Source organism: Saccopteryx bilineata, chromosome 7 (genome assembly GCF_036850765.1).
Source record: "Saccopteryx bilineata isolate mSacBil1 chromosome 7, mSacBil1_pri_phased_curated, whole genome shotgun sequence".
NCBI classification, from domain to species: Eukaryota; Metazoa; Chordata; class Mammalia; order Chiroptera; family Emballonuridae; genus Saccopteryx; species Saccopteryx bilineata.
In genome coordinates this window covers 27473225-27543650 of record NC_089496.1, presented here as the reverse complement: position 1 = coordinate 27543650, position 70426 = coordinate 27473225, and the positions used below count along the sequence as shown (strand labels likewise).

Genomic DNA, 70426 nt, shown 5'->3' with positions numbered 1-70426 from the left:
ATTGAATATTTCAGGGCTGTTACCTTAAGTTATTACATGGTGTGGTGCCCTTGTTCAAAGAAAAACGAAGCTCTATTGTAAATAAAATGATTACTCAGATCTATGTCCACGAAATGTACGATGAAGCCAGTTTTGTTTGTGTTTAAGATCTAGGATGAAAAGTGCTCTTAGATGGATCTTGATCAACAAGGACATAATAACAGTGAACTACTCTGACAGCATTTCCCCCCACTGGACAGATTTTTTTTAAAAAATGGATAAAGCATTGCAAATAAAAAGTAAAGTAAACCTCAGCCTAAGAATGGGACTTTAAAAAGAAAGGTAGTCCACTGATAAAAATTCTAAAGCCAAGATGCATTATTTATTTCAAGTTTGCATACATAATGCTAGTACCATGTGCCGGAGTCCTTAATGCACCTGACTTATGTGTACATGATTGATGTGTACAATGTTTTAAATAAACATAACACTAGTGTCCATATCAAAAAAGATCTTAGGTTCATAAATTAAACATTTTCAGGTGCACTGATTTGTCTGAGCTTCAAGACCAGAGGAAAGGATGTCCCACTTTTGACACAGCTATAAGAACACGTTTCCCGATTGGGCCAGAGGGAGAAAATTGAGTGAGTGCAGTTATTCAAATTACCTCCCTTCACCCCTTCCCAAGGCACGCTCCCTGCAAAATCAGGCGGTCCGACCTTCCCTGTTATAGGAGTAGTGACTGGCCTCACCCACAGTGGCTCCTGCGCCCCATCTTTCTAGAATGGGGTTCAGCTTCCTCAGAACGTTCTAGGAAACAAGGGTCACCCTCGGCTGTTTCAGTCAGAACAAGAGATTGAACAGAGCGAGTTACTCCCCCAAATCGCCGGAGTTCTGCCGCGACCCAGAAAATGGGGGTTTTGGGAAGGGGGGAGGAAGAGTATAAATATGTAAGGAGCGAACGAAAGGAAGACACGGGAATGGGAATGGAGCAAAAGATCTGCTGGAAGCAGAGGGAAAGCCACGCAGAAGTGGACTCAACCCCCAGGACCAGCCGTCGTGGTCCAACCCTGCGGCTGGAGCTCGGGAAACGGCGGCCACGTGCGCGCTGCTCCTCTCGGACACTGGGTGGCGCTCGTGGTAAAGACTTGCACTTCTCCCGGGTCCGTTTCTCTACCACCCCCACCCCCGCCGCTGGCAAACTTGGGCTACGAGGAGATGAAATGACTCCCATTCTTCCTGCGTCGCAGTGGGGAGCGCACTTCTGGGGAAGTTGAACGGCGTGGGGCCGTCTCTCCGTGGCTGAGTCCTCCGGTGGGCTTTGGAAGAGGCAGCAGTGTCCGGCCCACCGGCCTGAAGACAGTTCCAGACGCCGGGGTCAGAACCACCCGCAGTCCCAGCTCAGGTTGCTACTCTGAGAGCCGGGACACCCAGAGGCGCGCGCCCCGAGCGTGAGTCCGCGGCCCTGGTGCGGCCGTGGGTAGAGCCGCGGCGACTCTATTGTAAAATGAAATGAAACTGGATTGTGATCAGACTCCAGCTCCTTCTAGCTGAGCGCTCTCCTCTAAGGACAGGGTAGGGGAAAGCGGGGTCGCCTTAGCGGAGAATGAGAATAAAGTCACGGAAGTCGAGGCCCTGGGCCTTCAGGAACACACTGGCTCTGGACCCCACCCGGCAGCGGCCTGCGCCCAGGGGCTCGTGTCTGGCGTGAGGGCCGCGCTGAGGCGCACGAACAAAGACGCTGACCAAACCCTTCCCTTCGGCTCCACTCTTTTATATCCTGGGCAGAATATGGGAGAGAATCTCTCTATTTTTTTTAAGGAGGGAAAAGTGAAAATTAGCAAAGTAGAGACTAACTAAACATTGTAACATTGTGTTCTCCACCAGACACCAAACTTCTCAGTTTTGCCCTAAATCTGCCGCTTCCAATCCCACCCTGGTGGGAATCTGCCTTCTCAGCAAGGTCTAACTCAGCACACTGCCCAACGCCCTGGTTAGCATGACCGTGTCGACCTCGCTTCCCTTCACGTAGCAACTTTTAAATCCGTCAGAAACAAAAAGCGCCGGGGGTGCAGGACCAGCGGGGGGCGGCCGGCCCCCCGAGCCACTTGCCTTCGCCGGGAAGCTCTTTGGACCGGCCCCGGCCTTGCTTTGGGGCTGCGGTTCGTGTAATGAAACCGCAGAATGTCCATTAGGTGACTCGATGGGCACTGGGAGCTGTGCTCGAGCGGAGACCAGGACCGCCAGCCCGACGGGGTGGGCAGCGCCTCCTGACGCCCCACAGCTCTAAACCTGGGCGGTGAGAAGCAGTGTCCAAACCGACAGCGTGGGGTCAGGACGGGCGGGCAGCCCCGGCGGTCTCCCCGGCGTCGGTCTCAGAGGACTCAGGGGTCACTCAGGCCTCAAGCGGAAGACTCGAGCCGGCTGGGGTAGGCACTGAGGGACCCGGGGACACATCCCTCCGCTGCCCTGAGCGCACTCGTGCTGAAGTTGCCCCCAAAGGCAACGCGACCATTGCTGCGGTTTTATGGCGCCCGGGCGGCAGAGGCGGGGAGCTGGCGCACGTGTTCCGCAGCGAGGCGGGCGCCCTGCTCTAGTTCCAGACCCCCGGCTCTCCCTGCCGGCCTCTTCTGGGCCCAAGTAGGTCCTCGGCAGAGACAAGCTAAGCTAACGTTAGATACAACTAACACAGACTCCTCCCTTTTCGAGTAGGGTGGAGGGAGGGAGTGATGAGAGGCCGGACCGTCCGAGGCTGGAAGTCTGGAGGAGCTCCCAGGTTCTTGGTCTCAGACCCTCTGGAGAAAGATGCTGAAAAGGCCCAAATCAAGACCCAGCTCCTGGAGTTGCCTAGTTTAGGACCGTGGCAATGAGGAGCAGTGGGTTGACTTATGTTAGATTTCTATGCTCGCAGCTGGATCACTACTGGAGCGAGGGTGACGTATCTTGAAAGCAAACTCTGGACGGTGAATACCCAGTGTTTGGCTCAGAGCCCTTTGTCCCCTGGCGTACGAGCTAAAATGTTTCCAAGGCAGAAAATAAAGGACATGAGGTACAGGAACCCAGACCTGGGGAATGGAAAGGCAGGCTCTTGGGTGCCACGTCCATAAAGAAGAGAGAAGGAAACTGTGGGCTTCACCCCAAAGGGCTTTTGTCCCTGTCTGTTTTCCAGTTTTCTTGGGGTTCCCATTCGGTCCGCTGGGATGACAGTCATAAGTGAACCACTCACTGTTGCAGGAGTCTTGGGCTGCTGAACAAAGTTGCAGACCCTCCATTCCAACGGCGTCCAGATAGATGAGAATATTGAGTAAAATGTGGGGCTGCCCGCTCTTCTTTGGGATCGCCAACTTGGGTGTCATTAAATTATTTGTGCTTAAGACAGTAATATTTCAAATTCACTTTAGGGATTCAGGGTTGCAAAAATTCTCTCTGTCATTAACCGCTGAATAGACAGCATGCATTCATGAGCAACCTCATCCAGCCCTTTTCAAAGAAATATTCATCTCACGCAAAGCAAGTGCTTGCTACAAATTTCTCTTTCCCCAAATTGCAAATTTTCAACACATGTAAATTACCACTTAACTCCCAGCACCCCAATAAAAATAGTATTCCCAGTTCCTTCTGGCCACCGTCCCATATTCCGGATTACCCATTTCAATATCACTGTTCAGTTCCACGTTGGCCCCCTAGTGAAGCCCACGGGGTCGGTGTGGTGGCCAGCGAGGAGAGACCGTCGCCGACCTCCTCCGCCAAACATGTGCGCTTCCCGAGGCTGCTGATTGGAACACATTGTCTCCAGACATTACAGAGCTTGTACTGGGGCTTCTGCATTTTCTTTGGTATTCACTGAAAACAGATTAACTGAGATTCCCCTCCCCCAACAAGGAACAACACATATACACACGCGCGTGTACACACACACATTCCCCCCCCCCCCCGCCTCTATTTTTTTTCTCCCTCTTTTTTTAAGCAATGCTTTGTTGTGTTAAAACTAGTTGGACGAGTTAGGGTGTTGCTGCTGCTCCGGAGGCCCTGGCCAATGGAACCCGATCCACCCCGCTGTGCGTAAGCGCGCAATTAAGGATTTAACCAAGGCTGTGCTGCGCCTCAGTCAGCAGTCAGCCTGCTGGAGACAGAGCCTCCTCGACTCCCAGCCTCCTCCTCGCTGCCGCCGCCTCCTCCTCTCTCTCTCCTCCTCCTCTTCCTCCTCCTCCCTCGCTCCCACAGCCATGTCTGCTTAGACCCGAGCAGCTCCACAACCAGCTCGGGCAGCAGACGCCGCCTCAGCAGCGAGGACAGCCGCCGCCGCCGGGGAGCGATGACAGGAGTGTTTGACAGAAGGGTCCCCAGCATCCGATCCGGCGACTTCCAAGCTCCGTTCCAGACGTCCGCAGCCATGCACCATCCGTCTCAGGAATCGCCAACTTTGCCCGAGTCGTCGGCCACCGATTCCGACTACTACAGCCCCACTGGGGCCGCGCCGCACGGCTACTGCTCTCCTACCTCGGCTTCCTACGGCAAAGCGCTCAACCCCTACCAGTACCAGTACCACGGCGTGAACGGCTCGGCCGGCAGCTACCCCGCCAAAGCTTACGCAGACTACGGCTACGCCAGCCCCTACCACCAGTACGGCGGCGCCTACAACCGCGTCCCGAGCGCAACCAGCCAGCCAGGTACGGCGCGAGGGCCAAATCCAGAGGGAGCCAGGGCTCCGGAGGGGCGGGAAATTGGGGTCCCGACGTCCACTTCTGAAGTGGGGGCGCATCTGATAGAAGGGAGTCGGGGCCTGAACTCTACCACCGGGAGAAGTTCCTAGGCCGCCGGCACTTGAGGGATTCTTAGCAGGAGAAGCCTGCGGAAGTTCGGACCGGCGCCTGTCCCCTCCGGCACCTTGGGGGTGGGGGAGGAGGTCCGTCGCTGGATTCCCAGCTTGCTCGCTTAGGAAGCCTTCTCGGCTGGAAAGGGGGTAGGGGTGGAGAGAAGGAAGAATCTAGCAGACCCAGTGGCGTTTGCGTAATAAAGGGGAGGTTAGCTGCTGGAGTTTTTGGTAAGCGTGCTCGGCTGGTGCGCGTGGGAGTGGAAGGCTGCCTCCGAGGCTCCGTCGGGATGAGCCTGAGAGCAGCCACGAGCCGGTATCGTGTTGGAGCCCGGAGCGCTCCGGGTGGGGCGGCGGCCCGGGGGTGTTTAGACCTCCCGGAAGAGCGCGCCGAGAGCCTTGCGGTTTATTCAAAGCATTGCCAAAAAAACCAAAAAGCCGTTTAAAGGCGGAACAGGGTTGTTGAGGGGTCACGTTATTAGGAGCGAGGTTGTTTTTTTTTTTTTTTTTCCATTGGGTGCCTAAAATGTGTCTTCCTCCCCCCAACCCCCTCCTCATTTTTCTACCGTCTTGAAACTTAGGTGGAGAGTTTAAGAGGGTTAGTGAGCTTGAGCGGTCAGAGAGAGGCAGGAGGTCTCCTTGGGGAGGTTTCGCTGGTTAGTTTTGATCTTTTCCCACCAGCACATTAATAATCCTGCTAATATTAGCATTCCCTACTCTGGCAGAATCCAGACCACAGCCCTCCTCCTCCACCCTTCCTCTCCCAGGAGCTCGCCACACACACACACACACACACACCAACCAGTGTTCTCCACCCCTGCCAGAGATGGGCACTTTTGATAAGGTGAGAAAGGGGACTTGTGGCTCCGGGGCACCTTTGTAAAACACACATTCAGAAAGTCTTTTTCTTGTCTATACTCAGGATTTTGAGAAATTCGCCCTGACCTGCTGCCCCTTTCCTACGAAAACACCCCACCACCGATTCCTCTTCAATGTGTGACTCTTGTTAAACTTTAAAATAGAGCCCAAGGGGGTGGGATGTCTTCGTTCCTTTCAGTGTCTCTGCATTTCCTGCATAAGTGAAAGATTTTTCTTCTTTTGGCCAAGAACTTATTAAGTCTATTTGTAAAAGAAACCAGACACATCTGTGCCCTCACAGATCTGCAGAGAGATTATGGGGGCTGCATAATCGGCCCTCTGTCTGCAGCAGCCCAGACCGCTTGCTGCTGAATTGAAGGAGCACAGTTTGCTTGTGGGTCTTTGAACTTTGGAGACCTCGGTCAGCGTCTCCCTTGCCCATGCGCCTGGCCTCTGTGGGCTCCGGAACAGACGCTGACAGAAGGAGGATCATGGCCCTTGAAGGCCAAGGAGCGGCTGGTCGTGAGCACCCCCAGAAACGCGTGTGAGCACAGGGTGGGTGTAAAAACAAGTGAAGCAGAAACCTCTACCTGGGCGGGATCCAGGCTGCCGGAAAGGGGGCCGTGCTGTCCAGCGCGCTCTGCACAGCCCTCGGGACACTGAACGGACAGCGTAGGGAATCAGTCTCAGCCTGGCTGCTTGGCCTTTCCGTGATTTGGGGGGGAACGACAGAAGTCTCTGTCTTGTGAAGCAAAGGTGGTGATATGGGCAAACAGAGTGAAGACCGCCTGGTAAGAAACTCCAGGACCGTATTCGAGGGTTCTGCAAAAGCGCCATTGTCTGCCGACAAGCTCTAACCGGTTCTGTTTTGATTATTTAGAGAAAGAAGTGGCTGAGCCCGAGGTGAGGATGGTGAATGGCAAACCAAAGAAAGTTCGTAAACCCAGGACTATTTATTCCAGCTTTCAGCTGGCCGCGTTACAGAGAAGGTTTCAGAAGACGCAGTACCTCGCCCTGCCGGAACGCGCCGAGCTGGCCGCCTCGCTGGGACTGACACAGACACAGGTAAATCCGGCCGCTGCCGGGCCGGAGCCCCGCCTCGCCCGCAGGCCTGGCTGGGCCCCGCGGTTCCGGCCCCGCGGGCTGGAGCTGGCCGGATAGCACCTGCGGGGAAACTCGGCCACCTTGCGCCCTTCCCTCCATAAGTCAGACCGGGTGTCGCCGCTGCGCGACGGTGGGGACGGGATGAAAACGTCGCTCATCTCGAGACGCCCCCTCTCCGGGCCTCCGGGGGCGAAGGTCCAACTTCTAAGAATGGTGACAAGGGGAGGGGTACTTCTAGGACGCTCTGGGCGCCTGGGGAAATGGCGTGGTGCTCTGCACAACGCGGCGCCTCTCGAGCCAGTAGGGCCTGTCGGCCTCGCCGTAGTCTCAGGTCAAGCGAAGGCCGAGGACGTCGCCTTGGGCCAGAAAGGCTGCGGGAGTCGCTCCTTGCTGCTGCAGAGCTTCAGGCAGCCGCACCTGAGGGTCCCGAGGCGGGGGACGCTGTTGTATAAGGAAGTCTTGCCTGGAGGATCCCGTTCCCTTCACTCCCACCCCAACCCCTATAGAAGAATAAAGAATGTTTGAGTTACCGCCCAGAGCTGCGAGCGAGTCCTGACCCTTCTCTGAGCCGGGGAGGGTGAAGGGAGTGCGGCTGGGGGTTGGGGGGGGTCAGTACTCCACCTGTGCGAACTCGTGCTCGCGCAGTCTGCTCCACTACCCGGTGCGCCCGGCTCCGGCCGTTGTTTTGGAAACTTTGGCGGCGCCACTTTCCTTGCGCTTTGCGTGGGCCTACACGTGTGCGCACGCCGCCGCGGACACTCGAGCCTCCCCCTCCCCCTCTTGCCTCCAGCCCAAACAAAAGACAACAGCGTGGGGTCGTGAGCCCGCGGTGACCCGGGCGCGGGGATCCCGCCAGGGCGCCCACTGGGGTTCGAGATCCAGCCTGCGCCTCGGGCTCAGTTCCTGGACCCTAGGCCGCGAGCTGCGGGAAATCGCCAGGGCCTGGCCGCGGGGGACCGAAGATGCCTCTGAGTGTCCCGGTAACGTGTGCCTTTGTTCCCCCACTCAGGTGAAAATCTGGTTTCAGAACAAAAGATCCAAGATCAAGAAGATCATGAAAAACGGGGAGATGCCCCCGGAGCACAGCCCCAGCTCCAGCGACCCCATGGCGTGTAACTCGCCTCAGTCTCCAGCGGTGTGGGAGCCGCAGGGCTCGTCCCGCTCACTCAGCCACCACCCTCATGCCCACCCTCCGACATCCAACCAGTCCCCCGCATCCAGCTACCTGGAGAACTCGGCTTCCTGGTACCCGAACGCAGCCAGCTCAATCAATTCCCACCTGCCGCCGCCGGGCTCCTTACAGCACCCGCTGGCGCTGGCCTCGGGGACACTCTATTAGACCGGCCGCTTTCTCTCGCTCTCGCTCTCTCTTTTTTTTTTTTTTCCTTTGGGACTACTGTGTTTTGCTGTTTTAGAATCATAAAGAAAAATTCATATGGGAAAGTTTGGAAAACGGAGACAAAAGAGATTCATGTGTAAAGCTTTCTCTCTTTTTTTGCATGTAAGTTATTGCATTTCAAAGAACCCCCGCCCCTTTTTTTACAGACACTTTTTTGCGCAACTGTGGACACTATCAATGGTGCCTTGAAATCTATGACCTCAACTTTTTCAAAAGACTTTTTTCAATGTTGTTTTAACCATGTAAATAAGTGTAGATAGAGGAGTTAAACTGTATATTCTGGATAAATAAAATTATTTCGACCATGAAAGCAAAAGTTTCTAAAAAATACTCCTTTGCCGCCCACCCCCCTTTATAATGGGCTTGTGACGTTTTATGCAAGCAAGGAAGACAAGGTCTGCAGAGATCCAGGAAGGCAGAAAGGAAAACAGATTGGGAGCTGCACGGACACAGAACTTGACATCATACATGTTGGATGCTGTTTTACATGTCTACATGTATATGTGGCCTGTTTGTGGTGCTGTAGTATAATACATATTTAGGTGATTGGGTTTTTTTCTTTCTTTTCTTCCCCCCGCCCCCAACCACAAAAACGTTTAGATAACTTTAAGTTTAATCCCAACTTGTTTCAGGTAGAAAGTAATGCTGGACCTAACTTGGGCCCTCCTACCCTCTGTGTAAGTAAGAAAGGAGCAGAAATCCCTCAATAGCCACTGTGCATTCTAAGCTCAAAACAGTTCTGATGGAGAGCTGCCTACCCCATCAGCCTCTGGGTATTGCCAGAGCAATTAGACAAAGTACACTCCCTTCAAAGGGTAATCCCAGAGATGAGAAAATGAAAAATAAAAAGTGAGAGAAAGAAATTTCCCTTTTTGTTACATTTTTTTAAAAAAAATCTGAAATGTTTGCAGCATGGCAAATGGCAGTGCCTTGGACTCCTTAGTGTATGATTATAAATATATCTGAGCTCGTTCAGATAGGGGGAAGGACCACAGGACTAAATCAGCAGGCCAGGCAGCGCAGGTGGGGGGCGTTCTTCTGCCAAGGGAGGGAATTATGCGGGGAGCAAAGGAGTGAAAGCTTTGTGGCCCCATGTTGATTTCATTTCGCCATCAGATAATATTCTAAATATAAATCTTTTATTTCCATTCTCTTTTCCACTCTGGATTTTTCAGGAAGGAGCTCCTTCTGCTTTGCCTTTACATAAAACCGTGGCAAAGCAGGTTCCAAACGCTGGGAAATTGAATCTGTTTGCAGGGATTTCTCCTTTGTGAAGGCTTCTTTGGGGCGGAGAGGAGGAACTTGCTGCAGCCTTGGCCTATGTCCCATCCTTCTCCCTGTACCCTTGTCTATGGACCTCAACAGTGTGATCAGAGCTACAGCCCCCTTGCCTATGGACCTCGACAGTATGATCAGAGCTACAGCCCCCTTGTCTATGGCCTCGACAGTATGATCAGAGCTACAGCCCCCTTGTCTATGGCCTCGACAGTATGATCAGAGCTACAGCCCGCATCTACAGCTGTGCTCCCGGGGACTGAGTTGTAGGCGTCTTTTTGACTGCCATTCAGTCCCCCTGCCTCTGTTTCCTTGGGATACCAAGGGAAATGCGTGTTGGAAATTACAAGATGCAGAGGATGTATTTTACAGCTAGGAAGTCGGCAGCAATAAATGTGACAAAAGTCTTCTGGGGGGGGAGGGGGCGGTTGGAGATTAGAACATAAAAAATTACATCCTGTCATCTGAGGGTGTCTGAGAAGGTTCTTCCAGGGTTGGAAGAGACCTGAAAAGCACGCTGTGTGCCCCGCGGGGAGTTCACCAGTGTGTTTTCTCTCTCTCTTCCTTATCTCTTTCTCTCTCCTTCCTCCTTTCTCCATCTCCTCGATTCCTTCCTTTTCTTCCCCTTTCCTTTCCAGCCTGCCAGTTTGGAACGACTTGGGCTTTAGGGGGATTCAGAATTTGGGCGGCTTTTTAGATAACACCTAGCTTGGCCCCGGGGCAGCTCGCCGACCGCAGCCAGGGCGGTGACCCCCTCCTTATCTCCCGCCCTTAAAGCCTGAGCGACCGCTTCTTCTTTTCCAAGCTGTCCTCCTCCTCATTTCCCTCCAGCTCTTCTTTCTCGGATGAAGTCCTGGGTGGCGACGCGCTGTGGGTAAAACCCTGCGAAGCCCCACTTGGTTTTCTGTGCTGGCAGAGAAGAGGAGGATGAAGGGGAAAAGTGGAGGGATCTACTTCCTGCTTTTCTTTCTCTGCCTGTGAGGATTTCGGTAGTTTCCATTACACGAAAAGCCCTTCTATCCAGGGCAATGGGCTGGGAGAAGCCCTGCGCCCCGGGTTGGCGAGCGTTGGCTTGCTCCCGTGCGTGCGCCTCTCTCGCGTGTTGGGAAGGTTGAAGGGGGCGCACCTACTGCGCATCTCTAGCATTTCCTACCCACCCGCTGCCCGAGAGTGGCAAGAACGTGCTTGGCGCATGCTCTCTCCCCTCTGCACAGAGAAGGCAGATACTTTTCCAGCCGCCCCGTCAGCTCCCCACCTCCATTCCTGGCTTTGGAGAGGGGATCCCTTCCCTACCACTTTGAATCGCCCGGCATTGTCACGCCGAGAGAAGGGCGAGTTTGGACTCTTCCCAGGAAAGAAGAGCGAAACCCTTCTTTAATGACCACCCTTCCGCCACCCGCCTTCACGCTGCCGGTTGTTAAGGACACTGAACCCTCACTGCGACGCGGACAGGCAGAGCGGCGCGCGGGCTGGGTTTCAGGATTCCTTCCCTTGTGCTAACCTCACTTCTTCCACTCGCAGTGGCCTCTGCTCTCGCGCGGTTTTTTGTTTTTTTTTTTTTTAACTTGGTCTGGGAGCCGTGGACAAAAATACTCTGCCAAACCAGTCTGCAGCGGGTTTTCCCTGGCACCACGGGGATCCTCCCGGGGGATTTAACTCCCTGCAGCCCTGCGCCCAGGGATGTAAAAATAACAGGTCCTTAGCAAAGTTTAAAAATATCTGTGTGATGTTCCTCTCCCCTCCGCTCCCTCTTTCTCTCCATTGTTTATTCCTATAACACAAACGTATACTTCTCCCCAGCAAATTCCTTGTCTGACCGACCCCACTTTCCAGGACCTTTGCCTGCCTTTTCCGGTGCCCACTTGCCTGGCTCTTAGTGCAGTGCTCCCAAGATATCTACCCCCCTCCAAGAGTTCATTTTCTTTTCCGTGGGCTTCTTCACGCAGCCTCACCCTTCCACACCCCACACCCCATCTACAGACCCCCTCCCGAAGCCCGAGAAGCCCAGACTATGCCGGCCCTGCTGGGCCCTCCTGGAAAAGATCAGATAAATTAGCCTTTGTTAGAGGCTCGCGTTGGGTTGGACAGATTTCTGCCCCTTCCCACCCCCCCTTTTTCCTGGCGGCCACCTCCCTGTGGAACAGGGGGCGGCCTGGGCAGCCGAGAGAAGCCGCATTCCTGTGGGTGCCAGGCGGCTCCAGCGCTGAGCCGCAGGGCCTGAGACACACACAGAGGAACCCACAGACCTCGGTGCCCTTGATCTCGCTCTCTCTCCCCCTCTCGTTGGGTCACCCACCCAGGAGCCTTTCCACCCACACTCGGACCCACCCAGGTCCCGGCCTCGGAGAGGAGCGTGCTGACCCCCACACCAACACACGCACACGCCCTCTCCGGGTAACACGGGCCAGGCCAGGACCTCCCCTCCTGTGTCAATCTTCTCTTTCCCGCCCCTTATCCCACAATCCCAGACGCGCCGGCTGGCCTCCTTTGATCCCACCGGACGCCCCACGGCTCGCGGCGTCCTGGCCGCGCCGTCCTGGGAGTCGCCCACAGCGCGCCAAGGGCAGGCTGGGCTTGCCTTCCCCCGGCGCGCCCGACTCCGGCCTTGACACCAACCGGTCTCCCGAGCTCCCATCCTGAAGCGCGAGAGACACCCCCTGTACCACTGCCCCCCGTCCTCCCCCAACCCCCAGCGCTTCCTTGTATTCGAGGAGAGGGACTCTCGGGGCTCCCCACCCTCCACCACCCTCTCGGTCCCATCTCCGCAACCTCTCGGATCGCGCGCCTCCCGCTGGCCGCTGGGACGTCGCCAACCCCGAACCCTGCAGCCCTCCCCGGAGGCACGCCCTGAGGGGCAGACGCCCTCCCGCACCTCTGGGAAGCGCGCCACGCCGGCGGATCCGCCTGCGGTCGCCCCTCTCCTCCGCCCTGAGCACCCCCCCCCCCCCGAGGCTGGGTGGAGGCTCCCGCCCCCCGGGGGCTTGGGGAGGGGGCCCTGCGGCTGGCTCCCGCCCTCCGCTCTCGTTCCTAGGTTGCCCGCGGTCTCTGCACACTGTACTCGGTTTTCTCAAGTCACAGAGAACGCTGGGCCTCCAAAGCAGCCCGAAAAGCGGTAGCACTTCTGGGATTGGCTAAACATTTTTCTATGCGGCCCTGACCACCCCTCCTCCGCCACCCCCAGCCCCGTCCACGTTTTCTTTTGCATCTGACAAAGTTGAGGTTCCCTGGTGGGCCAGGGCAGAAAGTATAGGTCGTTTCTCCTGCGGGAGGGGCGGGAGCAGGGGGCGGAGGAGAGCCTTCCCTTTCAAGCACCCTGGGTAGCCCGCTGTAATGTAAGAACCTGTTTTATAGGTCGAGCTCTAACCGTGAAGATAGGAACCGGGGGAATTTACATGAATCTCTTTAAAGGAGACGGGAGTCCTGTTTTGCAGCAATTAAATGTTTCTACTCTTTTGTTCGCTGGGACTTCGCATTACTTCTGATTTATGGGGATCCGAAGAGGTCTCTTTGCCAAAAGCGCATGTATTATTGAGTCTGTTCCACATCCTAAACCAAGATTTATATAAAACCGTGAAATACCACACATTACGACCTTTCGCCACAGGAAGGAAAAAATGGATTCATAACATCATTCTACACACACACACACGCACACACACACACACACACACACACACTCCAAGTTCAGTAATGATTCTCTGTCAAATCTCCACTATACACAGTGTAGTTATTTTTTTTTTAAGTCGGTGGGGGTGAAGGGCAGTGAGCCGTTCACAAACTATGCTTTATTTTGAAACATTGTTTTTCCTTGCAAAGGTGAGAAGAAAGAAATCTGTCAGAGGAAGCCTATTGTCTTCCAAAGACTATTTCTGCCACTTGCCATTTGCAAAGTGGAAGAAGAGGGGTGGGAGAAGGGGCAGGATATGGACTCAACCCTTATCTATAAACAGGGGTCACGCCACAGGGAACATTTCGTTATTGCCCTTAAATTCACAGGCGCTGGGAAGCCCGTTGCCACACCGCGGGAGGGCCCTGGCTGGGCATTCCCCGGTCAGCGAGGTGGTGGGGAGAGGATGTATCATCGTACAATACAGCGCCTGCGAGACTGGAAATGATGCTCAGGGAACTCTGTGTTCTCACAGTGGGAGAACAGAGCTCTTGGGGATGTCAGGGGTTTAGGTATCCCTGACCAGGATGTCTCCAGAATGAACCAGAACTAGACCCCAGAAGCCTCAGCCAGGGCAGGGGTCATCCTCCAGCAGGCAACAGCTGGAGCTCGGCGTTCCCTGTCACCCCGAGCCCAGCACCGTGCCCGCGCCTCCCGCCACTCTCTGGTCCTCACTCTCCGATGCCCTTTCTCTGTGGCTCTTCCACATTGTAAGGAGATTTACCTTGGTGTTTTATAACCGTGTCTGGGGGCGGGGACAGTCCTTTTCCAAAAACACTGGATTTTCTGGAATCCAGAAAGAAGCACATTAGTGACTTTGTAGCAAAAGAAGCAGCTGGGCTGGTTTATATGGGGGGGGGTGTTAATTAATAAAACTTAATGATAGGATTAAAGCCAGTAGCCAGCCAAGCAGAGTGGAGGCGACAGCTTCCCAGACAGGCTTTCTTTAATTACCAGCAATTAATATATTTTCTGTTAATATCCTTTAGGACTCTCCATGACCTGTTCCCTGTGAAAGACAGTGGAGACGGAGCTCAGGAACACTTACATGCATTTTTGCGCTAATGACAAGAGAGATTGCAAATTCATTTAAAGAAATGTCCATAAACAAGTGACAGGCACTCTGAGGCCGCTTCGGTGGAAACAATGGTGAAACTGACAAGTGTTCTTTTCTTGGGGGAGGGGCACTTTTCTTTTAAACAAGGAGATGCTTTGGGGGGGAAGGGGAGATAAGGGTTTAAAAAAATAAAAAGAAAAGTATTTCAGACTCTAGGCAACAGCAGATGCAGCAGCCCTTGCAAACACATCAGCCCTACACATATTGAAGATTTGGACACGTAATGCTTCAGACCACTGATTTGCTATTTTCTTAATTCTGCACTTCTTTTTCCATATGAATCAAACAGTCTTTTGTCCTTCAGGGTTTGATTTGATCGCTACTGTTCACATTTCACTTTTGTATTTTCCTCTTCCTATACCATTACTCATTGAGTGCCCTGTGAAATTACAATCGTACATTTTCAACTCAGCAACCCATTTGCAGTGCAAAAATAGGGTCTAAATAATGGCTGAATTAGCCCTACTGGACAGTTTCAGATGTAACACTCTGTAATAATTATATTGCAGGCTGGATTAGGATGCTATTATCATAATCTGGACGTTTACAATTATCTGTAATTTGCAAAGATGCGCCAGGTCTTGATTACAGCAGTTTTTTTTTTTTTTTTTTTGTATCACGCTAACCATCACTAAACAGTGACAGTAATAACAGCTAATTTTGCTGGCAATATAAGAGGTGCTGGGGTGTGCAAACAATTTCACACCTGGATGTGCTCACTCAACCAAGAATATAGAGAAAGAGCTTCTGCCCTGAGACTCAGAAAAATATTCTCCTCTGCTTCTGTTCAGTATAGATTTGTAGACCCTGATCATTGCTTAAGAGATATTCACTGGGGGTAAGTTTTTATTTCTTTCATACTTCAAGGTACAGTTCATATTTCTTTTCTCACACTTTCCAAGCTATATGTGTTGCTGTTGTAATTCATTATAGACTGCAACTTTGCTTTACAGATTTTTCAATTCTGACCTTTTAGTCCCCCTTAACAGTAAAAGGGCTGTGGTTCTGGTGAGTAAAAGATTTGGGTGAGAATGGGGTCCTTAAGAACTTGATTTGTCTTTTTTGTTTTCTGTGCCGTTGATGTATTTGGTGCAGCTTATGACTGGAGACTGCGGAAAGAACCAGATTTCTGTAAGGTGTGGAGGAGAGTGCTGGAGATTTCATGCTAAAATCTCTTTGCAAATTGTTGCTCAAAGCTAGTCCTAGGCGAATCCTTGAGGTCTTTATGTGTGGTGATAATTTTAAGTTTGGGGGCATTGAGAGAGCAAATGGATTTCCAGATAGTGTTCCTTTACTAGCCCAGGTATGCGGAAATTTGCAACGGCAGGTGCAGTATGAATCCCTAGACTGTATAGCCCCTTAGACATCCTCCACTTGGGAGAAAGTTTCAGGAGTAACTGGCCTCTGAAACCCTTCAGGGCTGCTTTGCAGGGCCGTTGCCTCAAGCTGCGGGTGGGGGTGGGGAGAAGGGGCGGGATGCCTCTCATAAAGCTATTGCCCGCGGGGCTCAATGCTGAGACCTTGGGGTCGGAGGGGCATGATTGGCTAAGAGGCAGAACCGAGCTGCGCTGCCCAGGAACCAGTCTGATTTAGGAAAGCACCGAGGAAGACTCTCGCAGGAAGTCATGCTGTTCTATCTATAGATGACGCTGTTTCCTGACTCTGTAGACGCTGGAAGCAGCCGGAGATGTTAAGTGCAGGAGTCTGAGAAATCTTTGGCTCCCTCTCTTCCAAGTGGAAAGGCCTTGCTCCGGCGGCGGCGGGAACTTTGAACTAAATTGTGTCAAAAGATAATAAGGTGCTTATTTCCCCTTTACCCTCGCCGCCCCAGCTATTGTTCTTATTTATTTATTTTTACTTGGGAGATATGGTCAGAACGAGGCTCTAGAACTCGAACTCTGGGGAAGGTCAAACGGGGGGAGACGTAGTAGGCACCCGGACTGGGGTAATGCCTTTACCCCACGCCCCTCCTACCAATCCCTCTTTCGGAATCAGTTTACCGGAGTCAATACATCCTAAAGATGAAAACATTAACCCTTGAGGTTCAGAGAACCTAGGAAGCCCATTTTCCAAGGAGAGTTCTGGGGAGGGATCTCTTGGCAGAATTTGTTATTAAACTAAACTCATGTGAAGACATAGATTGATACAAGCGCATCATGACAGCACCTCCAATGCGCTAAAATGCATTTGCTGGGTTTCAGAATTTCATGCACTCACAGTGGTTTGGCATGTGTCTGGTGGATTTTATTTTTCAAGAAAAATGAGTGTTGGTTTCGATGTATGGTAGCTTTCTCTCTAATGTAATTTGAATAATTCAGCAAAGCCCCACTACCAGCTGTATTTCTGCAGCCTCTTCCATTCTTTTCAGCATTATAATTTTGGTTAATTTTCAATTTTAGGTCCTACGTCTCTGCAATTTGTGTATGAATAACAGAATAATTTCCCTCTTTTGTTTCGCCTTTCCTGTTCCTGAATCTAAATAAAGATGGCTTTTTAGTATTAAAAGTGGAAGAAAATTACAGGTAATTATCTTTGACGGTAAAAACGCTGTAATCAGCGGGCTACATGAAAAATTACTCTAATTATGGCTGCATTTAAGAGAATGGAAAAAAACCTTCTTGTGGATAAAAACCTTAAATTGTCCCCAATGTCTGCTTCAAATTGGATGGCACTGCAGCTGGAGGCTTTGTTCAGAATTGATCCTGGGGAGCTACGAACCCAAAGTTTCACAGTAGGAAGGGGGAGAAAAGAAAAGAAAACATTTTTCCTAATGTAACAATGCGAATGCTAGAAAATGACAAGACTGATCGGTTTTAAACCATTCTGAAGACTGACTGAGCGTGGAAGTTGCTCAACAAAAAAAGGAACGGGTATATTGGTAAGTAGTCTTTGCTTTGTGTCTAATTATAGTGACTGTCCTTTTGCACGACTGTATGTCGCTGTCATTATATGGAGCACTCTGAGTATCTCTATTGACTTCTGATAAATGGCTCAGTGGTTTCAAGGTTCATAATTTGAAGGATGCCCAGGTCTGTAGCCATTAATTCTCGCAGTATGGGGCTTCCTGCTTGTATGACGAAAGGACTTTTCATTTCCATTATTCCTAAGCTTTCCACAAGATCGGAGAATGTATCTCATCCAGGAGTGTGCTTTTTCTTACCTAGCCAGCTTGCAAAGGGTTTTTTAAACATTAAGTAGTTGTAACTGTGCATTTACTTTCTGTTCTTTTATTATTTCCTCCTTTTTGGTGTTAAAAACTGATTCCAAAGAAAGAGAAATACAGCTGGATGACTAGCTGAGAAAAGGGAAAGGAGGACACTTAGTTGCAAACTACTGGGTGTCTAGAGGTTGTCACGGAATAGATCATTCTAATCTTTTAAAATGGAAGAAATTACAATAAAAAGATAACATAGAAAGGCAGCTGAGAAAACATCCATGGAAATGTGAAGTTACTTAGGACAAAGGCTAGTGCTGCAAACTGACATTTTTGCAGGCACTTGATATTTACATACAGTGCTTCACCATATTAGGAAGTGCGAATTCTTTTAAGAATGATAGAAAATATACTGGGAGGGAGGGAGGAGGAAGGTGATGAGGTAGGGACACGTAGAGAGAAATATACAGGACACTCCCAGCGTTTTGTGGCTTTTACTCCATATATGAAAGAAGACAAAAACATACAAAGTATATGTACAACTAAAATTCAACAATATATACAGAAATGTTTCTTGATATAAACGTCCCTATTAGCTTAGTGAATGCCACCAATTCACCTAGTAAAAATATCAAAGCAATAGAACCATGATTTTGGTTGTTTCCTCTGTCCTGATTCCAGTTCAGGGTTTGGGAGTGGGGCGGGGAAAGAGTGGTTTTGTTTTGTTTTGTTTTGAAATCATCATTCTTGCTCATTGCATTTTGATAAAACATGCAGCATTCCCTTTGTGGCAATGTTCTAATCTTACAGCCAATTTAATTCTTTTTCTTTAGAGAATGGCTGTTTGTGAGGGCTCTTCTTCTCCTCCTTCTCTTCTTCTTCTTCTTCTTCTTCTTCTTCTTCTTCTTCTCAGTCTGGGGTTGGTAAATAAAAACGTAGGAGTCTGAAATGCTTCTGTTTCATCATGTAATGCCTTAAGTTCATTAAACAAGTAAAAACGCTGCCATGTTTGTGCAGATTCTTCTGGTGGGGGGAAAATGTCTGTAAAAAAAAGTTGTTTTGATGGATACTCCCAAAGAGAAGAAAGAGGCTCAGAGCCTGGATCCCAAGGGGAAAGGGAACATATACTTACAGCGAGGGGCTTCAGGAGCGCTGACATGGTAACCAGCCTCTCCCTCTCCCGCCCTCCCTCTCTCTCCCTCGGACGCACCGTCAATTACTGAGGCTGCTCAAGGGAGAAGGCAGACGAGGATAGAACAGGAAAAAGGAAAAGAAAGGTGGGAAGGAAGGAAAGAAGGAAAGAGAGAGGACAAGGGAGGGAGGGATGGGAGAGAGAAACAGAGACAGGGGCCGGGGAGGAAGCACGCAGACGATCTCGCCAGACGTGAGAGTTCCCCCGAGCCCAAGCTTCGGCTCGGCTGGCCCGGGTTGGCAGCTGCAAGCAGGTTCCGGATCCTCCTCGCCTTGTTCAGACGTTTCCCTAGGGTGTCGGTTTCCCTCGGACAACTCACATCATTTGCGGTCTCTGCATCGTGTCCTGGTGTGGCGAGGAGTACCAGTGCGAATAGCCGGGCATGTAGCTGTTGGGGGGCATACTGACGCCCTTGGCCGAGGCCGAAACGTCCCACACTGGAGGCAGCGCCGGCGAGCGCGGCGACAGGGTCGCCGAGCCCGGGAGAGGGTCGCTCTCGTGCGGGTTACTGCCCTGCTTCAGCAGTTTCTTAAACTTAGAGCGTTTGTTCTGAAACCATATCTTGACCTGGAACAAAACGCAGCAGCAATCATTAGGCTGGAAAAACATCCACCCGACGCTTCAAGTTGAAGCTTTGGAAGCAATTATTTAAAAATAAATCAATAAGTAGTAGCAGTGTAGTAGTAGTGGTAGCAGCAGTAATGATACAACCCTGCAAATGCCAAGGCCTCAAGTCTCCGCCTTTCTCCACCTCTTTCTAGCCTCCTCTACCCCCACCCTACCTGCCCAGTTACTAGGTGTCTGGTCTAAATAACTAACTCTTCAGTTGGATGCAAACCTAAGTTTAAAACAACAGCATAAATAAGAATAAAATAAAAATGGAGGCGAATGAGGTAACTGGGTTCAAAGTCTAAAGAAGGATTTTTAAACAGAGAACATTTCTGATCGAAGTCACCTGAATGCACGTCTTCTAATAGTCTGTTTCTTTAAAAAAAATATTTACCAACCCCCGAAGTTGGCATCGCTATGCATGTCTGGTGAGCAAATGACTATGAACAGATTAAAGCCTGTCACTTAAAACCAAATGCCTTGAATATCCCTATGCATATATTGCATATGCCACAGGCTGTGTGCACGGGGCACCTTTCTCCCTACATAAACATATCCCCATAATCCTGCAGAGATTAGGGATTGTTCCTTCCTCATTCCCTACTTTGTATGTTGCTTAGTCAAATTGTGGTCAGCAATCATCACGATTGTTAGTGCGGTCACTTAAAGTCAAAGGGCCCCTGAAAATTAAATGGGAACCAGGAATCTCCTCACTTGAAGAAGGAAGCTCTATTGTGCAGCTTCCTTTACCTTTAAATTTCCTTAGTCATAGGAATCTGCTTTTCCAAGAGGAATACGAGTTACTGAGTAGCAGGAATCCCTTCGTTTCAAGTCCCAGATACTTCCAGTGGGAACGTGGCAAGGGAAAGCAGGCTGAACTGAAAAGAGCTTAGGAGCATGTGTTCTGAGGCACCACACAACGATTCCCCAGTGAGGCTCCTAAAACCTGAAGCCCCCTTGCTGAAGATCACCTACCTCATATGAGGCCTATCACCCCATGCAGCTAAGGTTAATCAACAGGGACAGAAACCACAGGTGACTGCAGCTTGGCTTTATGATCAGGGTCCTAATATACCTGCCTAAGCCCCTTCCTGTGAAGTCTGAAAGGCCCCATATGTCTTTCAAATTAGTAGGACAGCAGCACTTCAGCAACTGTACTTAACTGAGGCTTCACCTGCTATAATTTGGGGAGCATCTCTCTTTGATCTCCAGCTCTGCCATTGCTCCCAAGTCCTGTGCTCTAGGGAGGTACCTCAGCCTGCCCCAGCCATTCACCCAGGATGACTTAACCATTGAGCTGAGGGCAATCTTCAGGAAGAAACTCACCTCACCCATCCCAGGATGAATAGTGGTCACCTTGGTCCCTCTACTAAATCCTTTTGGAGCCTATGCCTATCACCCTGCTTCGTTTCACCTCATAATTCTTTCTTTCTATGTCAACAAGCAAAAAATTTTAATTCCCAGGACCTGCAAAATGATCATATATATATATATATATATATATATATATATATGTCTTATTCTGCCTCATGGCATTAACATTTTTTTCCTCTTTCTCTTAACATGTTCTGTTTTGAAATAGGACTCAAATAAATGATGAGCTTGGTCACCAAAGGACACTAGACTTGGGGTAGGGTCGCCGAGGGGTTGGGAAGATGTGCAAATCCAATCCAGTATTCAATACCAGGTCATTTATTCCAAACTGTTGTCCTGGGAAAGTGCGGAACTGGAGCAAAGGCATTTGTCATTAATCTTCCATCCTTGGTTGACTAGGCCAAGAATTCCTCCCGATGTGCTCCCTGCCCGATCTGCAAGCGGGGTCAGCATTTCAGGACTATTCGGGCTTCTCGGGAATTACCTGTGTTTGTGTCAGTCCTAAGGAAGCTGCCAGTTCAGCTCTCTCGGGAAGGGCCAGGTACTGAGTCTGCTGAAAGCGATGATTTAAAGCCTGGAGCTGCAGGCTGGAGTAAATGGTCCGAGGCTTCCGAATCTTTTTTCCTTTTCCATTGAATCTGATTTCTCCGTTTTCAATCACTGTGGTTTTTTGTTGATCTGCAAGCAAAGGATACAGAGGAGCGGTCACTCGTGAGGCTGCAGTCTCCCTGAGCATGGCCTGCCTGCGCAGGGTCTCCCCAAAGACCAATAAGGGTTTACTCGAAGCGTTCCTCTGCCACCCTGACCTCTCGGGGTTCACGATGCCCAGGTGCTCCCAGCCGTTGCAAAAGCTTTCCCCCGCCCCTGACTCTGGCACTAACACTGCCCGGTGGCTGAACCGAGGCAGTGCCCTCGGCAAACAGTCTCGCTTTACGGAAGAGACGCCGCCGCCGGCCGCTCGCTGGGACGCGCGGCGCCGTGGGGCGCTGCTTCCTCGGTGGTGCCCGGTCCCCGTACTGGCTGCACAGTGCTTTAAGCTGCGCTTGAGCCACCCTGGTGTTTATGCGGCCAGTTGACTTGGTGTCACTAGCTCCAAGCCTGGTACATCAAAATCCCTTGGTGTCCGAAATAATTTTGCTGAAAAGAACCCAAACCCCAAACAAAACACAACCAGACACTCAGACCAGCTCCAAGCAGGCCTCGCCTCGCACGGCAACTTTGTTTCCCTGACGGGTGCTGAGAACCATCCGCCTGAGGCCCTCTGTTTCGCCTCCACGAACAAAGAAGCAGCCAACAGTGTATCGAAAACCCAGAGGGAGGGGGCCCGGTCAGGGGAAGGTGTGGGGGTGGGGTGGAGGACACCTCAAAGCCCGCGGGAAAGAGCCCAACTGTCACCAGCTTAATCAGAGCCAGAGGCCATGCCACCTTCCCTCCGGGTCACCGAAGCGCACCGGGCGACCCATGCAAAGTAGGCCACTAGCTGCCCAGATTGGACTGGAGAGTAACACATTCTCCCTAGTTCGGGGCCAGAAATGTCCCCCGTCCTGCCATACCCCGGTCACAACCTAGAGGGGTGCAGGGAGGCAAAGGGAGCAGAGACTCGGCGGGCTGGAGAGCGCAAGGAGGGCCAACTCTTGGAGCGGAGCCTGCGCGGAGCAGGAGGCGCGGCCCCCGCGGCTCGCAAGAAACCGGGGAGCAAGGCAGGCCGAGGGGCCGGGAAGCCGAGGGTCCGCGGCGGCACGAAGGGGCCCGGCTGGGCGAGGCCCGCGGGCAGGCGCCAGGAGAGCGGGCGCGCCCGAGGCCTGGCCGGGGGCGCGCCGGGCCGCCGGCGGGAGGGGGCGGCGGAGGCCCGGGGGGTTGAGGAAGTGCGCGGGGCGGGCGGGGTGGGGGGCAGCCAGGAGGCGGGAGAAGCGAGCCGCCCCGGCGGCCTCTCACCTGTGTCGTCCCCACGCGTCTGGGCGGCTGCGCTGCTGTTGTGGTAGGACTGGAGGTAAGGGCTGTGCTGCGAGTGGCTCATGTAGGGGTAGGCGGCGAGCGAGCGGTGGTTGTAGGAGTTGCCGCCGCCCGACGCGTAGGGCGAGCCGTGGTGGTGGTGCTGGTGGTGGTGGTGATGCGAGCCGGCCGCCGCCGCCGCCGCCGCCGAGTGCAGGCAGTGCAGAGGGTAGTGCGCGCCTGCCATGGCCGGGGAGCTCTGCTGCGAGTGCGGCGGCGGCGGCGGCGGCGGCTGCTGCTGCTGCTGCTGCTGCTGCTGTTGTTGTTGCTGCTGCTGCTGTTGCTGCTGCTGCTGCTGCTGCTGTTGCCCGAACTCCATGAAGGCAGATTTGGACGAGTCCTGGCCTTCCAAGCCGTCAGCCATCGTAGTCATGGTCATCATCAAAACTTTGGGGGCTGGAGAAAGCCTTCTCCCGGGTTTCCTCCACCCTCCCCCCACTTGGCTCGCGCCGCTCTCCCCTCTGCAGCCACCTTAGCTCTTGGGATCCTTGCAAAAAAAAAATAATAATAATAATAAAAAATTAAAAAGAAAAAAAGAGAGGGCGGAGGTAGTTCTCCCTCTCCTTCGCTCTTCTCTAATATATATATATATATATTTAATATAAAGAGATATAGTGAGCGGGGGCCTTGTTAACTCAAGGAGAGGAGGAAGGGGGAGGGATGGGAGAGGAGAGGGGGAGGGGGATCTGCTCTCCCCCCTCCTTCGGTTCCCCCCTTGGATTTTTTGGGGGCTGGTGCAGTTTAAGGCAGAGATTTTAAGGTGGATTCTGCGAAAGTTGCGCGTCTGCTTTCAGACTTGATGCAGACGCCACGAGTCGAATGGTTTGTCTCCAAAGGGCAGCGCCTTCCCATTGGTCAGTCGCCCCCTGACGTCACAGGCGCACGGCTTCTACTGGTGTTTGCGCCGCTCGCCGAGTTGTTCGCCTGCCTCCAGCAACTCCAATCCCAGCCCCGAGCTGCAGCCGGGGGCCGCGCGCTCCGCACGCAGGGCCACCGCGGAGGGGGGTGCCTCCGCCCGGCGGGCCTCCTGCCGCGGCTCGCGCCCCCCAAACCCCGAGCCTCAGTTCCCAGTACCGCAAACGGCCTGCCTGGGGGCTGCTCCCTCTCGGTCCCCTCGCACCCTAGCGGGCTGCCTGTGCTCAGAAGCAGTGCACTGTGTATTTAAAGCTAGCCCCCCCTTCCTTGACCTCCCCCTCAGTCCACTACGGTCCCACGGGAGCGTCCTGTCACCGTGGATCTTTTAGACGTACTTTATTGAAATCATAGAGGGAAGAACCCCCCACACCTGGGCCCTACCCCATGGGGGGGGTAAAGGAAAAGAAAAATCAAACCCTGTTCTGATGAGGTTTCTGCCGTTTCAGGCCTTATATTAAACATAAAGGGGGAGAATACCGCCCCCCCCCAACGCAGCAGCTTGTTCTGAAAGTGAATCATTGGAGGACTGACAGTAATGCATTTTTTCCTATTGAAAACAGAAGCTACTGTAATGCTTTCAAATATATGCAAATGATACATGCGGTTAGTGGTTTGGCAAATCTTGATTACAATATAAACTACCCAAGTAAAAGTGCCTTCGTCCTAAATTTGTCTCTCGATTACAATTTCAATTGATTTTATTTTATTGTCAACATTGTTAATGATAAAAATAGAGTCGTTTTACAGTTATTTTTACTTTCTGGAAGGAGGCAATTAGAGTTCTAATCAGGAATACACAAAAATCTCCCATGATTAACTGCAGTACTTTGTTCAAATTGCTGCTATAAAATTCAGAACAATTTGCCTGTAATGATTATGGACTGGGTTTATTTTGGGAGGTGGAATAAAAGTGGATATAGCATAAATTATCCTCTAATTATACACCAGTGTCGCCTCAATTATCCTCTTATCAAAATGGTTGTCTAACTGCCGCATTTAGTTTCAATTCTCTCCTTTTTTTCTATAAAAAGAACTTCATACCTTGTTATTATTAATCCATTTATTATTTGCAAGGGGATTTATATCCGCACATCCAGGTGGTAGAACCACTTCTCTCTCAAAGATGGACTGGGGAAAGACATTGAGTTCGGAGCAGCTCAGGGCTGCGCGGATCTAGCCTTTCCCCTTCTAGTCCTCAGACCCGCGCAGGTCCAGGCAGCCGAGCGGAGACAGCGGAGTCCTGGAGCGCAGCTCGTGCCGGAAAACCAGGTAGGACAGCGGGCCCGGGGGCCGGGCGCCAAGGCGCGCAGGTCGGGCCGCGCCCGGGGCCGGACCCCGGCGCTTCGGAGAGGCGCCGGCGTCCGCCCTGCCAGGAGATCTGGGTGGGCAAGACCTGCAGACCCCCACGGGCTCAACGCCAGCTTTCGGTCTGCGAACAGACCGAAGCAGCGAGTCTCTGGCCACACGCAGAAATGTGTGATCTAGTCACTCCACGTCAACAGCCCACAGGTTGCGGGTACGAATCTGGGTCTTTTTTGTGAAAACTACTGTGGGCTTTTTTTGCACTCTGTTTGCTTGAGCTCCTTACGTTGTGTGATACCGGGAAGCCGAGAAATGGGTAGTTCGGTGCTGCGGCTGTCCCTGCGACTCCACGAGAGGCGGCTGCGGAGTCAGCAGCCCGACTCTGTTTACGTGCGGAGCTCGGCGACAGCGGTTTATGCTAATTGATTTTATTCAGCTTTCAACCCGGGACCCCCGGGCTTCGCCGGGCTGTTTTCTTTCTGTCTGTCTGTCTTTCTTTCCTTCCTTCTTCGGTTTTCTCAGGTGTCTCGAGGCGTGCTGCCGTAGGGTTCCCAGGTCTCCTCTCCTCTGCCCCCTCCCTTTCCTAGCCCGCCGCGCTTAACTTCTTGAGCCTCGGGAGCCGGTTCAGTAACTCTGAATTCATTTTTAAGTGGCCTGCCTTGTTTCCCTCTTTTTAACAAGAGGTACACTACACTTTAACACGCGAACCAGTAACCCGATCCATGCGTTTACAAATCGTCAGTGAATTAAAACAACAACAACAAAAAAAAAAGCTTCAAGGAAAATGAAAGGTGGCCTGGATCAGGGGGAGATGTGTGCAGGGCGTGTGCGTGTGTGTGTGTGCGTGTGTGTGTGTGTGTGTGTGTGTGTGTGTGTGCAGGGGGACAGAAGGGGAGATCAGAGAGAGAAAAGGTCTCCCCTCCCCTGGAGTGCTCCAGGTACACCCGGGCTGCGCGCCGAGCTTGTTTGTAAAGTCCTCAAAGCCAGCAGGGAGACGTGGCAGTTTTATTGCTTTATACCCTGCAGCTTGCTGTTAACACGGCGAAGGCGGTTCCCCCCGTGCGCGTCGATGTTTCCGTCTTTCTGCTCGCAGGTGCTTTCCTCTCTGGCTTCGCCCGACTCCGGTCGCCACCCGAGCGGGGCCGGTCGTCACCGGGCCGGGACACTTTCCCGCACCCAGCACCAGATCCAGAGCAGCAGTCTCTGTTTGCAGCTTTTATTTCTTCTTGTTTGCTTAATGCCCCAGAAAGACTTGAGGACTGGAATTGCCCGGGCTGTAGCTGCAGGGCTGTCTTCCCTCCCCCATTTAAATAGAGGATAAAATTCCACTATTGTGTTCAAGAGGAGCAAGCGTGCAGCTGCACCGAGATAGCAGTTGTATGTAGCATACGATAGTTAATAAAGGTCCTGCTGAGACCTGCTGAGCGACCCAGATTGAGCTCAGACAGACAGTCAGGGGCCGGGCAGTGGGGCAAGCGAGGGGTCCCTCCCGGCTTGATACAGGTAGGTCTCAGTGTGCGCTTGCTGGATAGAATCCAAACTGCAGGCTGGATCATCCGGCTCTCCGGCTAGTCCCGGGAATAGCTAGTCTAGCAAGCCTGGGAGCCAGTCTGGCCCCACACAGTGCGCCGAAGTGGCGCGCTGTTATTGTCAGCCACGTGTGGCCTCTGCCACCAGCCTGGGCGCAAAGAGTTCGGTGCGCCGTGGTTGTTTGTGTCAGGGGCCGCTCCCTACGGTTATTTCTTTCCAATTGATCCCGGCCGGCACCTCAGCTTCCGAGCCCGCCGCTCAGGGTCTTGGGCTGCGGTAACGAGCCGAGGCTAGGCGGCTGGAGTCATCCCTGGTTCGTTCTAGTCCAGCCCGCGCCTCCAGCCCTTCTGCGGGAGGCGAGAACTCTTGGATTCATCAGGGCCTCGGGGCGAAAGCACACACCCCAGGGGCTCCAGGCCCCTAAATCCTTCTCCCCGCTACTCTTCCCCTGGCTTTTATTACTTTGTCTTGCCCTCTAGGTTACCCGGGCCAACCCTGGGGGTAGGGGTGGAAAGAGGAGGGCAGATGAAGCCTCCAAGTCTTTATCATTCAAAATAGAAGCAATCTGGAGGACTCGGAGGCCTAAGGCTCTTTTAGGGCTTGTAGTAGGTGAGGTTTGTTCATGAAGAAGCTTTCAGAAGCAGGATTTGAGGCCTAAACTGTTTTTTTGCTTTTTAAGGTGTTGAGGTGTTGGGGCTTGTATTTGGCTGCCAAAGTTATTTAGAGAGAAATCTTTACTGATTGCCAACACGAGATTGGGTGTGTCAGTGCGCCAAGCCCACTGCACAGGAATGGGCTCTTTGGGTGGGAAAACCCACTACTGTTCTAGCTCTGGCTGGGTGCTTGCAAGGCACTCTAGGTCAGGGAATGCGCTGGTGACCCACAATGATTGCAGCTTCCTGGGGCTGTAGAAGCACATTTAAGCTGGCAGAGCCTAACTGGGTTTGGTTGCTAAGTTGGGCTCAGTTATCATGTTAATTCTAAAGAAATTAGACCTGGATAAATAGCCTTTGAATTCAAAGAAATAACTCAGTATTGATTTACATAGCCATGCTGAAAACCCCCTTCTCAACAGGAGACATTGGTAGAAAAAAATTCCTACTAGTATTTTCTCCATTCATTGTAAAATTCTGTTTACATACGTGTGTGTGTGTGTGTGTGTGTGTGTGTATGTGTGTGTGGAAAGGGTGCTTGATATCCTGGAAACACGTGAGGGAGCTGACATGAGAGTGTTTTCTTTGCCTTAGCTCAGGCTAGTGAGAGTATCATTGGAGTAGCCAAGAAAGCATCATTTCCTCTAGTGACAAAACTATAGTGCTCATGTTAAGACACTCTCCTCCCAGGCTTCCCAAAATCCAGCTAAAATGTGGGCTCTGTTTACTCCATACCCAGATAGGGGCTCACTGAAGTCTGGGGACAACAACTTCTTCATCTCTCCCAGTCTAATGTCCCAAGTACAGGAAATCCCCAACATGCATGGCCTGGCCCACTCGGGCCAGTGACATTCACTGTGGGCCTCACAGACATTTTCTAGACTATCCAACTTGGAGAATATTAACAAAACACAGTTCAAACTAGAGGCTCCTGTTTAGGTCTTTTCAAACCTGAAGTCCTCAAAGTCATCAGCATACACAAATGTTCTTCTTTCTCAGTGTAGGGGGAAAAAAAACTCAACAATGTTTAAACACTTAGATTAAAACAAGATAAATGGTGATGTTTGTCTTTTTAATCTGCTGGATAAACCTAGGTTGAGCCCCCCCCCCCATATTTGCCCTCTGGCAGGACAAAGGGAGAAGGGAGAGAAGGGGTGTTAGAAGTCAGTTTTAATCAAGCCAGTCTTTGGAAACCAGGGCTGCCTGACCATTGCAAACTAAACGCAGCCCTAGAGAGGCAGGGAGCAGGCATCAACAGGAAACAGTGGACTATTTTTAGGCATAATAAGGAGTTAATATAGCTGGTCAAGCCTCTTCCTAAATGCCTCCAAGCATCCTCTCTTTTAATTCCTCCATCCCTTCATCAGCAGCAACAATAACAGTCACAGCAAATGCCTCAACGTTAAGGAGAGCCAGGCTTAGGAACGGCACTTCAGAAAAACCTGGGATGGAAACCATCCTCTGGTTATCAAGTGAGCTCACGGATGGTTCTCTTGTTACAATAGAAAACGTAACGTAAACCATTTTTCATCAGAGAGAGACTTGTTCTGTACCTGAAGACCTTTGTGATATAACTGTTCTTGTGATTTTCATATTCATACCTGTTCACCGGCACTTTTTATCACCTTTATTTTGTAATATCCTAATGTACACGGTAAAGTAATTTCTTAGGTTTTTAGCAACACTTTCCTTAGAGCGTAACCAATTTGAGAACCCTAGAAAAATGTGGAATTTTTTTTTAATTCTCCCACAGTGCCCTTTCTCTTTTCCTCTATTCAGAAAAAAATCTTTTTTAAAAAAATTCTGAGAGAAAGTCCCTCATCCTACCCAAGGTGAAAAAAGAATATGTTTCTGTAGGCTTCACTAATTTTGTGCAGAAGGCACAATGCCCCCCCCCCTCCCCCAGTCGAGTGAGGCCCCTGCCCCACAGAGCTGGAAGGCTTTGCTTCTTTAAATGCGTACTGCTGTGTCTGCTTGGACACATATTTGGGTTCATATGTAGGTTCATGATCTTTCTTCCCGTAGGCTTTGTGGAGAGGGAGCAGAGTGGAAAGGCAGCGCATGTGGAGTGAAAGGGAGTTAGAACAACGATGATAGGATGAACAGGGAGGATGACTGAATCCGCTCCATTTTGAAAGTACCTCTGTCCAAGTTTGCTTCTCTATCCTGTTTGCTAGGGACTACTGCCCCACAAGGTTAGTTGCACAACTAAGAAACAAAACTAAGGCTAATAATAGGAGCCCTGCTTGCCAGCAGGACCGCTCCACGTGTATTTAGTCTCAGATCTGGGGAGATGGCTGGACCTCAATACCTAGCGGGGCTACTCACTAGTATTCCCTACCCTATCCTTCCCCTTCTCCACCCCATTCCTTCACCTCCTTTTTCCTCAGACACCCAGGGCAGCACGTAGCTCATCTAACAGCTATTAACTCAGTGCAGGAGGACCCTAGAAAAGTTACAAAAGAGGTCACTCTCTGGACAAAGGAGTCATTTTAAGAACAAGGCTCTGGAGGCTCAAAGGTCTTGGGCCCAAGAGTTAAAAAGCGAGTTCAGCATTTTAGTGCAGCAGTCTCCAACAGACAGGCAGGCGTCCAGGGTGTTCCTGGGGGCTGGAGTGAGGAAAAGGACGGGGGAGGACAGGAGCTGGGAGAGCAGGCGGAGGCGGAGGGGACAGGAGCGCCCGCGCAGCTGGCTCCCACGCGCCGCCGTCTGCAGGGAACGTGGGCCCGGGTAATGGAATTCAGGAGGCAGGATCCTCCCAGAGCCAGCCACTGTCTTGTACAGATTTGTAGAGAAACCCTCACTGTAATTAAAACCGTACAGTCAGATTAATTCAATGTGTTGCTCAGCAGCGTTTTTAATAGTAAAAATCCGCTTTAAAATTGAATTAGGGTCGAAGAAAATTTCTGTGAGACTGGCCGGATTTGCCAGGTTTCATTGAAGCCAGCCCGAGCTGGACTTTGGAGGTGGCTGCACAGCGTGTCCCCTCCCCCTCCCGTGGCCCTGGACAGGGATAGAGGTTCGAGGAGGGGGAGGGGGAGGATGGGAGCGGGGAGTCACCCGCACCGTGTGCCAGTCCCGGCGCGAAGCTGGACGGCTCGAGCCAGGCCCAGGCGGAGCACAGGGCCTGGGGTTACACTACCCACCTCCGAGTTCGAGCCTCTGCAGAATTTTGACACCCCCCCCCCCCCCCGCTCCCTTCCCACCTTTTCGCGAAGTTCACGGCTCAGGGAGAGCTTGGGGGGAATGGGGACCCTGCTGGATCTTGAAGCAATTTCCCACTGTGTGTTCCCGGGTGTGGCGGAGGTTGCGGCCCTTTCTGTTTGGACGCTTGAGTGTCAGACCGGAGAAAGTTGTGTGGTTCCCTCCACCTACCCACACCCCACCGCCCTTTTTCTTCTTGAAAGACTTCCAAAAATTAAGAGTAATATTTCAAGCGCGCTGTCAAGTCTCTCCCAAGCTTTGATTTGACTGGCCGCTCCCCTTTCCCTCCCTCCTCACCCCGATACCTCGTGTCTCCGGTGGTTGTGAAGTTAATGTTAGTATTATGTTTTTTTTTACCCTCTAAGGTTAGACACCTCAGAGCTAAAAACTTGCTCCAAAATTCCTGAAAGAGGTGGCGGCTGAGGGCTAACTTGAGAGGCTCTCAGTGGGGAGCCCCGAGGGGCGGAGGTGGGAAGTGGGGGTGGAGGATGGCGGGGCGGAATAAGGGAGAGTGACCCTCCCTCATCTTTCCCAAAGCCAACAGGGTTTTCAGGGGTCCAAAAATGGTCCGGGGCTGCCCTGTTCCCCACCGACCCGGTCATTGGCAGCGGGCTCCTTAGCTGCTGAATGCGCGCACGTGCGCGCGCGCGCGCGCGCACACACACACACGCGGATGAAACTGCCTAACGAGGTAGTCACATCATCAGGCCTTGAGAAAACAAAAACCGCTGTGGGTCCCTGCTCCTCCGGCAACTGGCGCAGACGCTTTAATTGCCGCAAATTGTCACTCTGTCCCCTTTTCATTTTCTCGCTCCTTCGTTTATTTTTAGTACACTTCAAATGCCTCCACACTTCCCTAGCAAGGAGAGCGCGGAGCAATTATTGTCTTTGCCTTCGGGGCCCGCTTTGCCAATCACCGACTGGGCTGGAGTAAACAAGGCGAAGAGCGGAGCGCGTCATTGGTCTTGCTTGTTTCAGGTGGAAGGCTGCAAAGGACGCGCCGCCCACTCCTTAGTTCTCGGGTCCCAATTACGGAAACAAGGTGATGCGCCCTCCTCTTAACTCCTCCCCCTCACACCCTACCCCTTGTACGCCAAATTTTCCTCGAATCCAATAAATGCCGCCAGAATTGGAGGGTTTCTCCGAGAGTAGTTAGGAAAGGAGAATTCTGCAGGCACCCAGCTTTCAATTCTGTACTGAATGTAAAGACGCAACGTGCGCAGGCACCTTCCCCGCCCCACGCCGGGGAAAGGGTCCTTTTTCTCCCAGGGCCACGTGCGGTTTAGACCCCCGGAGGCAGGTGACACAGAGCACCACTCCCCCGCGGGGGTGGGGGTGGGGGGGCTCCGTCGAGGGAAGCTTTGAGATTGCTTTGGAGAAGTTTGGGACAGTCCATCAGGACGGCTATCAATCAATGTTGCTGTTTTTAAAATATTAGCCAAGAATTCTGAAAGGAGAACTTAAAATTTCGAGCTCAAGCGTTGTCTTGAGTGCTGCTGAGAGCCATTGGGCACCCCTCTTCTCTGGGTCTTTCCCGGGACAAGCACAGCGGTCCCGGGCGGGGAGGGAGGCAGGTGTCTGCAGCAGCAGCCCAAGGGGGTCTCCGGCGTCCGGCGATTGGATCCCAAACAAATCAATGCGGGATTAACTTGTTTGTCTGCTGAATTGTCTCCAGTTGCAAAAGCCGCGCGGGTCGCGCCTCCCGGCGGGCTCGGGTTACTCGTGCATCCTGGGCGCGCTGTCTCTTCCTCGCCCGGCCCGGGCTGGTGGGCCGGCCCAGGACCTGTCGGGCGTCGAGCCGCTGGCAGGAAGTTTTAAAGGAACGCTGCGAGTATGAACTTCTCCATTCTCACACACACCACCTTCCTATTTCTTTTTTATGAAAATATTTACAAGGAACCTAATTTCAGATCGTGGAAGTAAATTTCATGCTAGGATATATTTTACAAAACATGTAATCTTTTGGGGCCGGAAGACGTTTAATTAAAACCATACTTTGACAAGCAAAGTCACACCAGCACATAAGGCTAATTCATATCCCAGATGCAGCCTGTAATTCCTGTTGTTTGAAAACGTCAGCTGGGGCACCGCGTGCTCGCCCTGCTGTACCTGTCCGAGGGCCCAAGTAGCAGGCGCTGGGCTCAGAGCCCCCCACCCCCACCCAGCTTGGGTTAGCTTTCCTAGCTTCATAGTCTTGAGAAGATAGAGGAAACCTTCCTGTATCACCTTTAGGGTCCCTAAATAACTCTCATGGAATGGTCAAGATGTCCCAGACACCAGGGGCCAATCCCGAGAGCAGACGGCAGACTAGGAGCCTCAAGAATTCTCCATGGGAGCGAGGGTCCCAAGTCCTAAGACCCCCTAGCTTCCTTCTTGTTCCCTGGCTGACCTGTGCCAGAGAAAAGGGAATTTCTCCCCCACCCACCCCAAATACTGCCATTCCTGATGACCCAGAACTTGAGGAGGTGGGAGGTGTGTCCTGGCCCAGCTGATTTGTGGGCACTGCCCTCAGAGGCCGCTCAGAGGTCAGTGTTGTTTCCCCAAAGCCTCAGCACTGTCCATTGCTCTTTTGATAGTCTCTCTCAATAATCTTCCTCCTTACCCTCCTTTACCGGTTTCCTATAACTTCACCAGTGCCAACTTAAGTCAAAGGGAGACAGCTTCACAGGAGAAGGACATTCTCAACTGACCTGGTTTACCAACGAGCCCTGCTGGCACAAGGTGCCAGCGGCCAGCCATGACTGCTGGGATGAGCAGGAGCCAGTAGGTATTCTAAGGTCTGCACAGACAGGACACAAAGAGACTCCCAGGTAGCCTGGGTTAGAGCTGGCGATGCCAGGAAGCAGCAGCTCCAGGCTGAAGCTAGGGCCAGCGCTAGGCTCCAGGTCACCGTTTTGAGTTTGCACTTTAGTGTTTTCCCTCCTGACTCCCAGTCTGCTGGGCTTTTTACTCTCTCAGAGATGACAGTGAGTTGTCATCAAAGTTAACTTCTTGGAGAATTGAAACCTACCTCAAGAAAGAGGCTGGCCCATGAAAATGAAACTTATGTTGGTCCAATTCTACCCGAAATGCTCAAGAAGAAAAACTTTTCTTATCATAGCCACTTCCAATACAAGGAGAGAAGATTTTGCTTCATCTGGGAGCAGTGACAATTACTGATTGATGGACTTTTATTTTTTGTAAGTATGCATTTTCTTTCAAATGCACCATTATTTTTCTTATAACACAAAGATAAATCTATAAGAAAAAGCCTAAACTCTAGTTTTCAAGAAGCATTTTAAACAACATGGCCATCTTCTCTTGAAGCCTCATTTGATATTTTGGGGCCATTTAAAAAGAAAACTTAATTTTTACAAAAACAATCCCCAAACACAATTGTGATAAAGTTTTTTTGTTGTTGTTGTTTGTTTTTTTACTCTATACAGACACTACCAGCTGGTATTTCTGAAGGTTCAGTGGGTATCTCTCTTACTAGTCATGGAATGGATGTAGGCAGCAAAATGCTTAACAGTATATGTCAACTTAATACTTTTTGGTCAAATAATATTGATCTTAGATTAACAGGTAACACCTTGAAGCCGCTCTTTAATGACTTGCATTTTGGAAGGCTGAGGTGGGACTCTGGTTCACATGCTAAAAAAAAAAAAAAAAAAAAAAAAAAAGGCCGTGTTATAATTGTAGGCCTGAAGGGTGAGAAAAAACTCCTGGGAGACAAACAGAGGCACTGCGGATGGTTGTAAGCATCACATTGTTTGAGTTGAGCACTAAAAAGTATGTACCTGACCAAATGCATTTGAAGCTTAATCCTCCATTGGAGACTTGTGAATTACACAAAAGGGGAGAGGAACTGCAAATAATAATCCCCACCTGTTTTATTTCAGTGACATGAACAAGCAGTTTTCCTGTCACAGACAGGAGAGCTCTCAGGGGCATTGGAGGCCCATCTGCGGGCAGTCATTCTGGCAGGGATGTATGGTAGGAAGAGCACAGGGTGGTTGGGAACTGTCAGGGCGCTGCCGCAGCGAGGGCAAGCAGCACGATTGGTGTGCAGAAGGGGCAGGACTGGTAATACTTCCCAGCTGGCCCACCCCCTCTGCAGCCCAGAGAAGCAGCCTCATCATTTCCAGCCTCAGAGCTTGAGTGGAGGTGGGAGAGGCCCAGACAAGTTGGAGATTCATGTCACTTCTCTACCTTTCTAGTTCCCTCTGCCCTTCTATAATTAGCCCCATTTCACAGATGTGGGAGCTAACACGTGCATCTCTTACCACACAGACCGCTTTGCTGTCTGACAAAAGGGAAAGGGATGGAGCGCAGGTGTTCTAGCTTCCTATCTCCCAGGCAACCGTGCGGGCTGACGACAGGGGTAGGGTGGAGAAAGAGCCGGGTTTGGGGCCTGTACGTACATTAATGTTTCTGCTTCTGACACTCATTTGGTCAAGGAGGTAGGTGTGATTTTCACGCGACAGACAAGTCTCAGCTCTCTGAAGGCAACAGTCCCAGGATTCCCTCACTTTCCGCCAGTGCTCTTTGAACAGACACCTACCTGCCTTGCCTTTTACTTGACTTAAATTCTGAGTACTTTAACTCTCGCTTGTAGTAAATGTATTTGTAGTTGCAAAATGTGTCTATTTGGCACAGAAATCTAGCGTGCCTAGGTGAGAAACAATACTAAAACGCTCCTTTTATTTTTAAACTGGGTTTTAAAGTTCTGTTGTGGGGGTACCGAGATGTCAATGTGACTCGAGGACAGTAAAGAGTGGGATTCTCTTTGCCGCCACAGCTGGGCCCAAATCCGCTGGAGTAGGCTCACTTGTGCGCCTTATCATGCAAATCGACCGCTGGGGATATGCGCACTGCATCCCAGGGCGGGAGGGCGGGTACCGTCTTCGCTGGTAGTTGGGACCAAGACTCCCAGATGAGCAATAATCAGATTTCCTCATTAAACAAAAGGTTTTCCCATAATTCCTCTCCTCCCACCGCTCTCAGCCGGGGCTCCTAATAAATCAAGTGGATCACCCCCCCCCCCTTCTGTCCCCAACTCTGCTATCCAGACCTCGATCTGCTGCTCCTTGTTCTTCTTCGGGTCTCTGCATTTTAGGTTGCTTTACATACCTCTCCAATGTCACTTTCCTTTTGATCCTCTTTCAAGGATACTAAGATCTGATTTTCTCTTCATTTTAGGTCCCCACCCTCACCTCTCCTTATCAACCAGATACAGTCCCTAGCGGTTGATCCTAGAGCAAAGAGTAGCAACACAGCTGTTCCCCACTCCACTCCGTTCCGACCCCCACCCCACCCCCACCCTGGGCTGTGTGGGCTCCAGTCCAGAGCTCAGGAGCGTGGGCAGCCCGAAGAGCTCGGTGGGCAAACCGGGCACCGGCTAAGCCCAACTGCCCACGTCCAGGCCTCAGCCAAGGCCGCTGAGAAGCCAAGGCCAGTGTCTGCAAGCTCTCCTGAGGGGTCTGGGGCGACGCTCTCCGGCTCTGAGCCCCCGTTTTGCAGGAGAAACGCACCAGTGACTCAGGGAACGCCCCCAAGGGCGTCCTTTCAACCCCTCCAGGACCCCCTGTGCGGACACGGGGACCCCCGGGATCCATCTCCTTTGACCGGAATGGCCTTTTCTGGAAAGGGATCTCAGTAGGCCAGAAACAGGCCCCATTCCGTCCGAGGCCCCCCGCAGGAAAGCTCGGTGGCTCCGGTAGGAGCTCGGCCCGACCCGCGTGCGGCGTGGCGGGGAGGACCGCGCCCACACGCGCTCTCAGAACCGCAGCGAGCTCCCTCTCCCCGGTAGAAACAGGCGGCGCGCCTCTGGCTTTCAATTACTCTCAGCTTACCTGCAGGGCGAACGGATTTGTATTTTTCCACCGAAAACCCTCCTGCCCTGGTTCCCCCAGATCCTCCCTTCCCCCCCTCGTCGACCTTTAACCAGAAGGGTGAGATAGGGGTTTGATTTTATGATATGACACAAATAATTGTTGCATCATGTAACTTCCTACATCTTGGTTTTAATTTGCAGTGAACCAAACAAAGATATTTGCAATTTAAAAATAAGCACTCGATTTGATAAACGGGGACACTGCGCAGGGAATGCAGCCCCACCCCTGCCGAAGACGTTATTAGCTCTGACAGCGTGCCGCTCAGGTTTGCGGGGAGGATTTTGTAAAGGGATGACAGACAGGAAGGCCAGCAATCATGCGCTCCTTGGGCTGAAGCTTTCTTTCCCTTCCTTTCTTTTTTTTTTTTTCTTTTTCCTTTTTTTTTTTTTTTTTTTATCAGAATGTTCTGTTCGATGCCATTTATCCTTGATGATAGAAAATTGCGCTGTTGCCAGGACGCTGCCGCCGCCGCTGAAATAGAGGGCAGGAGGCACATTTCCATTTTCCGGCTTGAAAGCTATTCAAATGAATTTGCCGAGAGAGGGGGGGAACGTCTAGCGATAAACAAATGAGAATAACTCGAGTTTCCCCTTTCCATTCTTTCCTTTAAATGGGTAGGACTTCATTTTCGATAGAAAGATTTTTGTTCATCAGTGTTTGGGAATACCTGGGAGATAGTGTAAACCAACGTGCAATTTATTTTGATGCTCTTAAAGCGACTAACCACATCAACATTTAAAAAGAATGTATGTCTAAATATATATAAAGTATAAGAATTATATATACATAAATCCCGTCCATACATACCTTCACACAATGCCCCACTACACTGAAGGATAAACTCTCAGCGGAGTTTCAACTGAATATAATTTGCAAGCAGTGTTGGCTGTTGCTGGTTATGGACTTCTTATCAGTTGTGCATATGTAAATATTGTTAGATGGGACCATTTTAAAAGCCCCTCCCCCATATTATATATTTCAGGACACTATATAATTTAATTACCCTGTAGGTTTTAACTGATTTAATCATCCTCCCCTCCAAAAAAAAAAAAAAGAAAAAGTAAAAAAAAATACACTGTATCATGCATGGATTTTTGCCTCAGTTAATTTTCCAAATTTACCTTTAAAGTTTTCTAAGTTAGTAAATACAAGTCAGAGAGTTGGTATGGTACTGTGCTTCTAAAGGATATGACAAAAAGAGAGGCGTAAACCTGAGCAGCATCCCTCCCTGGAAATTCAGATTCTTTGCTAGCTTAAAAAGATCATATACTAATAGAAACTTAAGGGAGCATATCCGAAATGTGATATTTTAAGTGAAAACTTAAAAAATAGAACCTATTAGAATATATATGAACATTAGCAATACCTTGACAGAAACTATAAAACTTGTAGGGCCCCCACTGCCTGTTAAATATTAAATTCTCACTTTAATATTTTGTGTTTCAGAGTAGGATGCCGGCCGTTAGAAAATTTTCAGTGATATAAAGGCCTGTAAAAATACAGGGACTAATTGTATTTGAGCTTTCAATTGGTACTTAAAAAAAAAAAAAAGACACCCGACAATGTTTTAAAACTTAACATTTTAAAAATGAGTCGTGGTCTCTATTTTGTTTTTAACTACATGGTTGTTTCCGAGTGGTAGGCCACCGCGGGGCAAACCAGGGCAGCGGAGAGGATGGTCACGTAAAAGCGGAAAGAGAAAGGCATGGGGTGAGTTGATACTGATGTTCTGAACTTTTCCAGTAGAATTTTAGGGCTACTCCTTCCTAGCTACCGATTCCCGAACAATCCTTGCTCAGCTGAAAATGTCCCTGTTAAATTAACATAATAAGAAAACAATAATTAACACCGTCAAATGATGCTAAATAAAACAAGAAAATGCCCAAGAAAGTCCAATTTGCTTGTGTTTGTAGTGGTTAAAATAACGGGAGGTGAATGGAGAGTTGTTTAGGCGCTGAGAGAGGTTCCTCCTCCCTTAGCCTCGGCCCCGGGAATTGTTCCGGACAAAAAGCTTCACCAGCCGGCTGCTCTCTTGGTGGAGGCAGTTCGCTGGGCTCCCGGGTGAATTTCCCCTCCAGGTAGGAGCTTGGGGCGCGCAGCGGGGGACCGACGCCGCCCGGACGCAGCAGCCGAGGCGTGGGCCCTCGGGCGGGGCTGCCGGGCTCCCGCAGAGCGGACCCCCACCCGTTACCCCGGGGTGGAGGCTGGCTTCTAGCTCCCCCGGGCGGGCGGGCTCCGCGCAGGATCAGCCGAACGGACACTACGCAAAAGGAGGTGGGACCTCCTTGGGTGCCAGGGCGGGGTGGGGGTGGGGGTGGGGGTGGGGGTGCGCGCGGGAGAGACCCCCCCCCCGCCCGCCTGGGTCCCTGGCGCTCGATCAGACCGAGTCCTCTCTGCTGAAGACCGTCGTGAGAGGTCCTCGTCTCGAGCCACGTCCTGGGCTCTGGCCGCGTGGGGTGGGCCGGTTTGGAGAGTGGCCTCCAGCCAGGGGCGGGAGGGGTAAGGGGGAGGAAGTGGCGACAGGAAAGAAATGGTCCTCGAGGGCTAACCTAAAGGGACCTGGAAGGGCCAGCAAGACCAGGTTGCCTGCTGGACAACGGCCGGGCTCAGCCGGGTGAATGGGCTGTCGCTGTTGGGTCTGCATGTTGTGTGGGTGTCTTTGTGTGGCTGGGCGTGCGGAGTTGTGGAAAGTTGAGTGAGGGATGGAGCTGCAGAAACCAAGAGTGGAGACGGGGTGACATCTGGGGCTGAGACGACCTCCGCCCCCACCCCCGCAAGCGGACTCTCTCCGTAGCACCGAGTCCTTATAGACCCGCAGGTTGAGCTACATACACCCTGGCGCGCCTCTTCTAAGGTAATGCAGCGAAAATCACTGTCAGGTATGGAGGAGGGGAGGCTTTTCTTCGCCTCCAAGAGGTGTACCCACTAAGCATCAAAAAATGAAAGCGATTTTCTCCTTCACCTTCTGAGATCCCAGGAATATGGGACTTGCCTTTTCCTCAACAAAAGAATGGGCACTTCTGAAAGGCTGCAGAAACACTCACTCTTTAGGGGTTCCGGCATCAAGGAATGTTACTCGTGGTGGAAACGCAAAAGCTCAACATTCTGATATTTTAAAAGGTTTTCCCTTTGAAATCCTCTGTGTAAACGCTGGTGGCTAGGTGAAAGGGCTTTCGTGTGAAAACATGCCGCTGAGTTCTCTTCCCTTTTCATGTGTTCTGGCAGCTGCAAAACATTCCCCACGAGCTAGAAGGTCATTGTGGAGACTTATTACTATGACAGTGGCCTCATCGGCTAGCCAGAGAAGCCTTGCCCCAGAAAATTAGAAAAGAGAAAGCAAATGTTCTTAAAAATACAAGCCACTCTAAATTCTGTATTGCCTTCCAAATCCCAAATAACTTTTCATAGTTAGCACTTGCGCTATTAATCCATCTCATTCAAACTCTGGTTCCCCTGCGGTTCAGGGCCACCTTTCTACTTATTTTAAGTCTTCAGAGCTTTGGATGTTCAGTGCAAACAGTAAAGAATCACATTAATCCTGCTTTGATCTCTGAAGGGAGATCATAGCAGAAATCAGGTCACCACACAGATACGCACTGCTGTGAAAAGGAGCCCCCTCTTCTTATTTTTCTTATTCTTTTTTTGTTCTGGTATTTTTTTTTCTCCCCAGGATATCCCCCTTGGCTTCAGGACATCCATTACCAGTTGACAAATTGTGTCAATATGAACTATGAATACCTTTTTATTTAAAGCTCGACAATTATACTTCTTAGATGAAACCACTTTTGTCATATAGATCTAAATATTGGGGTTAATGTACTCATTTTGTCTACTTGTTTATTTACATGAATAAAACAGCCCATGTTCCAAATCCATGCCTTGTAGCCTCTCTAGGAATTAATTGCCAAAAAAGAAAAAGTTATATTTCCTCTGCTTTCTTTACCCCTGAATCCTAAAGGCATAGAATAATGGTAGTTAATCTGCTTAGATAATTTAAGATTTAAAGATTAGAAGACCTATATTGACAATTTCAAAATTCAAGTCTGAGTGTTTTGGCTAAGCAAAGCTTACAAGATGACAGATGTGATAAAAGAACTGCCAAAAACTAGACTTTATTAAAACTAAAAAGTGTGATGTTTTGTGGTTTTGAAAGAAATAATTGTTATAATGCTCGCAATCCAAATATGTCCTAAACAAACAACCAGAGGCGTATTTTATTTTATGCTACCTGATATTTAGACTCACAGTACAGTATTTCACTGTGCTTGCATATACAACGCAGATAAATTTTACAATGCTTTTCAAATCACCTTCTCTCTCTCTATATAAATATATACAGTTAATTGGTTAGTATAGTTAGTATAGCTGAGCTACACACTCACTACAAGTGATGTGTACATAATCATAAACACTTGTGCTATGTACACAATCTTCCCCTCGCTTCTGCTTTCTGTCATAGCACATAGCATCAACATTATATTGCAGGAGTCTGCTTATGAAACTACAGCTGCCACCTAGCTTTTTTGAGAACTTGTTGAATGGGAGGAACACAGATAGATAAATTTGCTAAAAAAAAAAAAAGCTATTCTACTTCAAATCATCCCTATTATAGTTGATTATCATTTAACCTCAATGAGCCAGCCTCCATTACAGCCCAGATCATACTGACACAGAGGCTATCCAAATGCTTGTACATGTAAGACAAAATACATTCAATTGCTTTTCATCAAATACGTCCTTGTAAGGTGATTTTAGACAACTGGTTTGGGAATACATCTTGGAAGGAGGACTAAAATGGAAAGAGAGTTCTGGAAGAAAGAGGGCAAAGAGCGGAAGTAGGTGAAAGAAAACACATATATACACGCGTGATTATTTAGGCAGAGAAATCTTTTATGGCCAGAGACTGTGTCATCTGAATGGTTGAGGTTATTTTCAGACTCAATGTCTGTTCTCATCTTCTTAGTGGCTTCCCTTTTCCTCGATCCATTCCTCTAAATCTGTTGCCACTAAAATCAGTTCCAGAGAATTTGTAGTGAAAGCTACCAGAATATTGTTTATAGGATGTTGGGCATATTTTGTTGAATACAGATACATAAAGTGTTGCATTAAGCACCCCAGGAATGCTCATTTTGGTGATATTTAGCTTTAAAAAAGCTATATTGTGTTCATATGAGCTGCTTTGTGCATTGTCTTACTTGCAACTAACCCTGGCTCTCTCTATACAGTTTATTTTAGAAGTGATCTTTACACACATATTTTAAAGTCAAAATTACTTTCCCTCTGGAAAAGCAACAAAATATTGGTAACTCATTGGTCATTAAAGATGGAAATAAGCATTACATCTAAATTATATTTAGAATTTTGCTAAAAATTCTAATCTCTTCAGTCTGCTCTTTTCCTTTTACCAGCCTCCCAGGAGCCCGGCACGTCGTATGTGTGTAAGGAGAAAGAATAGACCTTCTTGTCTATTTAATTAAAGTTTATGCAGCTTGTAGAAAGTAGTAATTTTCTAGAAAATTAGATAATTTTAGATCACTATAGTTCTACTCTTCCATCTTTAACATGGTTCTAAGCAAATTTTCCCCTTTAAAAACCATCAATTATAAAGCAAAAAATATTGAAGAAGTATTCTGAATTTAAAGTGTTAGGATTTTGCAATCTGGCCCCGTCTCCACAAGAGTGGGTCGTGGGGATGTTCATAGTGACGAGGCAGGCTGATTTCTGTCTGGCATATCAGAGTAGCACAGGGCAGTACCCATTCCTGCTCGTGGGAAACGGCATCATTGTCACCTCCTTCCTCATTCTGGGGCTCATGATTCATACGCCCAACAGGGCCTTTTAAAGTCACCATTCTTTTTCAAAACAAGGTGGAAATCAAATTTAACCATGAAGTAAAGGATTGAACCAAAAAATTAAACAAAAAATTTATCAAAGAAAGGAGGCCTTTTCCTCATTAAACAATATTAGGCTTACTTTTAGGTGATTCATCTAAAATTTTTGGTGGCTCCCATGGTCTGTTGAGGAAAGACAAGCTCCATAGTTTGCATACCTGGGGAGGCTTAGAGGACCTTGGATTCTGGAGCCAGGCTGCCTGGTAATCTCAAGCAAGTTATTTTCCTTCTCTGAGTTTCAGTTTCCTTTATATGCAAATGGATAACAATAGAACGAATGTATGCAATATTGGTAAAATTAAATGAGATAAATGCATGCAAAATGCTTATTAGCAAAGTGTGGCCCTATCTGGGTGGCTCAATAGATAGAGTGGTGACCCCACACACGGAGGCCCTGGGTTCCACCCCTGGTCAGAGTACGTGTGAGAAGCAACCAATGAGTGCGCAGCTGAACAGAACAACTAAATGAAGCAAGAGTTCATGTTTCTCTCTCTTCCTAACATCATTCTCTACCCCCATCCCTTCCTCTCAAATCAATGGAAAAATTTTTTTTTAATGCTTAGCAAGTGTTTTGTGAAAAGTAAATGTTCAAAGAATGCTAGGTAATGCTTAACATTTACACAATGCTTAACAAGGCCTTTTGATGTTTTGTGCATAGGTTATTCCCTTGTTTTAGAAACTTCTCACTGGCTCATGGCCACCTGGCTAACTTCTTACCTACTGCTCAAGTAATACCACCCCTGGGAAGTCTTCTCTGATGCTTCAAATTAGGTGTCTGTCTTTATGCCTCCAGACCACCCATTACTTATCCTGTTGTAGCGTTTTGTAGGTTTTATTGTCATTGTTGCTTTACTTATGTCTTCCTAATGAGACTATAGGCTGTGGTGAGCACAATGTAATATTTATCCTTCTTTCTCAGAGCTCACAACTGAGCCTGATAGATAAATACTCAATATATGTATGTAACATTACTAAATATTCAATTTTTCTTTTCTGTTTTGCTTGCATTTATAAATGTTATAGTTGGATGTATTCTTCTACATTTAGTTTTCACTACTTAATAGTCCTCAAGGAGATTGCTCAAAGAAACCTAATAATTATTACCATAAATAATTTTATAAAGAGTTTTGTTTTGCTTTTTTAGAGAGAGAGAGAGAGAGAGAGAGAGAGGCGGGCAGAGGAGAAAGATGAGAAGCATCAACTTGTAGTTGTTTCACTTTAGTTATTTATTGATTACTTCTCATATGTGCCTTGATGGGGGGTAGAGGCTCAAGCCAAGCCAGAAACCCCTTGCTCAAGCCAGCAACCTTTGGGTTTTAAGCCAGCAACCTTTGGGCTCAGGCCAGTGACCTTGGGATCATGTCAATGATCCCATTCTGGAGTTGATGACCCTGAGCTCAAGCTGGGGAGCCTGTGCTCTAGCAGGAGACCATGGGGTTTCAAACTGGGACCCGCAGTGTCCCGGGCCAATGCTCAGTCCACTGCACCACCACTGGTCAGGTACCTATGAAGAGTTTTGATTGTGAGATCTTGGTATTTTTAAGATAAAACATCTTCAGTGAGCTTCCCAATTTAATTGAAGAACTCATGGACAGGCTGGGTTATCTGTACAAACTTTAGACACCTGACAATACTATTCAACATATGGTTTATGAATATTACTTAGTAGTGTTTTGGATTATTTATATAATTGCTAATAGTTGGGTTTCAATTATAATGTTCTGGCCAAGTGGGCTCCCAATAAATTCAATTATGCCATTGGTTTAAAAGACATACGTATATGTAAAAGTTATTAATAGAGATTGGAGGGATTATAAACATCTTCAAAAGACCATTTAGCCCTGGCTGGATAGCTCAGTTGGTTAGAGCATCATCCCAAAGTGCTGGTTTGATCCCCAGTCAGGGCACATACGGGAACAGATTGATATTCCTGTTTCTCTCTCTCTTCCCCTTCCTCTCTTTCTAAAATCAGTAAAATAAACATTAAAAAAAAAGAAGAAACTGAAACCATTAAGAAAAAAAGACCACTTAGGCTTGTTTCAGTGGCATCTTGGATTCACACAACTCTTGAACAGAAATACAGGGAAACACTTACTGTGGCAGGCTAATTTGAGGGAAGACCAATATAGACTAGGACATGTCAGAATTATAAAATATTAGGAGCTACTGTATAGTAAATATTTACACTAGCAGGAACCAATCCTATGTGGCCAAGAGCTCATAACCGGGTCTGCTCTAATGAGTAGGCCAGGGTTCTTTGTAATCATTTCATTAATCTTGAGAAACAGTTACTGGAGTGTTTGAAAGCAGTTTGTTTTCTTAAGATTAATCACCCCCTGCAAAGCTTATTTAATTAGATTTGTACGTTCTTTTTCTTCTACGAAAGGACAAATGAAGCCAATTTCTCATCTTGGAATTATCAAATGTTTCAAAAGTATAAGGTCCAAATTTAACTAGATTTTCCTGGAATAAATAAATATGTGAGTTAAGTGATAATGATGATTCCTACTGTTTTGTTCTTATAAACTGTAACTGCTGTTCATAATCTTTCCTCCAGCCCCATTGAAAATAAAATGAAACATTTCTATTGATTGCTTCATTTTGTATATTTAAAAAGAAGGAAAAAAAAAGTTCCTCTCCATTGTGACAACAAGAGAATTTTTATTGATGATAAAGGAATAGTCCTCTCTTTAAAGTAAAGAACAAAGTGATTATTTTGCTGGTCCAGAGGATGGGCCTCACAAGGAAAGCTTGGGGAAATCGATCAGTCTATTTTCTTGCACCCAAGCAGGGCACGCCTATGCCATCACAGAGTTAGTCACATTCAGAACCCAACACAGCCCTAGCCTCATGTTTACACATTCCCATGAGGCAGTTCGGTTACCAGTTCAGACAAAGGAGGTCAAGGAAAGGGAAAGAACAGAGAGATAGGAATTTGTGTTTTGCACTGGGCATAAGGCAATATGGGCTATGTGGGATCCTCAGGATAGAACATGGTAAGTAACTACTGTAGTAAGAGAAATGATAAGGTTTGTCATGCAAATGGAGCTTCCTACTTCTGCCACTCCTTTTGTAGCACTTCCTATTTATTAATGCTCAATATCTTTAAATTGTTTTTCACTGACAAGAGAGAGAGAGAGAGAGAGGAAGGAGGAGAGAGAGTTGAAGGGGGAGACGGAGAGGTGAAGAGGGAGAAAGAGGGAAGCATCAACTAGTTGTTCCACTTAGCTGTGCATTCATTGGTTGCTTCTCATACGACCTGGGATGGAACTTGTGACCTCAGAGCGCTGGGATGATGCTCTCTCCACTGAACTACCCAGCCACGGCCAATGATCTGTATCTTTTCATGAGGGGTTTGAAGTGATTTGAATAACTGATATATAAAATAAAACAAATATTTTACTCCTCCCACTCTCACTCCAGATCCAAGCTATGGAGTTGCTTATAGCACACTGACCAAGTGATTTCTGCCAATGGACTGGCTCGTCACTGGTTTTTATGATGAACACAATGACAGGCATAAAAAAGCTTTGCTTTGTTTTTCCTATGTAGGTAATAAGGGTCCAGAAAAAGACAGACTTCTTTCCTCCCTCTAAATATCAAAATCAGTCTTCACCACATAAATATGGCCTAACTGGTCCATCTATTAACCATATTTAAAAGACATTCAAGCAAAAGTCACAACTTCTCTTGGAAGCCTATTCCTTGTGGTTGCTCAAAGGATAGTGTGAAAACTTTTTATTGTTTCAGATTGGACCTCCCAAGCCTGAGTGGGAATTTTTATGCCTGAGGACCTAAAATACTCCAAGAAAAACACAGTTCAAACCACCACATTTTGCTTGCTTTCAGGTTCAAACCCTATAAAACCACCACATTTTGTATGGTTTCCACCCCAAACCATAAGTTGGCATGAGCTCCCACTAGATGCTCCACTCAGGTCTAAGGGAAATGTTTACCAACCTTGACAATGTTTCTGGCTAATTTGTTACTAACTTGGAATGCAGGTGAATCAAGCTGAGTTCTTAGCAATAATTTCTTCATCTGGATCCCTTTTTACTTGACCGCTACCCCCACCCAACAGTTGCAGACTCACAACCATTGCATTGTCCTGGGTCAGTCACTGTTACTTCCTCTGTGACATTCTCTTAATGTTTGCCTTGCCTTGGAACTTTCTTTTTTTTTTTTTCCCTTCAAAACTTATATCTTCTGTGTATTTTCCCCTCATGTTGTTACACTTTGAGGCTAAAAGCGAAATCAGTTTTTGCAAAGGGGTTAATAGATTCAAAAATTCATAGGGAATGCATAGGGCTCTAGATTGTAAGTTCCTTGTGGGGAGGCACAGTCTCTTGATTACCATTTAGAGTTGTTGCATCAAATACAAGATTTGTATTTGCTAAATCTGAATCTCTCCTAGAAACCCCCACACAGCAGGTGCTCAGGAAATGTTGGTTGGCTGGATGACTAAAGGAAAGCTGTGGGGGATATACATCTTAGAATCTTAATTCTTTCTAAACTGTATCATACAAGGTGCTGGCTTACCACATAGGGCTGGACCCATTTTATATGATATCAGGTCTCTGAGTTTTTGATGGAGATTGGGGTAGGCATGATCCTTGAGTTTCTTCATTTTTCTTTTTTTGTGTGATCATTGTTCTAGAAGGACATCCTTGTTCCTATAACGAGGGAGGGAGCACCTGCTGTAGGTCATAGTTCACTAAGGGAAGAGAAATCCTGATGATTGGGTTGGGAGGCCTTGAGAGAACAGGGAGCTGACTGGTGGCTTCCTGCTGTCATTCTTTCCCCACCAGAAGTCAGAGCTCCTTGTGAACACAAATATACAAACAGGAGCCTCCTGGGAGTCCAGGGGTACTGGAAGGAGTAGAAGTATAATAGCAGTTTGGGTTGACTAGAATCTTTTATGAATAGTACTAATGCCCCCAACGTCATTACCATGAGAATTCTTAAGGCCTCTGTGGAAGGGGAAAACTGTCTCCACATGTTTATTTTATCATTATGTTAAATTATCAATTACATTTATTATTAAAACTCCTGTAAAAACATAAGGGTGCTTTTCTTTCTTTCTTTTTTTTTTTTTTTTTTTTTTACAGAGGCAGAGATAGGGATAGACAGGAATGGAGAGAGATGAGAAGCATCAATCATCAGTTTCTCGTTGCGTTGCACGTTGCGACTTCTTAGTTGTTCATTGATTGCTTTCTCACATGTGCCTTGACCGCAGGCCTTCAGCACACCGAGTAACCCCCTGCTGGAGTCAGCGACCTTGGGTCTAAGCTGGTGAGCTCTTTGCTCAAGCCAGATGAGCCTGCGCTCAAGCTGGCGACCTCGGGGTCTCGAACCTGGGTCCTTCCACATCCCAGTCGGATGCTCTATCCACTGCGCCACCACCTGGTCAGGCAAGGGGTGGTTTTCTTTTAAGAGCTAAGGGGCCATTGGACACAAAGGCAGTGTTGACTTTGTCTTCATTTATTGCATGTACTGTTGTTTTTTTTTTCAGAAAGTCTCCAGAACTTTGCCAGTACTTTGCCATACTTCTCCTTGGTGTCCATTAGTCAGTATCTCCTAAAAATATGACTTGGAAAGTTAAGAAGTTGGTGAGTAAAGTGCTTACTTTCAGGGATTTCCTGAATGCATCATACATTAGCTTGTTGCCTGTCTGTGTAGAGTTGCGATGGAAGTTGATGGTGGATCTATTTCATGTATGTCTCCTTCTGAAGGACAAGGGAAATACTGAACTCTGAGCCAGAATGAACCCAGAATTTCCATTCCCACCCACCCACTCCCTCACATTCTGTTTCCTGAGTGGATTATCTCTGATGCTTATTTGCTTTCTAGAATCTACTTCTGGCCTTAGGCACGTTGACATATAGTGGAAAACTATGTGCTTGTCTCTCTGGCTACTGAATTCTGTTCTTTGAACAAAATAAGGTCAAAACACCTAAAAGTCCCATTCAGGAGAAGTGCTCTCAAAGGTGTAGAATTTTGGTTTTCTACACTTGATGGTTAAAAAATGTGGTTTTTGGAGGCAGGTCCATACGGAATGGAATCCTGAATCTGTCTCTTGAGTAGCTTGAACCAAGTTGCTGTACTGTTCTAAACTCTAATTTCCTAGTAGGTAAAGGGGAAATAATTATAATGCCTCCTGCATAGGGTTGTTAGAATTAAATCACCTACTGTAACGAGAGTCTAGCCCACACAGTAAGTGCTCAACCAATGGCGCCATTGGTCCAATCACACAAGGAGTGTTCAGTCTGGGACAGAAGATTTTCTTTTCAAACAGAACCTCAGGATGTTTCTGTTAAACACACACACCTGTGTCATGTGGATTGTGCTTGTGGGCCATGATGGAAACTGTGTCAGTAATGTCCCTGCACCTGGCTGGCCACATTCCTGGCCTCTCCCTTGAATGTCCAGCTTCTGGTTTAACTGGAAGTTGGGAGGCCAGGTCAGGACGCTCTCGCACCCTCTGAGAAAGCCAAGATTGGAGCCCGTTGGGAAGGAGGGTCAGGCCTCCCTGATGCCAACCCTATTTGTCTCTGCTATTCCCAGCCCCCCTCCTACCCAGCTTCCGGGGGTGTTTGGGTGACAGTGCATTCCGAGTGCTGTAGCGGTGGCGGCTGAGCCCCTGCCTGGGGCCCTGCTGCTTCCGGGTCCTGCCTCCAAGCTCCCGGTGCTCTTCTGGCTCAACCAGAAGTTCAGGTGTGGGGTGGCCCGCGGTGCTTGCTGGCCTGGGAGAGTGGGTGGGGTGCCGTGGAAAGCACTGAGCAATGAATCCCGGGGCCCTGGGGAAGGCACTGTTTGTTGTAAGTGAAATTTTACATCATGCCCCCTTATCCCTTCACATACTCTGAGCTTCCAAAAGGTTCAAGCCCACAAGGAGTGTAAAGGCCACTGCAAGTGAGGTGTGGCCAGAAGATCAGAGGAAGAAGCCGAGAGGGCCACGCCCTTCAGCGCATGGCTTTCGCAGCCGGCCAGGTGTTCCCTTTCCCCGAGCACCATTTTCCTTCTAGTCTCTTTAGAATGTCCATTCGTTCCCGCCATCTGGAGAAACGGAAGCTGAAGTCAAGAGGCTGAGGGAGCCTCAGAATTCTTGTTCCTTCATCTTTGTTCATCCTTTTCATCCTATCTGCCTTTTTATTCTGTTCAACTCTGTTTAGAGCATAGAAAATGGGAGCTTTAAAACTACTACTCAAACATGAAAAAAGATCCAAAAACAAAACAGAGGGAGACCAGGCTTGTAAAGCGAGAGGAAGATGAAGAGGAGGAGAAGGAAAGGCGAGCCCCTCAAGCCCAAATTAATAGGGAACAGTCTCAAGTTAAGGTGGAGCGGGCAAATCCTCCTGTCTTATTGGAACTTCAGAAAGGAATTTGCTGAAATTTGATAAAATTGGAAAGAAAAACCCAAGGAGGGAAGACCCCCCTACAAGAGTAGCGATGGTATCAAACAACACACAGTGTCGAGGAGATCCCGGCCAGGTGCCCGAAAGGATTTAGAATTATCTCCTGAAGTTTGTAGTTTCTTTTTGTGATAGCTGTGAAGTAGATTATATATAAGGTAAGAATCATAACTATATAGGCTTGCTATATAAAATAGGCCTTCTTTTCTATGGAGTATAAATTTAGTTCATGTTTATTTATTATTTATTTACTTAAGTTGTAGCATATTGGAACCATCCTCCAATTCTGGCAGCATCAGAGCAAAATAAGAAAGATTATTCTTCTACTAACAGAAGCTATAAATTAAGAAGGAGACCTCCCCCCCCAATATGAAAAAGCCAAGTACCTTAAATCATGGTGGTGGTGGGGACAGTCGCGCGGGGCTCCGAGGCTCCTGTGTATGACACCGTGGCCGTAGTTAATAACACTGTGTTGTATAATTGAAACTTGCTAAGAGAGCAGAACTCAAATGAATAAATAAAAAAACAACCCTAAATAAATAAATAAGTAAGGTGATGGATGTTGTTAATTAAATGGGGGAAATCCTTTCACAATGTATATGGATACAAAATTGTCATAATGTACACTTTAAATATTTTAAAATTTGATATGCTAATTATACCTCAATAAAGCTAGAAGAAAAACTATTTAAAAGAGCAAATATGGCCCTGGCCGGTTGGCTCAGCAGTAGAGCGTTGGCCTGGCGTGTGGGGACCCGGGTTCGATTCCCGGCCAGGGCACGTAGGAGAAGCGCCCATTTGCTTCTCCACCACTCCCCCTCTCCTTCCTCTCTGTCTCTCTCTTCCCCTCCCGCAGCCAAGGCTCCATTGGAGCAAAGATGGCCCGGGCGCTGGGGATGGCTCCTTGGCCTCTGCCCCAGGCGCTAGAGTGGCTCTGGTCGTGGCAGAGCGACGCCCCGGAGGGGCAGAGCATCGCCCCCTGGTGGGCAGAGCGTCGCCCCTGGTGGGCGTGCCAGGTGGATCCCGGTCGGGCGCATGCGGGAGTCTGTCTGACTGCCTCTCCCCGTTTGCAGCTTCAGAAAAAAAAAAATACAAAAATACAAAAAAAAAAAAATACAAAAATACAAAAAAAATATACAAAAAAAAAAAAAGAGCAAATATTTTTTCCCCCAGAATTGAATTATTTCTATGGATTTGTATAATAAACTTTGTAAATGCTGTTGTGATAAAGGACCCTGCTCTGAAAGAATCCCAGCTGTCCCATGTCCCCAGCAAGGAGTGCTGCTCCAGAAAGGGGGCACATCTCTCCCCCTGCCTCCTGTGCCAGCATGGCTGGGCACACATGGGCACTTCTCTGCCTAAACCAAACCATGCTAGAGAATAATGAAGGGGGTAATTAGGGGAAAAGTTACCATTAATTTTCTTATTTTCACATACTTATTGTCTTGGTGGTAATCTGGTTTAGGAACCTATTCTCAGAATATTCTAATTTTTTAAAAAGCTTTTTTTTTTTTTTTTTTTGAGTGCTTATTACATGTCAGGACTTTAACTGTCCTGGGTGCTCAGTACTCCTCACAGGTGACATCATTTCACACTTGCACAACCCAGCGACGTAGGGATGCCGACTGCTGTTCACAGCATTTCACTCATTGCCAGGGCTCAGTGCATCTTAAACAATAGCAGCAGCAGCTGGGAGAGGAATCCAAAGACCAATTTGTTGGGATAAAGCAAAACAGGGCTTCGCCATATGGGAGATATATCTCAGATGGGTTTATTAGATGTAGGATGATTTTTCTTGTAGCCTAAGGGCTTTATGGAGGGAATCTGAAATCTTTTCACTATGTGCACATCATTGCCAGATGTGGATATAGTGAAATCAACCTTATTCTGTGTGTGTGTGTGTGTGCGCGCGCGCGCACGTATGCGCACAAAATGTGCATATGTGCAGGGCTAAAGTGGCAAATCCTGCCTCATATACCTAGTTTCAGTTTATCTTTTACTTTCTTATGCAAAACTTTCTTCAAGGGACTTCTAAATATGCAGCGGGAATTTCTTCCCATTCCCCACCTGAATAAATTATGGGCCATATCTTGTCCACCAATATGTAAAACCAGAGGCAGTAAGACAATAAAACACGGTTGGAGGACCCTGTTAGTCCTCTAATAGTGTAATGGAGGGCTCCACAAAACTTAAAAGTTTATGATCAGAATTTGCCATGCGAACAGATCAGGGATCTGTTGTATTAAGCTGTCATGTGGTTGCAATCATTCCTTTATAACTGCCATCGGAGGGAACTGTCAGCAACACCGTGTCTTCTCTCCCGTCTGTTCCGGCTTCAGGTCCCCAGCGTTCCATCCTGAGTTCAGGGCGATTTGTGAGATACGCTAATGACCTGCTGATTGTCTGCACAAAAGCAAAATCGTTCACTGTTCAGGCAACACAGTGATTCCACACAAAAGCAAAGGGCTGTGTGGTGTCAAAGTAATTCCCTGCTCTAACTTTGATAAAGATTCTTTAACTGACTAAGGTACTAACATGTGTGGCAGAAATAATGTTTATTCGAAGAGTTAACAAGTGGGCAGCAGGGAAATTTCAGGAATGTGTATGTGTGTGTGTCAAGGATGCAGTTTAGATAGCTGTTTCTGTTCAGATTTTTGGTTCTAATTTTCAAAGCTATAGAAACTACAAATATATTTCTTTCAGTTCGATAGTTACTTATATTAGTGATTATTAAGATACGCTTTAAATAAGATGTCACCAAACAGTTTTCTTCCAAGGGAGTGAAAACGTGTGGTGAATACTGATCTATCTGCATATTTATCTATTGGCCTACCTCTACGGGTCGGCCTCACTGAGCAGGTTTGGGGCCGTAGGAGGCCAGGTGAAGCCATCTCTCAACATTCTGTGTGGGTGTGACTGCCCCACAGTCTCTCCTCTAAACCTGATGCCACATGGGCCAACCCTGGAAAACCATCTAAAATCCGACATTTCCTCTCTTATTCCCTGTCACTGCACTCCACTAGCTCTGCAGGCTGGGAAGCACGTGCATGGGTCTAAGGGGCTGGTGCTTCGCTAGGGGGCTTATCACCAAATCATCTGCGTAGTGATGGAGACTCCTGCTGAGATTCAGGCCTGTCCTCTAAAGACTTGGCTCAGGGGTCCCCAAACTATGGCCTGTGGGCCACATGCGGCCCCCTGAGGCCATTTATCCGGCCCCCACCGCACTTCCGGAAGGGGCACCTCTTTCATTGGTGGTCAGTGAGAGGAGCATAGTTCCCATTGAAATACTGATCAGTTTGTTGATTTAAATTTACTTGTTCTTTATTTTAAATGTTATATTTGTTCCCGTTTTGTTTTTTTACTTTAAAATAAGATGTGTGCAGTGTGCATAGGGATTTGTTCATAGTTTTTTTTTATATGTCCGGCCCTCCAATGGTCTGAGGGACAGTGAACTGGCCCCTTGTGTAAAAAGTTTGGGGACCCCTGACTTGGCTTGTTTGCTTGTTCATTCACTCATTTACTCTTTCATTCTTTTTAAACCTCTTATATAACAAGCCCTATTTTAACCACTGGGATGATAATGAAGAATAAAATTTGGCCTTAGCTTTCAAGACCCAGTGTCGTTCTGTAGGTGCAAGTGATGGTCAACTGGCAACAACCTTGACACATTGTCCAGGATTGCTCGTCAGCTCAGTTGTGTAAGGATTGAAAGAGAATGAGAGTTTCAATATGTTGGCAAAAGGAAGTCTCCTCTACTAGACTGTCAGCTTGTTTAGGGCAAGAATTGAATCTTGTCTAGGATTTCTTTATAGCTCTTGAGCACAGGAAGCACACAGAGCAAATGTTCAATCAAATGTTGGTGAATTTTTCTTTGGAATGTCTCAGTAGCTAGAGTAATGGACTGTAGATTGCAGGTACCAAGAGTAGAGGCTCTGCAGCCAGTTACAGGTTTGGCCTCTACTGATACAGTGCCACTTAGTAACCAATGACGGCCCTTGCCCTATCATATTGATTCATTCACTTTAAAAACATATTTGTTTCGCACCTATGATATGCCAGTGATTTTGCTAATTGTGGATTCAAGACTGAACAAGATGAAATGGCTCTTTGCTCATATAGCTCACAGCAGAGGGGTGGGTAGTAGCACCTCAGAACAGATAGAGAGGGTTCCAACAACCTGTGCTAAGGGCGAGGAAAAAGAGGTACTAATGGTGCCTAGACTGGCCGGGGCGGGGAGAGGAGGTTAGGGAGAAGAGTGCTCCCGGCCAGAGGAACAGGGTACAAAGGTCTGGAGAGAATGATACTGATGCGTTCCAGGAACTCAAAATATATTCCCAGTCATCGAATTGTCATCTTCAATGCGAGGAGCTTGAGATGAGGCTGTGGAAGGTGAACAGGGACAGAACCTTGTCAGGAATGCTAAGTAGTTTGGACTCCATTGAAGATCAAAGGGAATTTATTGAAGGGAGTTGTGCAAGGGAGTGCCACGATGCAATTTGCATTTTTAGACCATTGCTTGGGTTACATATCAAATGGGGGTGGAGAGAGTGAGGGACCTCCCACTTAGGAAGGCCTTTACAATAATCCAGGTGGAGGATGGCCTGAAGTCAGTGTGGTGCAGTGGAAAATGCATAAGCTTAAGAATCCAGGAAGCTCTAAAAGTTACCATCTGTGTGACTTTCAGCAAGCAACTATTTTATATACCCTCCCCCCCGCCCCACCACACACATACACTTTCTTCTGCAAAATGGAGTAACTTGGCCTATCTGATGTCAAACTTAAAATGCTGTACATGAATGATTGTCCCTGTTGCTATCAGTAATACTCCTTTCCCCTCACTTATATTTCCTCTTGTTTAAAGTACAACTTTATGCTTTTAAATAGGATATTTCATAACTGTTGTTGGTCCTCTTTATCCCTGGACTGTGTGTATAGCACAGGTGCCTCCTTTTATCCCCATCTGCTTTTATGACTGCTACAGTTCTCCCAGAATGTTCTGGGCCATTACAAGGTTATCTCTGAGGTTGGTTCTGTGGAACACTGTATTCCAGCCTGGGCAATTTTATAACCAATGAAAACCAAGTTTGGTAAGGACAAAAACCTTTGCTCCCTTCCTTCTGGAAATTTTCTGGTAACTGCAGTCTCCTCTTCACGCCCTGGGAATGCAGCACTGCGGTCACCTTTGGCTGTCCTTGGGGCTGTGTAAGCACTGTGGAGAGATAACTTCATATTTCTTCTTCTTCTCCTCTCCTTCCTCTTCCTATTCTCCTTCTTCCTTTTTCCTTTCTTCTTTCTTTCCTTTTCCTTTCATTTATCTTTCTTTTCTTTCCCTTCCTCCCTCCCTCCATCCCTTCCTCCCTCCCTTCCTCCCTCCCTCCCTTCCTTCCTTCCTTCCTTCCTTCCTTCCTTCCTTCCTTCCTTCCTTCCTTCCTTCCTTCCTTCCTTCCTTCCTTCCTCTTTCTTTCTTTCTTTCTTTCTTTCTTTCTTTCTTTCTTTCTTTCTTTCTTTCTTTCTTTCTCTCTCTCTCTCTTTCTTTCTTTCTTTCTTTCTTTCTTTCTTTCTTTCTTTCTTTCTTTCTCTCTCTTTCTCCTTCCTCCCTCCCTCCCTCCCTCCTTTCCTTGCTTTTTTCTCTTCTCTCTTCTCTTCTCTTCTCTTCTCTTCTCTTCTCTTCTCTTCTCTTCTCTTCTCTTCTCCTCTCCTCTCCTCTCCTCTCCTCTCCTCTCCTCTCCTCTCCTCTCTCTCCTCTCCTCTCATCTCCTCTTCTCTCATCTCCTCCCCTCCCCTCCCCTCCCCTTCCCCCCCTCCCCTCCCCTTCCCCCCCTCCCCTCCCCTCCCCTCTCCTCTCCTCCCCTCCCTTCCCCTCCCCTTCCCTCCCCTCCTCTCCTCTCCTCCTCTCCTTAGAATATCCAAAATCCTGTCATATTTTCCTTTCTGACATCTCTAAAACTCATCTTTCCCATTGGTCTCCCATAGCTAAAATTCTTTGCTGTAGCTTGGCACTCTTTTTCTTCTACTCCTTATAAATACCTCCGCTGTGAACTCTATTCTTCCGTCTGTCTCTGTGAAAGCAATCTCCTTGGTGCCTTCATTATGACATCCTCTTAAAATAACTTCACCAATTTCTCTCACCCACATCCAATCTGGACTTTAGGGACTTTCGCTGCTTTTCATTGCCAGATTATTTTTTTCCTCCTGGCTTCCTATATTTCTTCTTAATTTTTTAATACCTGACTTCCTTTTCTGTGTTCTTTTTATTTCTCTCATTCACTTTTTGTTTTCCTAGGCAGTTTTCAGGCTGTTTCCTCCCCAGCCAAGAACATTTCCCTTCCTTTGTATATGCCAAACCCAGCCTCATACAAGTTGCACCCTGACACCCTCCCTTAGTTCCCTGATGGCTCTGCTCTCACATTTGATAATGTCTCCCTCTTCATGATGATGGTCTTTTCTTTATCAAGTGGTTCTATGGCTACATAATAGAGCACATGTACAGACTCTATTCATTTGATATGAACAGATCTGTCATTTATTGAGGAAGGTCTTTGCTATGAGTTGATTTAAGTCCATTCTGTTGCCTCCATGTCCACTGCCTTGTTTGGTGTTGACAGCTGCTGTGACCTCCCACTTGGTCTCACTGCCTCAGCTCTGTCTCCCAGCTTGTCCACCCCTCCCATTGTCCTTAGAGATGTCTCCCTGATGCCCTCCTCTTAAACAAAATAACAAGCTTTCTGCTTTCCCTGGGCTGTAAAAGAAGACTTACCTTCTTTGCTCAACAAGAAACTTATACCATGGCCTTCCTCAGCATTTCAAATATACTCTGTCACTTTTTAACCCCAGTCTTAAATTCCAGTCACTTAGAGCTGCTTGACGAAGTGTCTTACCATTCTGCTCACAAAAATTAGGGGATATTATATTGTTTCATATTCATTTTTAAATATCCTCGAACTTTTGTGAGCAGTGTATAAACAGAGGTTGGCAGTGGACTTCTACAGACCAAATGTACTCTGTAGAATTCTTTGCCATACTTTCAAAACTGAAAGATTTCAGAAAATACGGCAACATTGTATATACCACATAGCCACTTGACAACAGAGGGTTGGAGTTGAATGGTGGCTGCCCCTTTAGATGAAGTGAGTTCTTCTCCCGTGTGCCAGTTTCCCTCACACCCTTTTGTATCTTCAACATTGAGGCAAACTGTCATTTGTCATTTATTGTCACTCTTGTGCTGTGATCAGCCTTATCCTATTAATAGAAAGTTATATCACATCTCCATAGATAAATAAGATGCAAAGATACTGTTTTGCATTTCAAGAAACATGGGGCCCACTTCACACTCCCATCCTCCTGGCCCCTGTAAGTATCTGAGTTTGGCTTTACACTAAAGGTCTGTGTTCAAATCCTGACCCCATCACTTACTAGCTGTGTGATTTTGGGCAAGTTACTTAAGCATTCTCTCTGCCTCACTTTTTACCCCTGTCAGTTGGGGGTGACAATAGTGTATGCCTCAGAGAGTTTTTAGGAGATAATCTATGTAGAGAATTTAGTAGAGGGGTTGGAACATGCAAAGCATTTAAGAAATCTTAGCTACATTGTTATCACTATCATTATTATTATTAGATTTCTCTCAAATCTAATGGTGGAAATATCGGACCCATGAGGGTTGTGATTTTGGGCAGTCTTTAGGTGCCTGTTTAACCATACCTCCCTAGCTGTCAATTTTGCCGCTTACTAGCTCTTAGCTTGGTCAAGTTATTTAATCTCACTTTGTTTCCATTTTATCATCTGTAAGATGTGAACAATGACAGTATAATACTAGTGTCCACATCTTTGGTTATGATGTATCATCTGAGATAACCATGTACTGTGTGTATCACAGGTGCCTGCCACATATAAGTAGCCAGTAAATGGTAGCTATTATTGTTATCAGCTGTCCTGCTCAAATTGTGCCTCTCTTGTCTCAGTGATGTCACCTGAGAGTTGTGAGGGCCCATGGATCTAGGTCACCCACCTGTATGTGCTATGTGGTACTCACACATGTACATGGGCTTTTCAAAAATGAAGATAAAATTCACCCTCTTCAAATGTACAATCCAGTGGTCTTAAATATATTCACAAAGTTGTGCAATTTCACAACTATCTAATTACAGAATGTTTTCATCATTGCTTAAAAGAAACCTTATACCCATTTAACCTACCCCTAGCCCTTGGCAACCGCTAATCTTTCTGTTTCTATGGACTTGCCTATTCTAGATATTTCATATAACTTGAATCATACAATAGATGGCGGTGCATGGACTTTAGCCTGTGTGTTTCCTTGAAGACTAAAGCTACACCCTTTTCCAGAAAACAAATTCCAATTGGACGATGAAGGAATAGGAAGAGAGCATGGGCCAAGACTGACCTCAGAGGAACAAACCCAAACAGGCATGGGTTTCTGGGGTCAAGTTGAGTAACTGGGAATGTTTAGGAGTGCAAACCATGAGTATACAGTACAACCATGCTAATTCCTGGGGGGTTTCTAAGGCCAGGCTTCAGAAAGAATATAAAGATCTCAAATGCCCATTTGTGGATTCACCTGCGAGCTGGTTAAAATACAGGTTCTGAGCTCTTCCCCAGGCCCATTGAATCAGCATCTCTGGGGAGGGGGCAAAGGGCCAGTACCTGCTACATGATTCTGCCAGGCAATGGCTACAGAAGTCACTAAACTACACGGGACATGACTGTGTGACACTGAGCTGTGTTGTCGTGTTCTATCTTCAAGGACACTACTCCAGTCATGTTCATACTCTTCTTAAGTAGCCATGTCTGACCTTCCTAACAGATTGCTTACATCTAGGCCTCACTTTGCTTTGTCCATCTCAGCCCTGGGCACCATCTCACACGAAGCAGGAGCTCAGCATGTGTTGGAAGACTGGTTACGCAGGAACCTGGAAGCTATTGCTGGGATATTGCCAGCCACAAAGTCATTAAGGTCAACAGGGCCTAAGAGGAGATTTCTTTTGTACATTTTAAGCATGAAGCCCTCGTGTTTGCCTTCAGAGCTCTGACTTGGTCCCCAATGGTCAGAGCACTTTGATCTTTAGGCCCCAGTGGGTGTCCCCAGAGCAGTCCATCAGGGGGACTTTCCAAGTGGCTGTGTGGTGCTGATAGCTAGAAGAGTAACAAGTGAATCAGGCAGGGGTGGTTCCTATACCTCCCTGATCAGAATCCCCCAGGGAATGACTAACATTCCTATGTCTCCCCAGACCTACTGAACCAGACTGTTGTCTAGAAATGGAGGTGACTACTCAACACTTCTCTGTGCTACTGAAACACTTCTCTAGAGTTTGAAGAACATGAGCCTCCTGCCCGGTCTGGAGCAAAGAAAACATGTTGAGCTCATGGGGATATACTTGGGCAGAGCTGTGCATGGGGATTTGGGAGACCTTGGTTTAGTCTTGGCCTGTCTTTTAGTAGATCCCTGTGTGACACTGGGTAAGCCACTCACTTTGCAGCCTGCTTCTTTGTAAAGCGAAGGGCTTGGACCAGGGTTAGGTGCCTAGAATGCAGACATGATCATTGCTACCTGAAGGTGCCTTCTCCATGGCCTCACATGTCAGTTCTAGAGGATCCTCCTCTTTGTGTGCACTGAGGACACAACCACTATCTCAGTCCCAGTTTAGGAGCTGTTCAGTGTCATTGGAGGCAAAGTTGCCAAAGCCCACTGTTTGGAGGTTGGGTAGTTTGTGTGGAATGGTGGTGTGATTAAACAAGAATGGGAAGCCCCTCCTCTCTCTTCTCCCCATGTTCCAGTAATTAAGAGATTGAGCTCCATTTTTAAATTGCAGCTATCCTACCGATTGTTAATACTCTGGGATTTGAATAACTCTAGCCATTGGAAGACTTTCTGTTTAGTATTTTGAAGTAAAGACATTTGAGTAGGCAGATAATAGCAGATGTACACTGGGTTCGTGGAGCCTGAGGAAGGGACAGAGGGGCACAGCAAGGGAGAGGAGGACAGCTAGTCATGGATCTGGCGGTTTTGCCCCGTACATCGGCCATGGTGCTGTAATACATCTCCCGTGATAAGGGCAGAAATGCCCTAAACTAGGGATGCTTCATCTGGACCATCTTATCATTCTGTGTTATGTTGTTAATGATTCCAGAAAACAATCACCTTGATTGCCCAGGAACTGGGTAAGTCTTGGGTCACTGTGCTTTTAATTTTTCATGGGATCTAAAGTCCATGTTTATGCCCCACATTATAATTATTTACACAGCTTCCTCTCAGGTCACAAAATCACAGCTCTGCTCAGGTCAGCCCTGTGGAACACTTTGAGGAAGTGGAGGCTGTTTCTGGATTCTCTTTCCCTTTCCTGAGTATATCCCTTCCTGGCCCATTCATTCCACATCCTTTCTGCATGCCCATTTACTTGTATTTAATTGCAATTATATTTTTCCTCTCTCTTTGGTACAGCAAAATCAACAGAGAGATGGAGAATCCTTAAGCAAACTTTGTGTGTTCCTGCAGTCTCTGCGGCATTGTTCTGGAAAACCACAGGCTTCGTTTAGATGCCAATGAATCCGTCATCGGGTTTTGTTTAAGCCGTGTATTTACCAAGATCCTCACTTGAGCCATGGCTTAACTTTTTAATCTTTGGTTTATAATTTTACAGTTGCTGAGACAGAAAGAAAACACACTCTTTTGGAGGAGGACGGCCTTTGCCTATAACACTTCCCACCGCTGCTGCCACTGAGCTTCTTGAACCCTGGCCCCTGGACGCCAGCAGCAAGAAGACCTTACGGACGGGCTGCCTACCCCTGAGAAAAGAGGACCACCAACTTCAGTTTCTAACTAGATTGCCTGCTGCATTTCAAGCAATGCGGCCATCAGGCTCAGATTAAAGACAGCCAAGTTGGACAACTGCTTGGAGGACTAATTGATAAGGGCACTGAAATGCCCAGAGTGTGCTCACTATGGAAACATAAGGAGAAGATAACACCAGCACTTCTTTTGGGGACAGTTCTGTATGGGGCTCGGAGGACTAGTTTGATGTGTGCTTTAGGAGGAGAGACGAGGGAGTAATAAAAATACAGACTGGAGATGTGTTAATGCGGGGCTCCCCGTTTTCCTACAGGGATAGAAAAATTAGGGTCCCCAGCTGGATCGCCTGTAACCATGGAGGGCGGACAGATTACCCTCCTGCGTGGCTCTTCACATGCAGATCCCAGCCTGTCCTCTAGTAAAGATCTGGCAGGTAGTGGTGACACCAGTTTACTAGCTTACCTGTCTCTGCTCTGCAATCTAGGTCTTGAAAGTGAAGACATAGTCATAAACTCTGTCTTCCAGTGCTAGGACGTTAGCCCTGAGTGTGTTTCCATTCACTTGAGGGTGAGGGTTGTTAACAGAGATTATCAAGTCAAATTGAGCTTGAATTCTTTACAGAAGGGTTGGGTGATCAGACTCTATGTTAATTAGATCAATGGTAACAGTATGTGGCTGAAGGGTGATATTGCTGGTTTTTTGTCAATGAGGACATCAAGGAATGTTCTTGAAGTCATGAACAATGGAACTGGTGGGTCATGTTTAATAATTTAACAAATAATTAAATACCAGCTAGACACTGTGGAGATCTAGGAGCAAGATCCCTCATGGAACTTACATTTTTGCTTTCTTTTACATGTAAAGGGCAGTGACCATAGCAAACAAGTGGCCACAAAGATATATTTGAGCTCAGTTTTCCAATTCTGGAGTAATTCCTATTGTCTTAACCATGCCTAGTGACCATGCTATTGTAAGACTTACAAGTTTGCATTCTATAAATGCTCTGCGAACCAGCACGAACTGTTTCCCTAGCAAGCTGCATAAAGTCACATGGTGTCAGGGGAAGGGATTGGGAAGGCTCTCGATATTAAGTGACTTGGGTCAGGAAGTAAGAATGGATAGAGTTCAGGAACAGCTATTGCTCTTGTTGTATGCAGGGAAACTGCAGTTTGAGAAATGTGGGGCTGGAACATTTGAGACCCAGATTTTAGTCTTTATTCTAATACTAACAAGTTGTGTGACTATGGGCAAGTCACATCACATTCCATTTGGGGGCTTCTGGGGTGACTCCAAGACCCCTTCTAGCCCTAAAACACTAGGTCCCCAGGCTACAGGACCACTGGCCAGTTTCTAACTCTCCTGTCCCTAAGCTGTCAGGTCATGTAGATCTTCAATAGTCACTTGCCTGATATATATGTATACATATATATATATATTTTGGAGGGGTGCTTCTCAACGTAGTAGGATACAATGAGTCTGTCTTTCCCCCTTGGAGTTGAGGAGAAAGTTGGAGTAGTGGTGCCCATAGCGGCTTCATTCCCTCCATCATCCTTTCACCTATCCCTGCCTTTCTTCCTTCCCTTCCCTTCATTGCGTTTCTACTCAGCGTATGCCATGTGCTATGTCCCAGGGGTGTGACAGGTTTGGAGATCCAAGGTAAACTGGACATTTCCCCACACTCTGGAAGCTTTCATAAGAGAGGGGACAAAACCTTTTATTTGTTGGCTTTTCTTCTGATGAGACTCACCCAGGTCCCAGGGCTGTGTGCTGGGGGTGCTCCCAGGGTAATGAGCTGTAGGCAGATGCTCCATTCTGTTCAAGCAATTGTGAGGTGATCATTTAGACCTGGGGTCACCTTGAAGAGTTTTATGTCTAGATATAAGGAAGAGAAAATCTGCTACTTCTTGGCATACAGCTGTAGGGCAGTCATTCATACATGATGGCCACTGTCTACCTCATCTCTTGCAACCCCTAGTTTGCCCAGGTAGGGAGAATCCCCTCTGCCCAGGTGGGTAGAATCCCCTCTGCCCAGGTGGGTAGAATCCCCTCTGCCCATGTGGGGAGAATCCCCTCTGCCCAGGTGGGGAGAATCCCTCTGCCCAGGTGGGGAGAATCCCTCTGCCCAGGTGGGGAGAATCCCCTCTGCCCAGGTGGGGAGAATCCCTCTGCCCAGGTGGGAAGAATCCCCTCTGCCCAGGTGGGGAGAATCCCTCTGCCCAGGTGGGGAGAATCCCCTCTGCCCAGGTGGGGAGAATCCCTCTGCCCAGGTGGGGAGAATCCCCTCTGCCCAGGTGGGGAGAATCCCCCTGCCCAGGTGGGGAGAATCCCTCTGCCCAGGTGGGGAGAATCCCTCTGCCCAGGTGGGGAGAATCCCCTCTGCCCAGGTGGGGAGAAGCTGGTGACCCTATCAATAATAAACATCTTTCATACATACCATGCTGCAGACAAAACACTATTTAGGCAAAAAGATATTGCTATCAATTCTTACCTAAATGTGAATCCCATATAAGAGACCCGCTTTCACCTTTGTTTCTGCCTTCACTAGACACTCTATTTGATGTCTATGTGGAAGTGCAGCAGATATTTTATGGAAAAATAAATCTATAAAATTTCATCATCAGAATTGCTGACACAGACTGGTATGAGAATTTTAGCTGGGAAGTAGTTTTAGGAACTTCAATGTCTGGGCTAAATGATGGCGTTAATTACTTTGGACTCTCAATTTCACCTCCCAGTTGAGGTCAAGGAATGTACAGACAACTCCAGGTAATGCCTGGGCCTCTCCAGAGCCAAGAGCTTTAATTTTCTCTTTTGCTTCCAGTTTTTGCACATGTACGACATTAATAAATGGATCGATCAGTGATTCATCTCTTCTGCTTGTCCGTCCTTTCCCTCCTGTAAATATGCTAAAAGCAGTGGAAGGCTCACAAGACTGGATGGCTGACAGGACTTAGAAGAGAAACAAAGGGCCTAGTAACTCACATAAATGGAAGATCGACCCTAGGAAATTGACAGCCTATTCAAATACCTTAGTGCAGCGTCACTCCCATTAAGCAGAAGCAGTATCAGTAAATCTATATGACTACACATTGTAATGAAAAGGGGACTATTTTTTTCTCATGAGCTGAAGAAACTGTAGTAGAAAAGGGAACATTCTGCCAATCATTTTGTATCTCCTAACATCTGGATATTGGCTGCTGAAGACAGAACGTACAGATGATGGACTGGTCTTTCCACCTCCGATTTGCATAGTCAAGTCCTGTAGCTTCCACCATTGCCTCAGAGGCAATTAACATTTGTTTTCTCTCTTGTTTGCCCCTTTTGAGAGAAAACAAAAATCTTATTTTTCCAAGCAATTAAAACTCTTCTGCTTTAGCTCGGATGAAAGAATTGGGAGTCCTGTCGCCTTGTATTTAATTTTATTTTTCATCTTTTGTTTTAATGATTGACAGAAAACTGATAAACTGAGACATCTCTGAATCAGGGTTGGCTGTGCTCTCGTGGTGTCCCCACTGCTAATTTGTTTGACTATTTTTCAGGATTTCTTACTCAGTAATGGGAAAGTTTATTAAATATGAGGAGTGCAAAGCTGTCTGAATATTAATGAACTTATTTGCCAAAATTTAAATGTGAATGCCTGTTTCACTTAAAGAATCTAAATTGAATAATGAAGAAAATTAGACTATATTATACCCTCAAGAGAAACCATGTGTGAATTATTATAGTCAGGGGGAAAGGAATAGGTCATATTTTAGAAAAAAGAGGAGAAAAAAAGAATCAGATATGAAAGGATTCACTCAGAAAAACCCAGTTCTTTTCAAAGAAATATAGTCATTCAATGAGTAGGCTTTCCCACTGCACAAGTGATCTACAACTCTGGCTAGCTTAGAACGAGAATACAATTATAATCATATGGAAATGAAGGTTAGGTCTCAGCGGTTACAGTTTACTAACCTTTTTCTGGTGTAAGACATCACATACCTGTGACAGAACAGGAAAATCAATAAGCTTGGAAAAATGAACACAGCTCTCCAGAGAAGTACAACAGGTAAATAGTAAAAGCTTGAGAAATCACCCCACTTTAAGCATGGTATAGTAATGAGGCTGTTCCTTGGCCAGTGTGTTCACTTCCGTTGCCCTGGTGTCGTCACTAATAAAGTTGATGATCCTGATGCTTTTCCTTTGCCAGCATCACAATACCAGCATTTCCTTTGCCCACAACAAAGGGCACTGTGGGAACAAGATAGCTGCCCTCTGGACTAGTGGGATGGGCTGGGAGAATTTCAGCAGCCACACGAGCTGCTGAACTCATAAACAAAAAAATTTAAAAGCTACATTCATGCTCTTCCAAGGAAAGAGGCTAGGCATTTCCAGGAATGTGATGACAGCAAGATTGTATTTAGGTATCGACTGTCCATCTTGACAGAAAAGGTTTCTATGACATAGATCAGGGGTCCCTAAACTACGGCCCCTGAGGCCATTTATCCGGCCCCGCCGCACTTCCGGAAGGGGTACCTCTTTCATTGGTGGTCAGTGAGAGGATGCGTCTGCATCCTGTGCTCCTGGAGTAATGTATGTGGTGGCGCCACAAAGTGTAGCATCGCTCACGTACAGTACTACTTCCTGTGACGCAGGACGCACACGTCACGGCTCCGGAAGCGCGTCATATCACTTGTTATGGCTAGCAGTGACAAATATGGAACCGGACATTGACCATCTCATTAGCCAAAAGCAGGCCCATAGTTCCCATTGAAATACTGGTCAGTTTGTTGATTTAAATTTACTTGTTCTTTATTTTAAATATTGTATTTGTTCCTGTTTTTTTACTTTAAAATAAGATATGTGCAGTGTGCATAGGGATTTGTTCATAGTTTTTTTTATAGTCCGGCCCCTCAACGGTCTGAGGGACAGTAAACTGGCCCCCTGTGTAAAAAGTTTGGGGACCCCTGACATAGATTCATAAGACATTAATATCAATAGTTTCTTTTGGCCATGGTTCCAGGTTTCGGTTGCTATAGGGACAAAGACTGGTCAGTGCTTTTCAGATGAACACCAACCAACTGCGCAGTCTTTCATCTGAGATTTATTATTCTCAATTAACTAGAAAAAAGAGACTAGTATATTTGCCTCTGTGGGAAGGCTTGAGAATTATGAACCTAGAATTCCCCCTTGGGATGAAAATTTGATATTAAAAATTAAGTAAATAAATAGAAAGAGAGTCTGAGGACATTAAGATTCAGCTCCACCATTTCATATCATGATCTGCACCTTCAGAACGAAGGAACCTGGGTCTGACCAGTGGTGGCACAGCAGATACAGCACAGACCCAGGATGCTGGGCTTGCTGCTTCCAAGCCCTGAGCTTGCTCTGGTGAAGGCTTACCAGGCGGGAGTCACTGACTTGAGTGGGGGGAATTGTCCACCTGATCCTGAAGCTCACCGGCTTGAGCTCAAAGGTCGCTGGCACAGAAAGCCCAAGATATTGCTGCCTTCAACAAGAGGAAACTATCTCGGCCGTGGTCAAGGCACATGTGAGAAGCAATCAGTGAACAACTAAAGTGAAAGCAACTACAAGTTGATGCTTCTCATGCTCTCTCCCCTTTTTTCTCTCACTTGCTATCTCTCAAAAACAAACCAAACCAACAAAAAAGAATTTGGAATGTAGAAAGTGAAAGAAAAGAAAAAAAAAAAAGATGACTCCTGGTGGGGGAGCCAGAAGGGAGAAATGAATGCTGTGAACCATAATTTGTAAGAAAATCAAATAAACAATAGCATTGGAAGGATCATGAGAGTAATGAGGAATATGAGGTAAAAAGACATTTAAAAATAGGAACTTACTAGGGGAAGTGAGGATGGATGCTGATTTATGTGGGGGATGACTAAGGCAAGGAGGAGAGGAGGTAATGGGAACAGAACAGAGGTAAAAGGTGACTAACGCCTGGAAAAGGCAAGTTTGAACTTCTGATGATATGTCTCCCAACCTTTGGGGCACATGTACAACCTAGAAATAGAGGAGGAAAGATGAAAAGAGTTGATGGTTAATATGAAAATGTGAGGACAACAGAGGAAGCAATTAGTATCATTAGTCCTCAGGAATGAAAGCATTTCTAGGGAAATGTATTAGTCTATATTCTCCATTCACCTGGGAACAAAACTGCCCTCACGCCCCTTTACAGAAGGTTGGGTTATCGAATGAACACAATGAAAGGAAAGACAGCTAAGCACTGTCAGGGGAAGTTGAAGAGCTGCAGCTAGAACCACTGAAGTGAGGACTAAGTAAGCAAAGCTGCCCACAGCCTCTCCTATAAACATTTTGAAATTCAGCCTCTCATTGAAAGAACCGGAGAAATTTTAGCCAAGTAGAAATGTGGGCAGTGATGTCGAGGCCGGGGGTGGAGTTTTAACTGTAGTACGTATTTTAGAATATATTTCTACAACACTTTTTTCCTCAAAAAGATAGTGAGTTAAAAAGCTTCCAAATATGGCTTTAAACACTTGGAGGGGAGGATTTATAGCAATGTGACATATTCCTAGGAGTAGAAATAACTCGACTTTTTCAAGAAGATTAATGTCTGGAGCAGGTCTAAATGCTTGTGATTATCCTTTTCTCCCTTGTGTTGTGCAGAGGAATCCTTCAGTCAGACAGTACCAGACCTCCTTCGGAGGGAGGCTGATAAAGTAATTTAGGTGGAAAGGCCTAATGAGATAATGATGTGAAGGCCAGTTAACACCTAATAAGAACATAACCACCAGGGATGATATTGTTGCTTATTAATTATAATGATGATGTGGAGGAAAGAGACAGGGTGGCACTCATTTAGCAGACAACGCTCAGGAGGAAAGCTGTTTTCCCAAAGGGCAAGTTGCAGTCAGTTCGAGTTAGAAGTAGAGCGACATTTAGCAGAGTAGGAAATTTATGGCTGTTGGGTTATACTGGGACCACAGAACTGGAGGCCAAGCAGGAGGTAACAGATGCCTTCCTGGCGGCGGCCAGGGCTGCAGCAGAGCCTGCTGCGGTTGCCGGGCCGGCCCGGGCCGTGCGTGGAGTCAGAGACTCCAGGCTGAGCGCTGGGGGCAGTCTGCTTGCCTTAGATTCCAGAGTGGTCACTCGTGGGCAGACGGGCAGGTGTCCAGAACTGGACTGGGTGTGCTTCCAGTTCTGTGACCTCCCGCTCCATTCCACTTGGTCCTGTGAATCAGACCCAGAGCGCAGATCTACAATCAGTGCTGGTGCCCTGCCCTGTTGTGGGAGCCCAGAGATCATCTGGCCTGTTTTTAGAGGCACAGATCGAGCCTTCACTTGCTGACTTGAGGTTTCATGGTATTAGTCACCACCCTCATTCTGCTTCCTGAGTTCCCGGTGGGTCTGGGCACCTCCGTGCTTACCAGGGCAAGGGCACTGTAGTATCAGTTCACTGCAGGCACACTGTATTCGTTTCACGGGCAGGAGTTGAGAATTCTGGGAAGTAGCCATGAGAAAAGAAAGACGTGGAGCTTTGGGACATTTTGAGTCCTCAAGGGAGACATAGAAGCTCGAAACCCAGGACCAGTGTAGGGAAGCAGATTTGGGCCTCAGAAAGAATATAAAGTTCAGCGTCTCTCCCCCCACACGGAGGTCTCTACCTGGTTGTCCCGTGTCCTGTTGCCATCTGTGCAGTGGCAGGGGAAGCTTTCCTATGCCTGCCTGTGCTAATTGTTTTACTGTCTGGATGAGGGCCATCTCACAGGATTTGTCTTGTCTTCTGTGATGATGTCACTCACTGACTTTGCCACAGAAAGGAAATAACATTCTCCTCATCAACTTTTTAAAGGAAGTATATTTTACTTTCATTAACTGTGTGGTTGGAGAGAGGCAAGAACTAAAATGTGCTGGACTGGAAGACAGAAGATATGGCTGTAATCCTGGTCTTTATACATACCAGTCCTGTAACTTTGGGTAAATCTACTACCTTTCTGAGCCTCAGTTTCCGCATCCATGAAATGAGGGGTATGTTTGAGGGTAATCTTTATAGTTTTAAAGCTATTTACAGCTTTAAAAATCTATATTTGAGCATGTATGTTCATAAGGATTCTATATTTATTAATCCTTTGTGAGAAATAATTGATAAACTTGTAGGATGACAAATATTGCCTTAACTCCATGGTTCAGAGTGGATAGTTAAGGTCAGAGTAAGGCTTACGAAACAATGGCGAAACTGTTGAGTACTAAGTGGCAGACACAGGCCAACCTTGAAGGCAAGTGCTTTACAGAAGGGGACATTGAGGCTAAAAAGTGAAATGGGTTATTTAAGATCATATACATAGTTAGTTAATGAGGGGATGGAGCCAACATTTAAACCCAGAGCTCCCTGAAGCTAAAGCCCTTAACCTTTATCACCATTGTGTAAATTTCCCACTGTTTAGAACTCCATACTTATGTCCCTTACTTGATGGCACCAGGCACCGAAGTTTTATTTAGCCATAATGATTCTCAACTGGGGATGGAAGGAAGGAGCAGGCAAGAGTAGTCTGAACAATCTCCCTAGGTAATTCTCATACGACACCTCTCTGCCCTACACTCTCCCGAGGCAGCACCTGGCCAGCGTCTCGCATTTCATCGCATGGAATGGATGAGAGAGAGGAATTGCCTCTCTCCAGGAATACAGCCATATCTTCTGTCTTCCAGTCCAGCACATTTTAGTTCTTGCCTCTCTCGCATTTCATCGCATGTGTGCATTTTCATCTCTGCTTCTCTCACTATGGCTTTGGAGGAGGCAGGGTCATCAGACACAGGTTGTTTCTCATCTTCCTAATGGGAAATTGAAGCAAAGGGAATTGAATAATGCAACGTCATGCACTCAGGGGCCACAGAATTGACATGGGGACCCGCACCTTATGACTCCAGCCACCACAGAGCATTATCTTTCTAGCCAATTCAATTAATAATGTATTATGTACATGAAACATCATGTTTTTTCACCCTGGAGTTTCCTAGGGGTTTATCATTTCAGTGACATTAATTTATTCAGAGTACCTGTACAACCAGCCATTGACAATACCAAATGGAGGAGAATGGTTTCTTAAACAGACAGTTCTGCGAACACAACAATGACTTTCTAGACATCCGATGATTGGTCCCAGGAAAAAGCTTCATCAGGGCTGTTAAGAGGGTTTAGGAACCGAAAACAGAGAGGGGCTCTTTGTTGTTCATATCATCTTTGGAACAAATGAAATCAATTAATTCCTTTTTGAAGATAAGAATATTAGCACTTAGAACTTCAAATTGCTTTGCTATAGTTTATTTTAATGCCACATAGACATGGATTAATACTTCGTCTTACTACATGATTCTTTATAGTCTGAAATGCCTTCATTTGGTCTTCTATCTATATTTTGGTTTATTTTTTCCTTTTGCTGAAGAAATTCTAAATTGTTGCTCGGTATGATTGCATTAAGATAATTGTGGAAGTGAAAAATGAGAACTATACAGCCATAGGATTTGATTGAATAAAAGTACAACAGAATATAATGTTGCCATGCAGAAGAATGGGGCAGCTCTATATGTAATGATTTAAGATATATGGTTAAAATTAAAAAAGCAAGATATAGAACAACAATGGATGACAAGCTATCATTTACATGAATACAAACATATCTATATCTATAAATGTCCTATAAATATAAATGTCCTAGCTCTAGAAGGACATTTAAGGAACTGGTCATCTTGGCTGCCTCTGGGGAGAAATGTACTGCTAAAAGGTTGGAGGGAGATTCTACATATACTCTGTTTTCCTTTTTATATATTATATCCTGTTCATGTATTATCTACTCATAGATATATATTATTTTTCTATAAAGAATGAGGTAGAGCTATTTTTATTGAGATGAAAAAATACAAAAGATATATTGTTAGGTACAAAGAGCAAATTGCAGAACAGTATGAATAGTACATGATTCTATTTTTGAAAAGTAATTGTACATACATATATGTATGTGTATGCATATATAAATATCTATAAGGATATGCACCAAATTGATAACAATAGTTCCCCCAGAGAGTAGCATATGAGAGTGTCTGTGAATATGCACTTTTTTTTATCCTATGTTCTTCTATATTGTCTGAAATATTTTTACACAAAGCACATACTAATCCAAAATAAATAACTCATAAAACCCAAACCCAACCAAAGGATTTACTTGACTTCTACACATCTATAAACAAAACTTCCCAGATCAGCCTTGCTGCTCAACCATGTTTTGTTTTTCTATATCCCACGGATTCACTTCACATTTTTCTTGCCCTCCTTTCTGAAATTTTCTGAACTTTCTGT

At 47.4% G+C, this 70426-nt stretch overlaps 2 protein-coding genes and 1 long non-coding RNA gene across 4 annotated transcripts; 2 read left to right on the top strand and 1 right to left on the bottom strand.

Annotated features, from left to right (window-relative positions):
* The first annotated feature begins 4095 nt into the window (after nt 1–4095).
* DLX5 (distal-less homeobox 5) lies at nt 4096–8608 on the top strand. The gene is made up of 3 exons (XM_066239223.1): nt 4096–4649; nt 6531–6715; nt 7764–8608. The coding sequence occupies exons 1-3, from the start codon at nt 4295–4297 to the stop codon at nt 8091–8093; spliced, it is 870 nt and encodes a 289-aa protein (XP_066095320.1). The 5' UTR covers nt 4096–4294; the 3' UTR covers nt 8094–8608.
* A 9251-nt stretch (nt 8609–17859) lies between these two features.
* Nucleotides 17860–23253, bottom strand: DLX6 (distal-less homeobox 6). The gene is made up of 3 exons (XM_066239282.1): nt 22477–23253; nt 21026–21219; nt 17860–19125 (listed from the first exon to the last, which is right to left on the bottom strand). Exons 1-3 carry the CDS (start codon nt 22913–22915, stop codon nt 18874–18876), a joined length of 885 nt encoding a protein of 294 aa, XP_066095379.1. The 5' UTR covers nt 22916–23253; the 3' UTR covers nt 17860–18873.
* A 1206-nt stretch (nt 23254–24459) lies between these two features.
* LOC136310420 (uncharacterized) lies at nt 24460–64284 on the top strand. 2 transcript variants are annotated; one of them, XR_010726562.1, is made up of 3 exons: nt 24460–24717; nt 59969–62101; nt 62244–64284. It is a non-coding gene; the product is annotated as an uncharacterized lncRNA (long non-coding RNA). The 2 variants fall into 2 exon arrangements; XR_010726561.1 differs by having other exon boundaries at nt 59969–62125; nt 62221–64284.
* Nucleotides 64285–70426: the final 6142 nt, after the last annotated feature.

What these genes read in the sequence shown, in the direction of transcription:
- DLX6 (XM_066239282.1), bottom strand. Translation starts at nt 22,915, where the DNA reads ATGATGACCATGACTACGATGGCTGACGGCTTGGAAGGCCAGGACTCG. An exon ending in GACGCGTGGGGACGACACAG is followed by an intron (nt 21,220 to 22,476) that starts GTGAGAGGCCGC and finishes CTTTGCTTGCAG; the next exon opens with ATCAACAAAAAACCACAGTG. An exon ending in TAGGACTGACACAAACACAG is followed by an intron (nt 19,126 to 21,025) that starts GTAATTCCCGAG and finishes GTTTTGTTCCAG; the next exon opens with GTCAAGATATGGTTTCAGAA.
- DLX5 (XM_066239223.1), top strand. Translation starts at nt 4,295, where the DNA reads ATGACAGGAGTGTTTGACAGAAGGGTCCCCAGCATCCGATCCGGCGAC. An exon ending in GAGCGCAACCAGCCAGCCAG is followed by an intron (nt 4,650 to 6,530) that starts GTACGGCGCGAG and finishes TTGATTATTTAG; the next exon opens with AGAAAGAAGTGGCTGAGCCC. An exon ending in TGGGACTGACACAGACACAG is followed by an intron (nt 6,716 to 7,763) that starts GTAAATCCGGCC and finishes TCCCCCACTCAG; the next exon opens with GTGAAAATCTGGTTTCAGAA.